Source organism: Oncorhynchus tshawytscha, linkage group LG05 (assembly GCF_018296145.1).
Source record: "Oncorhynchus tshawytscha isolate Ot180627B linkage group LG05, Otsh_v2.0, whole genome shotgun sequence".
NCBI lineage: Eukaryota > Metazoa > Chordata > Actinopteri > Salmoniformes > Salmonidae > Oncorhynchus > Oncorhynchus tshawytscha.
The window spans coordinates 1,531,723-1,603,811 of record NC_056433.1 but is presented as its reverse complement, the minus strand read 5'-3'; the positions used below and the strand labels follow the sequence as shown (position 1 = coordinate 1,603,811).

The following is a 72,089-nucleotide window of genomic DNA, read 5'->3' as shown; positions in this document are numbered from 1 at the left end:
TGTATCCCCTGGGTTAGGGTTAGACATGGCTTTCTATCCCCTGGGTTAGGGTTAGATATGGCTTTGTATTCCCTGGGTTAGGGTTAGACATGGCTTTGTATCCCCTGGTTTAGGGTTAGACATGGCTTTGTATCCCCTGGGTCAGGGTTAGACATGGCTTTGTATCCCCTGGGTTAGGGTTAGACATGGCTCTGTATCACCTGGGTTAGGGTTAGACATGGCTTTGTATCCCCTGGGTTAGGGTTAGATATGGCTTTGTATCCCTTGGGTTAGGGTTAGGGTTAGGGTTAGGGTTAAACATGGCTTTGTATCCCCTGGGTTAGGGTTAGATATGGCTTTGTATCTTCAGGGTTAGGGTTAGATATGGCGTTGTCTCCCCTGGATTAGGGTTAGGGTTAGACATGGCTTTGCATCCCCTGGGTTAGGGTTAGACATGGCTTTGTATCCCCTGGGTCAGGGTTAGACATGGCTTTGTATCCTCAGGGTTAGGGTTAGATATGGCTTTGTATCCCCTGGTTTAGGGTTAGGGTTAGACATGGCTTTGTATCCCCTGGGTTAGGGTTAGACATGGCTTTGTATCCCCTGGGTCAGGGTTAGACATGACTTTGTATCCTAAGGGTTAGGGTTAGATATGGCTTTGTATCCCCTGGTTTAGGGTTAGGGTTAGACATGGCTTTGTATCCCCTGGTTTAGGGTTAAGGTTAGGGTTAGGGTTAGATATTGCTTTGTATCCCCTGGGTTAGGGTTAGATATGGCTTTGTATCCCCTGGGTTTGGGTTAAGGTTAGACATGGCTTTGTATCCCCTGGGTTAGGGTTAGGGTTAGACATGGCTTTGAATCCCCTGGGTTAGGGTTAGACATGGCTTTGTATCCCCTGATTTAGGGTTAAGGTTAGGGTTAGGGTTAGATATGGCTTTGTATTTGGTTTCTGTACAGCACTTTGAGATATCAGCTGATGTACGAAGGGCTATATAAATACATTTGATTTGATTTGATATCCCCTGGGTTAGGGTTAGACATGGATTTGAATCCCCTGGGTTAGGGTTAGATATGGCTTTGTATCCCCTGGGTTAGGGTTAGACATGGCTTTGTATCCCCTGGGTCAGGGTTAGACATGGCTTTGTATCCCCTGGGTTAGGGTTAGATATGCCTTTGTATCCCCTGGGTTAGGGTTAGGGTTAGACATGGCTTTGTATCCCCTAGGTCAGGGTTAGACATGGCTTTGTATCACCTGGGTTAGGGTTAGACATGGCTTTGTATCCCCTGGGTTAGGGTTAGACATGGCTTTGTATCCCCTGGGTTAGAGTTAGACATGGCTTTGTATCCCCTGGGTTAGGGTTAGATGTGGCTTTGTATCCCCTGGGTTACGGTTAGATATGGCTTTGTATCCCCTGGGTTATGGTTAGACATGGCTTTGTATCCCCTGGGTTATGGTTAGACATGACTTTGTATCCCCTGGGTTACGGTTAGATATGGCTTTGTATCCCCTGGGTTAGGGTTAGACATGGCTTTGTATCCCCTGGGTTATGGTTAGACATGGCTTTGTATCCTCTGGGTTAGGGTTAGACATGGCTTTGTATCCCCTGGGTTAGGGTTAGATATGGCTTTGTATCCCCTGGGCCAGGGTTAGACATGGCTTTGTATACCCTGGGTTAGGGTTAGATATGGCTTTGTATCACCTGGGTTAGGGTTAGGGTTAGAAATGGCTTTGTATCCCCTAGGTCAGGGTTAGATATGGCTTTATACCACCTGGGTTAGGGTTAGGGTTAGACATGGCTTTATACCACCTGGGTTAGGGTTAGATATGGCTTTGTATACCCTGGGTTAGGGTTAGACGTGGCTTTGTATCCCCTGGGTTAGGGTTAGATATGGCTTTGTATCCTCAGTGTTAGGGTTAGACATGGCTTTGTATCCCCTGGGTTAGGGTTAGATATGGCGTAGTATCCCCTGGGTTAGGGTTAGACATGGCTTTGTATCCCCTGGGTTAGGGTTAGACATGGCTTTGCATCCCCTGGGTTAGGGTTAGACATGGCTTTGTATCCTCAGGGTTAGGGTTAGATATGGCTTTGTATCCCTGGTTTAGGGTTAGGGTTAGGGTTAGACATGGCTTTGTATCCCCTGGGTTAGGGTTAGACATGGCTTTGTATCCCCTGGGTCAGGGTTAGACATGGCTTTGTATCCTCAGGGTTAGGGTTAGATATGGCTTTGTATCCCCTGGTTTAGGGTTAGGGTTAGGGTTAGACATGGCTTTGTATCCCCTGGTTTAGGGTTAGGGTTAGATATGGCTTTGTATCCCCTGGGTTAGGGTTAGATATGGCTTTGTATCCCCTGGGTTAAGGTTAGACATGGCTTTGTATCCCCTGGGTTAGGGTTAGACATGGCTTTGAATCCCCTGGGTTAGGGTTAGGCATGGCTTTGTATCCCCTGATTTAGGGTTAAGGTTAGGGTTAGGGTTAGATATGGCTTTGTATTTGGTTTCTGTACAGCACTTTGAGACATCAGCTGATGTACGAAGGGCTATATAAATACATTTGATTTGATTTGATATCCCCTGGGTTAATGTTAGACATGGCTTTGAATCCCCTGGGTTAGGGTTAGACATGGCTTTGTATTCCCTGGGTTAGGGTTAGATATGGCTGTGTATCCCCTGGGTTAGGGTTAGACATGGCTTTGTATCCCCTGGGTTAGGGTTAGACATGGCTTTGTATCCCCTGGGTCAGGGTTAGACATGGCTTTGTATCCCCTAGGTTAGGGTTAGATATGCCTTTGTATCCCCTGGGTTAGGGTTAGACATGGCTTTGTATCCCCTAGGTCAGGGTTAGACATGGCTTTGTATCACCTGGGTTAGGGTTAGACATGGCTTTGTATCCCCTGGGTTAAGGTTAGACATGGCGTTGTATCCCCTGGGTTGGAGTTAGACATGGCTTTGTATCCCCTGGGTTAGGGTTAGATATGGCTTTGTATCCCCTGGGTTACGGTTAGATATGGCTTTGTATCCGCTGGGTTATGGTTAGACATGGCTTTGTATCCCCTGGGTTATGGTTAGACATGACTTTGTATCCCCTGGGTTACGGTTAGATATGGCTTTGTATCCCCTGGGTTAGGGTTAGACATGGCTTTGTATCCCCTGGTTTAGGGTTAGGGTCAGGGTTAGACATGGCTTTGTATCCTCTGGGTTAGGGTTAGACATGGCTTTGTATCCCCTGGGTTAGGGTTAGATATGGCTTTGTATCCCCTGGGTCAGGGTTAGACATGGCTTTGTATACCCTGGGTTAGGGTTAGATATGGCTTTGTATCCCCTGGGTTAGGGTTAGAAATGGCTTTGTATCCCCTAGGTCAGGGTTAGACATGGCTTTATATCACCTGGGTTAGGGTTAGACATGGCTTTGTATCCCCTGGGTTAGGGTTAGACATGGCTTTGTATCCCCTGGGTTAGGGTTAGATATGGCTTTGTATCCCCTGGGTCAGGGTTAGACATGGCTTTGTATCCCTGGGTTAGGGTTAGACATAGCTTTGTATCCCTGGTTTAGGGTTAGACATGGCTTTCTATCCCCTGGGTTAGGGTTAGACATGGCTTTGTATCCCCTGGGTTAGGGTTAGATATGGCTTTGTAACCCCTGGGTTAGGGTTAGATATGGCTTTGTATCCCCTGGGTTAGGGTTAGGGTTAGACATGGCTTTGTAACCCCTGGGTTAGGGTTAGACATGGCTTTGTATCCCCTGGGTTAGGGTTAGATATGGCTTTGTATCCCCTGGGTCAGGGTTAGACATGGCTTTGTATCCCTGGGTTAGGGTTAGACATAGCTTTGTATCCCCTGGGTTATGGTTAGACACGGCTTTCTATCCCCTGGGTTAGGGTTAGACATGGCTTTGTATCCCCTGGGTTAGGGTTAGACATGGCTTTGTATCCCTGGGTTAGGGTTAGACATGGCTTTGTATCCCCTGGGTTAGGGTTAGATATGGCTTTGTAACCCCTGGGTTAGGGTTAGATATGGCTTTGTATCCCCTGGGTTAGGGTTAGGGTTAGACATGGCTTTGTAACCCCTGGGTTAGGGTTAGACATTGCTTTGTATCCCCTGGGTTAGGGTTAGACATGGCTTTGTATCCTCTGGGTTAGGGTTAGATATTGCTTTGTATCACCTGGGTTAGGGATAGGCTTTGTAACCCCTGAATGCTGGTGTGTGGTTTAAGGTGAGTGTCAGGGCTGGTAAAAACAAAACAACTACCATTTCACCTGTCTTCTCCAAATTGTCCAGTAGATGGAGACAGAGGCTTCTACATAGCCTTTCTCTCGTGCTTTTCATTCAGTCCTGTGGGATCAATTGGACAAATCTACAAAAACAAAATCGGTTCCTCCCATACTGGAGCCTCACATACTGGAACCTCCCATACTGGAACCTCCCATACTGGAGCCTCCCATACTGGAGCCACCCATACTGGAACCTCCCATACTGGAGCCTCCCATACTGGAACCTCCCATACTGGAGCCTCCCATACTGGAGCCCCTGAACCTGACAGTTTATTAATATATTTTTCTTGTCTAAAATGTGATCCACTTCGCACTGGTTTATCCTTATATCCAGAGTGTACCAGCATATCTATCAAATGTTTGTTTCGCCGATATGCTGAAATTACTCAGAATTGTTGGAAAATTTCCTCATCCTCCTTTGTCTGCAGGAAATTATCCTTCACTAGTTAAACTTCAGACTTCATACTAGTATGTGGTGACAAAAGGGAATAACACTGACATTACTGGTCACTCATATATTTATTTTATTTATTTTTATTTCACCTTTATTTAACCAGGTAGGCTAGTTGAGAACATGTTCTCATTTACAACTGAGACCTGGCCAAGATAAAGCAAAGCAGTGTGACACAGACAACAACACAGAGTTACACATGGAATAAACAAGTGTACAGTCAATAACACAATAGAAAATAAGAAGGTCTATATACAGTGTGTGCAAATGGCGTAAGGAGGTAAGGCAATAAATAGGCCATAGTAGCGAAGTAATTACAATTTATCAGATTAACACTGGAGTGACAGATGAGCAGATGATGATGTGCAAGTATAAATACTGGTGTGCAAAGGAGCAGAAAAGTACATTTAAAAAAACTATATTGGAGTGAGGCAGGTAGATTGGATGGGCTATTTACAGATGGGCTATGTACAGCTGCAGCGATTGGTTAGCTGCTCAGATAGTTGATGTTTAAAGTTAGTGAGGGAAATATAAGTCTCCAACTTCAGCGATTTTTGCAATTCGTTCCAGTCATTGGCAGCAGAGAACTGGAAGGAAAGGCGGCCAAATTGGGTTTGGGGATGACCAGTGAGATATACCTGCTGGAGAGCGTGCTACGGGTGGGTGTTGTTATCGTGACAAGTGAGCTGAGATAAGGTGGAGCTTTACGTGGCAAAAACTTACAGATGACCTGGAGCCACTGGGTCTGGCGATGAATATGGAGCGAGGGCCAGCCGACAAGAGCATACAGGTCGCAATGGTGGGTAGTACATGGTGCGTTGGTGACAAAACGGATGGCACTGTGATAGACTGCAGCCAGTTTGCTGAGTAGAGTGTTGGAGGCTATTTTGTAAATAACATCGCAGAAGTCAAGAATCGGTAGGATAGTCAGTTTTATGAGGGTATGTTTGGCGGCGTGAGTGAAGGAGGCTTTGTTGCGAAATAGGAAGCCAATTCTATATTTAATTTAGGATTGGAGATGAGCCTGGAAAGAGAGTTTACAGTCTAACCAGACACCTAGGTATTTGTAGTTGTCCACATATTCTAAGTCAGAACCGTCCACAGTAGTGATGCATGTCGGGCGGGCGTGTGCGGACAGTGAACGGTTGAAGAGCATGCATTTACTTTTGCTAGCGTGTAAGAGCAGTTGGAGGCCACGGAAGGAGAGTTGTATGGCATTGAAGCTCATTTTGAGGTTTGGTAACACAGTGTCCAAAGAAGGGCCAGATGTATACAGAATGGTGTCGTCTGCGTAGAGGTGGATCAGGGAATCACCCGCAGCAAGAGCGACATCGTTTATATATACAGAGGAAAGAGTCGGCCCGAGAATTTAAGCCTGTGGTACCCCCATAGAGACTGTCAGAGGTCCGGACAACAGGCCCTCCGATTGGAGAATCTGAGAATCTGTGATGCTGAGACTAAGTGGTGCTGAGACCAGGTGATGCTGAGACCAGGTGGTGCTGAGACCAGGTGGTGCTGAGACTAAGTGGTGCTGAGACCAAGTGGTGCTGAGACTAAGTGGTGCTGAGACCAGGTGATGCTGAGACCAGGTGGTGCTGAGACCAGGTGGTGCTGAGACTAAGTGGTGCTGAGACCAGGTGATGCTGAGACCAGGTGGTGCTGAGACCAGGTGGTGCAGTGTAAGGAAAGTAGCTATTGGCTGTCCTAAAAGTTGCTAGAAGTCGCTAAATGACATCATCACCTAATTTGCATAATTTGCCAAGTGAATGTAATTGTGATTGACCCTGTAGGAGAGAGGAATAACGTCGAGGGAGAGACAAAAAGTGAGTCGATTCTTGTTTTTTTTAAATGTCACAATTCCAACCCTCCTCCTTTATCCAGGCTTGGGACCGGCAAAAGTCACCCAAAAGAGACACTCTGGCTGAGTTACTTAGTTTTTTATTTTAGTTTTTAGTTTTTTAGTTTAGTTTTCTTAATTTGGTTTGTTTTTTAACCTTATGGTCCACTTTGAAGCCTACAACAAGTCACAGTGAAACAAAAAAAAACATTTTTAACATTAACATTAACATTTAATATTAACATTTAACATTAACAATAACATTAACAATAACATAAACATTAACATTTAACATTAACATAAACATTAACATTTAGCATTAACATTTAACATGTAACATGTAACATTTAACATTAACAATAACAATAACATTAACATTAACATTAACATTAACAATCTAAATGGTCCAAAAAGAGACAATAGAAAAAACTGTCAATGGCAAAGTGAGAAAATGATGGTAACTAGTCTGGCCCTAATTCAGGTTAATTGTTTTGTATTTCCCAGACCCCCCTCCAAACACACACAGGCTGTGCTGGCTCATAGAAAGAGTGGGTCATCGTCATTTTGGTCAAGGCTCTCTATGGCAGGTTCAGCAACTGAGGGAGCTGACTTAAATGAGTAAGCAGCTGATGTGCCAAAAAGCTGCTAAACATTATCAGGCAGCTGGTGCTCATAGCAAGTCTCACCAGACCGCTTCAGTCCATATCGAATGTACAGGATGGAGTTAAGGGTCTGTCTGCAAGGACATCCCATTTCTAAGTTTGCTTTTTACCACACTTTTTACCACACTCATCTGGCTGAATACTCTCTCGACTTCAGCATTTGAGTGTGGCAAGGACAACACAGACACAGTGGCAATGGCAAGTTCTTGAAATGGGTTGATATCAGCAGCATCCCTGAACTTCCAAATCTCACTCCAGAAGCCCATTGTGTTTTTTGTCTCATTCCATTTACTAAGTTGGATGGCACACCATTGCTGGACAATCTTGTCTATCTCTGCAAGGGAGGAGCTATTTTTTCTATTTCTCCAGGGCTCTTATTGTGCTTTAGAGTTTCCTCCATATTGAAAACTGATATGTACTGCAATGCTCCGATGTTGTCCAGCAGTCTGACCCTCAACTCCTTAGTGAGGGAGATGGTGAAGGCTACACACCGCTTTCTGACATTGTTTTCATCCTCAGGCGCAAGGTGGAGCTCAGCTGCCTTTGACTCAAAGGTAACCAAGGTACGGTTTGGGACTGATGTATCCATCTATTGGCCCTTTCTTTGAGTACATCAACATTTTCCAGTGGATCCAGCACCCTGCTGCTCACAGACTTGATCAGGCTAACCAAGCTGTCAAGTAGCTTAAGAGGATCTACTTGCTCTCCCTCAAAAGCCTTGATGGCCAACTGTACCTCACCCAGCACTACTGTACCTCATCCAGCACTACTGTACCTCACCCAGCACTGCTGTACCTCACCCAGCACTACTGTACCTCACCCAGCACCTCACTGTACCTCACCCAGCACACTCACCCAGCACTGTCACCCAGCACTCATCACCCAGCACTCACCCAGCACTGTACCTCATCCAGCACTCACCTCCCAGCACTACTGTACCTCACCCAGCACTACTGTACCTCACCCAGCACTACTGTACCTCACCCAGCACTGCTGTACCTCACCCAGCACTGCTGTCACCCAGCACCTCTCCCAGCACTACTGTACTCTCCAGCACTACTGTACCTCCAGCACTACTGTACCTCACCCAGCACTACTGTACCTCACCCAGCACTACTGTACCTCACCCAGCACTGACTTCAAAAGAGTCAGATACAATATGTTTTGAGGATCACTGTACATGGAGTATAAAACCTCAGCCAGTGCAGTGTTCACTGGACTTGGTGACTGCGAAATGCAGCCTCCTCCCACTGGTCCAGAATGCGTGAAACCACAGGTTCAATGGAGAGCCAACGTGTGGCACACACCTTGGTTATCTGTAAAGGTTTCTCCCCACAGTTGATGGTCTCATATATGGCATTGTAGGCTTCCCTGCACTTTGGAGACATTGAAAACCAGTTATAAGTCTCTCATACCAAGTACTCCACACTACGGGGGATGGTGTCATTGGAGGCCTGACTTACAGCAAGCTGCAGAGAGTGGCACACAGCGAATAAGAACCAGATATTTGAGGCCATACTCCTCCTTCGGTTGCTTCTCCAATGTGATCACATGCCAGCATGGAACAGTGTTCAGCTAATGCCATGGTGGCCTCAGCCTTTTTTTGCAGAGTCAATTTAAAAAAAAAACATAAATGGCAGCTTGTTTTGGGTGGAACTGTTATAAGGCTTTTGGAAAGTTCAAAAGAACACGAGAACATGAGTTGTCATGTTTTTTTATATATCACTAAGTTTAGCGTAGAAATCTGCCTTACAATACAGGCAGTATGCCCGTGTATCATCTCCAATAAACGACTTCAACCAGCCTTTGAATTCAGGGTTTGATTCCCACTCCTTTCTGTATTTTTGAGTGTACAGTTTAGACTGACACATGATGAGCTAGCCAGCTAGATGTTTAGCTTATGTCACAGAGAGGCACACACACAGTGAACAAGGTGAGTAAGTGACTAAGGCTGTGTGAGTCAAATGCAGTGATTTATTTTTGTGCAGTGATTTATTTTAGACAAAGAACATTTTACATTTACATCCCGCCCTGAATGTAAGCCAGGGCGGGATCAGCCAGCGGCGACTTCCTGCATGCGAGATTCATTTGCAGTCTGGACGAGGAGGGGTGAACATCTCCTGCTCTGACTGCAGCTGGGAGAGACTGCTGCGTGAGGACTGGGCCGCCTGTGAGTGCTCGTTGAGAAGAGTAAGAACAACACATGCTTTCACGTCAAAGTCGTCAATAACACCAGAAAAAGTCGCTAGATTTGTTGCCAGTCGATTTTTTGAAAATGTGTCGCTAGAGGGGTCTGAATACTCGACTAAATATAAGTCGCTAAGTTGGCAACACTGGCTGAGACTGAGGAGATGCCATTATTTTATATTGGGAAGAGGTGTGGTCTAATAGGTGTCAAGGATTCCTATTGGTTCATGACGCATGCATGCACTGTGCATGTGAGGGGTATGGTCGATTCGTCCAATCAGATTGCAGCATTCATAGTGGTAGTTTGGGATGTCAATGTCATCCGGAGATTAGGTGATTTGGGGGATCCTGGGGTCTTTTAGGATGGAGAGCCTGTTCCATTGATTACAATGGTAAAGGCCTGTAACGTTTGTTCAAAATGGGGAAATGCATTGGAGCGGATGTCTTTACCTTTTGGGATGCTGTTTCCCTTGTGGGTTGGTGATCGGTCCAGGAGGTGTTGAAGGCAAGAGTCCCAGTCCTTAGGGTTACAGGAAGCCCTTAGTGGGGTTCCTGGGAGGTGGAGAAAATTCTCACCATGTCCTCTAAGATGGTAGTCTTGACCTCTGGTATGCCATTGACCTGTGTGTTAGTGTTGGGGAGCGGTGTGCTCGTAGTTGGTTCTCCTTGCTCCAGTGAAGTGTTTAAGCTGTTCCCCGGTTTCATGGGTGTTGGTTGCAGAGGTCGATAATGGTAGGGTTTTAACTAGCCCATCGGGCCAATTTTGTGAATTGTTTTATGGTCTCACTGCGTCTCCTAAATTGGGTGCCTTGACCACCGTATTCCTATTGACTAACAAATTCTAATCAATAATGAGGAGAGACAATGTCAATCACCAATCAGGATATTACTTCATTCATAACTTATTAATTATAATAACAAGATAAGAGCCATTTGCAGACACCAGAGGCAGATGGTTGAGCTCCGATATTTATTAGACCAAAAGGCAGGTCGGGTACAAGTGAGAGTTCATAAACCAGGTCAAACAGTACCAGGGGACAGGCAGGCTCGAGGTCAGAACTGTCACGAGTCCGACCGAGGGTGGTTTCCCTTCCCGGGCGGGTGGCGCTCGGCGGGGTCATATATATATATATATATATATATATATATATATATATATATATATATATATATATATATATATATATATATGTATTCATACACATAGCTCATATATTATACAGCGCCAAACTAAACCGCCTGACTCAAGTCATCTTACGTACCCCTGCTAAAACAGGAACCAGCTCACACACCCAGCAATAAAACTACCCCCCTAAAACTACCCCCCTCAGGCTTATGATGGAGCGGCGGCGGGTTGCCAGGGGTTTCTGCTTCAGCTGGAGCTATACCTGGCCACCGTCAGACCCACTCCCTCAGGAGCAGAGAGGGTGAGTGTCCTCATCTCCTGCCTCACGGGTCGTGCTCTGGAGTGGGCGAACGCAGTCTGGAATGGCCCAGACTCAGCGCGGGAGCACTACCCAGAGTTTTCCCGCCGCTTCCGTGCCGTGTTTGATCACCATCTAGATGGCCGAGCGGTGGGAGAACGAATATTTCATCTCAGGCAGGAGAGGAGGAGCGCCCAGGATTACGCGCTGGAGTTCCGGACCTTGGCAGCAGGATCTGGGTGGAACGACAGGGCCCTTATGGACCACTACAGGTGTAGTCTCCGAGAGGACGTCCGTCGGGAGTTAGCGTGTCGGGACACCGCTCTGTCACTGGATCAGCTGATTGACATGTCCATTCGACTGGACAATCTGCTGGCTGCCCGCGGGCGTTCAGAGAGGGTCCTGTGTGTTCCACCACCCAGCCCCTCCGCTCCCATTCCGATGGAGTTGGGAGGGGCTGCGCCGAGGGGTATCGGAGGAGGAGGCCTTCCCTGCACCAACTGTGGTCGGAGAGGACACACGTCTGATCGGTGCTGGGGGGGGTCCGTCTGGGAGTAGAGATGGCAGGCGGAACGCTTCTCGGTCACCCCAGGTAAGTCAGCATCAAACCCACCCAGAACCCCCTGTTGGCCACATGTTTGTCTTAACCTTTTTTCTTCACTTTTTTCCCTCTTCCCAGCATAGGGCGCTAGTCGATTCAGGCGCAGCTGGGAACTTTATGGATCGCAGACTCGCCCTTAAGTTAGGGGTTCCGCTGGTGCCGATAGATTCTCCTTTCCCCGTGCACTCCCTAGATAGCCGGCCATTAGGGTCAGGGATGGTCAGGGAGACCATGGTCCCACTGGACATGGTGACGTAGGGGAATCATAGGGAGCGTATCAGTTTTTTTATTATTTATTCGCCTGCGGCTCCAGTGGTGCTGGGGACTCCCTGGCTGGCCCGGCACAATCCTAAAATTTCGTGGAGACAGGGGGTTCTCCAGGGGTGGTCAGAGGAGTGTTCTGGAAGGTGTTTGGGAGTTTCCATCGGTGCCACATCGGTTTGAGAGTCCAGACCAGGGTTCCACGGTGTGCATTCCCCCCGAGTATGCCGATTTGGCAATCGCTTTCAGTAAAGTGAAAGCGACTAAATTACCACCTTATCGACCGGGAAGCAATTGTACGATAGATCTCCAGGTAGACGCTGCGCTTCCCAAGAGTCACGTGTACCCGCTGTCCCAGGAGGAGACTTTGGCAATGGAGACATATGTCACGGAGTCGCTGGGACAGGGGTACATTCGGCCCTCCATTTCACCCGTCTCCTCGAGTTTCTTTTTTGTGAGGAAAAAGGAGGGAGGTTTGCATCCGTGTATTGATTATAGAGGTCTAAACGCCATCACAGTGGGGTATAGTTACCCTCTACCTCTCATCGCTACGGCGGTGGAATCATTCCACGGAGCGCAGTTCTTCACAAAACTGGATCTCAGGAGCGCATATAGTCTGGTGCGTATTCGGAAGGGAGACGAGTGGAAAACCGCATTTAGTACCACATCAGGCCACTATGAGTACCTCGTCATGCCGTATGGGTTAAAGAATGCTCCAGCCGTTTTTCAATCCTTTGTAGACGAGATTCTCAGGGACCTGTGCGGGCAGGGAGTGGTTGTTTATATCGATGACATTCTGATCTACTCGGCCACTCACACCGCGCATGTGTCTCTGGTGCGCAAGGTGCTTGGTAGACTGCTGGAGCATGACCTATACGTCAAGGCTGAGAAATGCGTGTTCTCTAAACGAGCCGTCTCTTTTCTGGGATATCGCATTTCCACCTCGGGGGTAGTGATGGAGGGCGACCGCATTAGGGCCGTGCGTAATTGGCCGACTCCGACCACGGTAAAGGAGGTGCAGCGGTTTTTGGGTTTTGCCAACTACTACCGGAGGTTTATCCGGGGTTTTGGCCAGATAGCGGCTCCCATTACCTCACTGCTGAAGGGGGCCCGGTGCGGTTGCAGTGGTCAGCAGAGGCGGACGGAGCATTCAACAAGTTGAAGGCGCTGTTCACTGATGCGCCCGTGTTGGCGCATCCGGACCCCTCTCTAGCATTCATAGTGGAGGTGGATGCGTCCGAGGCTGGGGTGGGTGCCGTGCTATCACAGCGCTCGGGTACGCCACCAAAACTCCGCCCCTGCGCTTTCTTCTCAAGGAAGCTCAGCCCAGCGGAGCGTAACTATGATGTGGAGGACCGGGAGTTGCTAGCGGTGGTTAGAGCTCTGAAGGTGTGGAGACACTGGCTTGAGGGGGCTAAGCACCCCTTTCTCATCTGGACCGACCACCAGAACCTGGAGTATATTTGGGCAGCTAGGAGACTTAACCCACGTCAGGCAAGGTGGGCCATATTCTTCACCCGGTTCCGGTTTACTTTGTCTTATAGACCGGGCTCCCAGAACGTAAAGGCTGACACACTGTCCCGCCTTTACGACACAGAGGATGGGTCCACCGAACCTACTCCCATCCTTCCCGCCTCAAAGCTGGTAGCACCAGTGGTATGGGAGGTGGACTCGGACATCGAGCGGGCGGGCGTTACGGGCTGAACCCGCGCCTCTTCAGTGTCCAGCGGGGCGAAGGTACGTGCCGCTTGGTGTTCGGGACAAACTGATTTGGTGGGCTCACGTCCTACCCTCCTCGGGTCACCCTGGGGTGACGAGGACAGTGGGGAGCCTTCAGGGGAGGTATTGGTGGCCTACTTTGGCTACGGACGTTAAGGGTTATGTCTCCTCCTGTTCAGTGTGCGCTCAGAGTAAGGCTCCTAGGCACCTTCCTAGAGGGAAGTTACAACGCCTCCCCGTTCCACAGCGGCCATGGTCACATCTGTCCATAGATTTCCTGACCGATCTTCGGCCGTCTCAGGGGAACACCACGGTTCTAGTGATTGTGGATCGGTTCTCTAAGTCCTGCCGTCTCCTCCCGTTGCCCGGTATCCCTACACCCCTACAGACTACGGAGGCGTTATTCACCCATGTCTTTCGGCACTACGGGGTGCCGGAGGACATCGTTTCTGATCGGGGCCCCCAATTCACGTCTCGGGTATGGAGGGCGTTCATGGAACGCTTGGGGGTCTCTGTCAGCCTGACCTCCGGTTATCACCCCGAGAGTAATGGGCAGGTGGAGAGAGTGAACCAGGAGGTGGGTAGGTTTCTGCGGTCGTATTGCCAGGATCGGCCAGGGGAGTGGGCATGATACATTCCCTGGGCTGAAATGGCTCAGAACTCACTGCGCCACTCCTCTACTAACGTGTCCCCTTTTCAGTGTGTGTTTGGGTACCAGCCGGTCCTTGCACCATGGCATCCGAGCCAGACCGAGGCTCCTGCGGTGGAGGAATGGGTACAGCGCTCCAAGGAGACCTGGAGGGCCGTCCAGGAATCTCTACAACAAGCGAGAGGACGGCAGAAGAGGAGTGCTGACCGCCACTGCAGTGAGGCCCCCGTGTTTGTACCGGGGGACAGGATCTGGCTCTCGACCCGAAACCTACCTCTCCGCTTGCCCTGCCGGAAGCTGGGTCTGCAGTGTGTAGGGCCCTTTAAAGTCCTGAGGAGAATAAACGAGGTGTGTTATCGATTACAACCCCCTTCCTATTATTGTATTAACCCCTCGTTTCATGTGTCTCTCCTCAGGTCGGTTGGTAGCTGGTCCCCTGCAGGACAGTGAGGTGCCGGAGGTCCCTCCCCCTCTGGACATCGAGGGGTCCACGGCGTATACGATCCGGGCCATTCTGGACTCAAGACGCCGGGTGAGGGGCCTGCAGTACCTCGTGGACTGGGAGGGGTACGGCCCGGAGGAGAGGTGCTGGGTACCGGTGGGGGACATCTTGGATCCATCCATGTTGAGGGATTTCCCTGCACCTCGTCCTCCGGGGCGACCTCGAGGCCGGTGTCGGCGCGCTGCGGGAGCCGCGCGTCAGGGGGGGGTACTGTCACGAGTCCGACCGAGGGTGGTTTCCCTTCCCAGGCGGGTGGCGCTCGGCGGTCGTCGTCACCGGCCTATTAGCTGCCACTGATTGTCTTTCCTCCCCCTCCTTGTATGTTTATTGGTAGCACCTGTTTATGTATGATTAGTTTGTCTTTATTAGACAGCCGGCCCGCCTGGTTGTTGTGCGGGATTATTTCAGTGTAACCTTCGGCTCTGTTGTAGAGGTACGTGTTAGTGCCTGGTCGTGATTTTTCCGTTGTACATTTTCATTCCCTGTGTTTGGGGCCATTACTATTGTGAGCACCCTGTGGTGCGTTGGTGCTATTAAAGACGCACAGCATTTCACTCTCTGTCTCCTGCGTTTGACTCCACACCCACGACACCCGGAGCATTACAAGAACAGGCAGAGTAGTTAGGCAGGTGGATTCGGTCTTAGGACAGGCAAGGGTCAAAACCAGGAGGGCAAAAACAGAGACTGGGAAAAAAGGAGCTAGGAGAAACGTTGGTTGACTTGGCAAGACCAGATGAACTGGCACAGAGAGACAGGAAATACATGGATAAATACACCGGGGACTAATGGGGAAAACAAGAGGAACTGGCACAGAGAGACAGGAAACACAGGGATAAATACACTGGGGACTAATGGGGAAAACAAGAGGAACTGGCACAGAGAGACAGGAAACACATGGATAAATACACCGGGGACTAATGAGGAAAACAAGATGAACTGGCACAGAGAGACAGGAAACAGGGATAAATACACCGGGGACTAATGGGGAAAACAAGACGAACTGGCACAGAGAGACAGGAAATACATGGATAAATACACCGGGGACTAATGGGGAAAACAAGAGGAACTGGCACAGAGAGACAGGAAACACAGGGATAAATACACCGGGGACTAATGGGGAAAACAAGACGAATTGGCACAGAAAGACTGGAAACACAGGGATAAATACACCGGGGACTAATGGGGAAAAACAAGACGAACTGTCACAGAGAGACAGGAAACAGGGATAAATACACCGGGGACTAATGGGGAAAAACAAGACGAACTGGCACAGAAAGACTGGAAACACAAGGATAAATACACCGGGGACTAATGGGGAAAAACAAGACCAACTGGCACAGAAAGACTGGAAACACAGGGATAAATATACCGGGGACTAATGGGGAAAACAAGACGAACTGGCACAGAGAGACTGGAAACACAGGGATAAATATACCGGGGACTAATGGGGAAAACAAGACGAACTGGCACAGAGAGACAGGAAACAGGGATAAATACACCGGGGACTAATGGGGAAAAACAAGACAAACTGGCACAGAAAGACTGGAAACACAGGGATAAATACACCGGGGAGTAATAGGGAAAACAAGAGGAACTGGCACAGAGAGACTGGAAACACAGGGATAAATATACCGGGGAATAATGGGGAAAACAAGACGAACTGGCACAGAGAGACTGGAAACACAGGGATAAATACACCGGGGACTAATGGGGAAAAACAAGACGAACTGGCACAGAGAGACAGGAAACAGGGATAAATACACCGGGGACTAATGGGGAAAAACAAGACAAACTGGCACAGAAAGACTGGAAACACAGGGATAAATACACCGGGGAGTAATAGTGAAAACAAGAGGAACTGGCACAGAGAGACTGGAAACACAGGGATAAATATACCGGGGACTAATGGGGAAAACAAGACGAACTGGCACAGAGAGACTGGAGACACCTGGAGGGGGGTGGAGACAATCACCAAGACAGGTGAAACAGATCAGGGCGTGACACCTGGAGGGGGGTGGAGACAATCACCAAGACAGGTGAAACAGATCAGGGCGTGACACCTGGAGGGGGGTGGAGACAATCACCAAGACAGGTGAAACAGATCAGGGCGTGACACCTGGAGGGGGTGGAGTCAATCACCAAGACAGGTGAAACAGATCAGGGCGTGACACCTGGAGAGGGGTGGAGACAATCACCAAGACAGGTGAAACAGATCAGGGCGTGACACCTGGAGGGGGGTGGAGACAATCACCAAGACAGGTGAAACAGATCAGGGCGTGACATTAATAAGGCAACCGGTGAGGCTGGCTGAGCAGCTCTGACAAAGAAAGAATACAAATATATTTTATAGCAAAGATACACCCTCTTAGTCCACGTGACGAACAGCAGATGTGTGAAATGGGTCACAAGGTGAGAATTGAAATATGCGAAAGGAGTATCCCCCAGCTAGATGTAAAGACTGTTCTTATTGTACAGAAACCAGACTTTGGCCCCTAAGACAAGGTTCCCCTCATCATTATCTATACCCTAAAGCAACCCCTCATCATTATCCATTCCCTAAAACAACCCCTCATCATTATCCATACACTAAGACAAGGTTCCCTTCACCATTATCCATACGCTAAGACAAGGTTCCCCTCATCATTATCCATACCCTAAGACAACCCCTCATCATTATCCATACCCTATGACAACCCCTCATCATTTTCCATACCCTAAGACAACCCCTCATCATTATCCAAACCCTAAGACAACCCCTCAACATTATCCATACCCTAAGACAACCCCTCATCATTATCCATACCCTAAGACAAGGTTCACCTCATCATTATCCATACCCTAAGACAAGGTTCACCTCATCATTATCCATACCCTAAGACAAGGTTCCTCTCATCATTATCCATACCCTAAGACAAGGTTCCTCTCATCATTATCCATACCCTAAAACAACCCCATCATTATCCATACCCTAAGACAGCCCCTCATCATTATCCATACCCTAAGACAACCCCTCATCATTATCCATACCCTAAGACAAGGTTCCTCTCATCATTATCCATACCCTAAGACAACCCCCCATCATTATCCATACCCTAAGACAACCCCTCATCATTATCCATACCCTAAGACAACCCCTCATCATTATCCATACCCTAAGACAAACCCTCATCATTTTCCATACCCTAAGACAACCCCTCATCATTATCCATACCCTAAGACAAGGTTCCCCTCATCCTTATCCATACCCTAAGACAACCCCTCATCATTATCCATACCCTAAGACAACCCCTCATCATTATCCATACCTAAGACAAGGTTCCCTCATCATTATCCATACCCTAAGACAACCCCCCATCATTATCCATACCCTAAGACAACCCCTCATCATTATCCATACCCTACGACAACCCCTCATCATTATCCATACCCTAAGACAAGGTTCCCCTCATCATTATCCATACCCTAAGACAACCCCTCATCATTATCCATACCCTAAGACAAGGTTCCCCTCATCATTATCCATACCCTAAGACCAGGTTCCTCTCATCATTAAGACAAGGTGCTCATTGTGGAAGTGGGCTGCTCATTGGAAGGCTACACAGAGCAGGCCTTTCCAGACAAGCTGTACCAGCCCCTCAGGCAGGCTTGGACAGCCTCGGGTAGTGGTTGGCCTGACTAGGGCAAAGCAATTGGCTAGGTACTGCTCTGTTTCAGATATCGTGGGCAGCCTAGCTGCTTGGAGAAGCAGGTGCTTTCTGTACCCTTGAGTGCCTTGCAGACAGGAACCTTTTATAGCACATTTGATTGGTGGATTCAGATCAAGTGTGTGTGTGTGTGTGTGTGTGTGTGTGTGTGTGTGTGTGTGTGTGTGTGTGTGTGTGTGTGTGTGTGTGTGTGTGTGTGTGTGTGTGTGTGTGTGTGTGTGTGTGTGTGTGTGTGTGGTTAATGCCAGTGTATTGTCGTGGCGGAGCTGAGTTCAATGGTCCCGGTGGTAACACCATACACTGCTGATGATAATAGCCAAAAACATCTAGAACACTGGGGACAATAGAAGTCACAAGCCACAGTGGCACAGGGACAGTAGCAGGGAACAGAGGCAGAGGACTGATTTACTAGACTGACTTGTACTGTACTATGCAAACACTAGTGTATTTTCCCAATAGTATGTCCTTTCTCCTGACGTGTGCAGTTCATGGATTTGAAATTTGAAAGGAAATGACTGGTATGTGGAAACACCCTCTATCCCATTTCTACACCAATCCAATGCTTTTACATTTATGGGGAGTAATAAACAAGTACACACGGAGGAAGGAGAGATTATTGGGACGCAGCCTAGGGTTAAACTTTACTGGGCTGAAAACAAGCAGACTTGATGGACTGAACTGCACCAGGCAAGCAGACATTAGGGTACAGTAGTGCTGAGTGATTAGTGCTTTTTGAAGTCTGTTCGCTTTTCGGTTAGATTATTCCCATTGAATGCTGTAACACAGAATAATTAACTTCTCTGGGAGAGGGTCTAGTTTCCTGAATTCCCGCCTGACTGACGTGCCCAAAGTAAACTGCCTGTTACTCAGGTTCCAGAAGCCAGGATATGCATATAATTGGTAGATTTGGATAGGAAACACTTTCATGTTTCTAAAACTGTTAAAATAATGTCTGAGAATATAACAGAATTGTGGCAAAAATCTGAAGAAAATACAACCGGAAATGTGTTTGTTTTTTTAGCTCCCAGGCTCTTATATTAGAACCTATTGTTTCTATGTAAATCTGTCTCCCAAAGTGCAATTCCTATGGCTTCCACTAGATGTCAACAGTCTTTAATCAAGGTTTCAGGCTTGTTTTTTGAAGTATTTGGAGTTTTGGTGAGAAGAGCACTATCAGTCTTTCGGCGTGCGCTTACTAATTTTCCTTTTCTATTGAACATTCCACAGTCGTTATGAAATATTATAGTTTATTTACATTTTAGAGTACCTTCCACAGTCGTCACTGTTCTTGTATCATGTTGGTGTGCTGTTTGTGTTTCTTGGTTTGTTCATTTATTTATTGATTAAATGTATTCACTCTCTGAACCCGACTCTCAGCGTACATCGTTGCAGTCTATATATTATATATTATAGTCAGTTCAGCCTGGTTCTGATTTATCTCTAGAGAAACTGTGCAATGTTCGCATTGAGCTCACAAAAAAATTGTCGGAAATTTACATACACATAGGTTGGAGTCATTAAAACCTCCACACATTTCTTGTTAACAAACTATAGTTTTTGCAAGTAGTTTAGGACATCTATTTTGTACATAACACAATAATTTTTCCAACCGTTGTACAGATAATAATTATTATAATAATAATAATAATTGTTTACAGACAGATTATTTAACTTTTAGTTCACGGTATCACAATTCCAGTGGGTGAGAAGTTTACATACACTAAGTTGACTGTGCCTTTAAACAGCTTGGAAAATTCCAGAAAATTATGTAATGGCTTTTGAAGCTTCTGATAGGCTAATTGACATCATTTTAGTCAATTGGAGGTGTACCTGTGGATGTATTTCAAGGCCTACCTTCAAACTCAGTGCTTCTTTGCTTGACATCATGGGAAAATCAAAATAAATCACTCAATACCTCAGAAAAAAATGGTAGACTTCCACAAGTCTGGTTCATCATTGAGAGCAATTTCCAAACGCCTGAAGGTACCACGTGCATCTGTACAAACAATAGTACGCAAGTATAAACACCATGAGACCACGCAGCCGTCATACCGCTCAGGAAGGAGACGCGTTCTGTCTCCTAAAGATGAATGTACATTGGTGCGAAAAGTGCAAATCAATCCCAGAACAACAACAAAGGACCTTGTGAAGATACTGGAGCAAACCACCACAAAAGTATTTATATCCACAGTAAAACGAGTCCAATATCGACATAACCTGAAAAGCCGCTCAGCAAGGAAAAAGCCACTGCTACAAAACAGCCATAAAAAAGCCAGACTACGGTTTGCAACTGCACATGGGGACAAAGATCGTACTTTTTGGAGAATGTCCTCTGTTCTGATGAAACAAAAATAGAGCTGTTTGGCCATAATGACCATCGTTATGTTTGGAGGGAAAAGGGGGAGGCTTGCAAGCTGAAGAACACCATCCCAACCGTGAAGCACGGGGGTGGCAGCATCATGTTGTGGGGGTGCTTTGCTGCAGGAGGGACTGGTGCTAAGACTTGAGACTTAATTGTGACTTGTAAAACAATGGCTTGGTCCCACCTCTGCTATATAATATACAGTATATTAAGGCCTAACTTTACACTCTATAATATACAGTATATTAAGGCCTAACTTTACACTATATAATATATAGTATATCAAGGCCTAACTTTACACTATATAATATATAGTATATCAAGGCCTAACTGTACACTATATAATATATAGTATATCAAGGCCTAACTTTACACTATATAATATATAGTATATCAAGGCCTAACTTTACACTATATAATATACAGTATGTCAAGGCCTAAACCTTTAAGTCTTTACTGAAGACTCATCTCTTCAGTGGGTCATATGATTGAGTGTAGTCTGGCCCAGGAGTGTGAAGGTGAACGGAAAGGCACTGGGGCAATGAACCGCCCTTGCTATCTCTGCCTGGCCGGTTCCCCTCTTTCCACTGGGATTCTCTGCCTCTAACGCTATTACAGGGGCTGAGTCACTGGCTTACTGGTGCTCTTCCATGCCGTCCCTAGGAGGAATGCGTCACTTGAGTGGGTTGAGTCACTGATGTGATCATCCTGTCTGGGTTGGCACCCCCCCTTGGGTTGTGGCGTGGCGGAGATCTTTGTGGGCTATACTCGGCCTTGTCTCAGGATGGTAAGTTGGTGGTTGAAGATATCCCTCTAGTGGTGTGGGGTCTGTGCTTTGGTTAAGTGGGTGGTGTTATGTCCTGCCTGTTTGGCCCTGTCCGGGGGTATCATCGGATGGGGCCACAGTGTCTCCTGACCCCTCCTGTCTCAGCCTCCTAGCCCCCCAGTCGGGTCAGTCGGTTATATCTGGAGTATTTATCCTGTCTTATCCTGTGTCCTGTGTGAATTTAAGTATGCTCTCTCTAATTCTCTCTTTCTCTCTTTCTTTCTTTCTCTCTCTCGGAGGACCTGAGCCCTAGGACCATGCCTCAGGACTACCTGGCATGATGACTCCTTGTCCACCTGGCCGTGCTGCTGCTCCAGTTTCAACTGTTCTTCCCTCGGGTATGGAACCCTGACCTGTTCACTGGACGTGCTACCTGTCCCAGACCTGCTATTTTTAACTCTCTAGAGACAGCAGGAGCGGTAGAGATACTCTCCATGATTGACTATGAAAAGCCAACTGACATTTACTCCTAGGTGCTGACTTGTTGCACCCTCGACAACTACTGTGATTATTATTATTTGACCATGCCGGTCATTTATGAACATTTGAACATCTTGGCCATGTTCTGTTATAATCTCCACCCGGCACAGCCAGAAGAGGACTGGCCACCCCTCATAGGCTGGTTCCTCTCTAGGTTTCTTCCTAGGTTTTGTCCTTTCTATTGAGTTTTTCCTAGCCACTGTGCTTCTACACCTGCATTGTTTGCTGTTTGGGGTTTTACTATTTCACTATTAAGCTACACCTGATGTTTAGGAAGCATTTCACTATCAGTCTACAGTACACCTGTTGTTTAGGAAGCAAACAATCGTTTGGTGTGCTTTCGTCGTAAAGCCTTTTTGAAATCGGACACTGTGGTGGGATGAACAACAAGTTTATCTTTAAAATGGTGTAAAATACTTCTATGTTTGAGGAATTTTAATTATGAGATTTCTGTTGTTTTGAATTTGGCGCCCTGCACTTTCACTGGCTGTTGTCATATCATCCCGTTAGCGGGATCTAAGCCATAAGAAGTTAAAAAATAAGTCAGAAGTATGAAATAATTTGTACAATATCTAAAGTGTGCTGCTGTCACAAGCCACATCAATAAACATTGTCTGATGATTTTGTTTAGTGGATATCAACTAGTCAATGTGTTATTAGGGTTTCCAAGCAAAGCATCTTTTGGGTAAAATGTCAACAGGGACTATATATATATATATATATATTTTCAAAGCCTTTTGCATGTAATTCAGCTCGTGTCATGCTAATTTAAAATTTTGTCACCCACAGAAACAACTTTGAAATTGATGACCACAAAATGTAAAATCATCAAAAGCTTTTCTGAGAAACCTGCATCGCTATGTCAACATAGCTCAATGTTTATTATTGGATGTAACGAAATCAACAGAGCTCAATGCTTATTATAGGATGTATTAGGTTACGAAATCTAACTTTTTGATATGATCTTAATGATATGTTAGAGAAACATTTAAAATAACATAATCATATTTGTCTTGTTAAAATGTATTTTAAAATACAATGAAGTGAAATTTCATCATCAAAGTGCGTCCTCTCTGGGCAGAGACACACTATATAAGTAATTTGTTCAGTTTTTTGGTTGGTTCAAGAAATAGGATTTTTGTATTATTATTTTTTTGGTACTTTTACCAAGTGACACCCTTTTCCTCCCCAATGTCGTGATATCCAATTCCCAGTCTTGTCCCATAGCTGCAACTTCTATACGGACTTGGGAGAGGCGAAGGTCGAGAGCCTTGAGTCCTCCGAAACAACGCTGCCAAGCCGCACTGCTTCTTGACACTGCTCACTTAACCTGGAAGCCAGCCGCACCAATGTGTGGAGGAAAAACTGTAAAGCTGCCTACCGAAGTCAGCTTGCAGGCACCCGGCCTGCCACAAGGAGCCGCTAGAGCACGATGGGACAAGGAAATCCTGGCCCCTCAAACCCTCCCTTAACCCGGACAACAATGGGCCAATTGTGTGCTGCCTCACAGTCAAAGCCAGCTGTGACACAGCCTGGGATTGAACCCTGGGCTGTAGTGACACCTCAAGCACTACAATCCAGTGCCTTAGACCGCTGTTCCACTCCGGAGGCCAAGAAATACGAACTTGTCGTGCGAACTAGCTAGCTGGCAATTATGTTGCGCTGCAGCCCTGGTTGTTTACTAGGTAACCTCTTGGTTGCGAATGCGTATAGACAGATGAAAATGTTTTACAGTATGTATGATTTAAAAGGCCTCATATTGAACACATCTGTTGATCTGTGGGTTTGTCTGAGACGATGCCGGATGTTTTTGTTGTGATGGGTCGAGAGGTTGATTATGTTTGCCAAGGATTCTTCCTGTTAAAGAGATATGGGTTTTATTTAGTTCCTGTACCCTAGTGCTGAGCGATTACCCAAAATGTATTTTTTTTCTTTTTTAAAAAAACGAATTCACCAATTATCAGTTCAATTATTTGAATTCCATATATATAGTTGAAGTCAGAAGTTTACATACACCTTAGCCAAATACATTTAACCTCAGTTTCACAATTCCTGAAATTTAATCCTAGTAAAAATTCCCTGTTTTAGGTCAGTTAGGATCACCAATTTATTTTAAGAATGTGAAATGTCAGAATAATAGTAGAGAGAATGATTTATTTCAGCTTTTATTTCTTTCATCACATTCCCAGTGGGTCAGAAGATTACATAAACTCAATTATCATTTGGTAGCATTGCCTTTAAATTGTTTAACTTGGGTCAAACTTTTAGGGTAGCCTTCCACAAGTGTCCCACAATACATTGGTTGAAATTTGGCCCATTCCTCCTGACAGAGCTGGTGTGACTGAGTCAGGTTTGTTGGCCTCCTTTCTCGTACATGCTTTTTCAGTTCTGCCCACAAATTTTCTATAGGATTGAGGTCAGGGCTTTGTGACTCTAATACCTTGACTTTGTTGCCCTTAAGCCATTTTGCCACAACTTTGGAAGTATGCTTAGGGTATTTGTCCATTTGGAAGACCCATTTACGACCAAGCTTTAACTTCCTGACTGATGTCTTGAGATGTTGCTTCAATGTATCCACATAATGTTCCTTCCTCATGCCGCCATCTATTTTGTGAAGAAGTTCCAAGTCAAGTCAGGCAAGTCCGAGTCAAGTCTCAAATCAAGTCTCAAGTCAAGTCTCAAATGAAGTCTCAAGTCAAGTCTCAAATCCTAAACTTTGAGTTGAGTCCTAAACAGGTCATAATGTTCTCTTCACCAAATGTAATAATTGAACATATTTTTAACAAGAGTAATAGTTAGTATATTACATTTATGCAAATCATGAATGCTTTTAAAAATATATATATTTATTACTTTCCAAATAAATTGTATATTTCCATGGAAATACATGGGTAGCCATGAGAAAGACCCCTCCCCCCGCTATGGGGCGCAATCGGGCGATATAGGCTTGTACACAATCGCCCAACCTTAACACACACACACTTCTCTGTATGTGGTTACAGTAGGCTTACATATGGCAATGGTTTTAGGAACAGCAGTAACATCAGGCAGGATTTACACGGAACCCAAACCGGCTGTGCACGTACGCCATCGTGCATACATTTATTTTGTCCCCTACACCAAAAGCGATCACGACACGCAGGTTAAAATATCAAAACAAACTCTGAACCAATTATATTAATTTGGGGACAGGTCGAAAAGCATTTAACATTTGTGGCAATTTAGCTAGTTAGCTTGCTGTTGCTAATTAATTTGTCCTGGGATATAAACATTGGGTTGTTATTTTACCTGAAATGCACAAGGTCCTCTACTCTGACAATTAATCCACAGATAAAACGGTCAACTGTTTAGTTTCTAGTCATCTCTCCTCCTTCCAGGCTTTTTCATCTTTGAACTTATATTGTGATTGGCATCAAAACTGTCATAGTATTACCACGATAACCGGCAACACAGTTCATCTTTCAATCACCCACGTGGGTATAACCAATGAGGAGATGGGTACCTGCTTCTATAAACCAATGAGGAGATGGGAGAGGCAGGACTTGCAGTGTGATCTGCATCAGAAATATGAGTGACTACTATTTTAGCCCTTGGCAACGCAGACGCTCGTTGACGCTCGCGAGCAGTGTGGGTGCAATAATTGAATAACATAGATTCCTAAATTTATTTTGCAATGCTTACGCACGTGACGCGAGCGGTGGGGTCAGGGTATTAGGTTACCAACTGCCTAGCCAGTTGTGGCTCAATCTTGGGTGTTATGATCACGTTCCCGCACTGACTGACTGCGTGGAGGCTCATTGATTTAACATTACGTTAGCCTACATGCTACACTAGTAAAGTTATATATATATAGCTGTCGGCTATATTAGCCACGACTTACCGTTCTTTGTGCAGCTTCAAATGTCGAAGTTGGAAGTTGGTGCGCCTCCGTCTGTCATTTTCTTCCCGCATGTTTTGCAAGTTACAATTCGTTTTCTGTTAGTACAGAGTTGTCTTTTTATCCAAAAATAATAATTTGGGTTATCATCTTTCCACAGGCTCCACCTCTGCTTTTTCTCAGCTGGCACAATTTGATTGGCTTCAAACTGTAAACTGATTCAAACTGTAATCCGTTAAATGAAGAGTTGATGCGCTGCACACTTTGTTCAATAGCATAATTTTTAATATTGGGGCTTGGGGGAGGGTTGGGGAGGGTATCAAGTCAGGTCGAGTCATAAGTCTCAAGTCCAAGTTAAGTCACGAGTCATTGGTGTTAAAGTCAAAGTTGAGTTGCAAGTCATCGTATTTGTGACTCGAGTCTGACTCGAGTCCAAGTCATGTGACTCGAGTCCACACCTCTGTTATATAGCGTAAAGTTAGGCTCTGCTACTGTATAGTTTGTCTTTATGAGGTCTCTGGATCCTCTGCTTCTCATTGGTCACTGTGTCACTTTATTCATAACTATTATGTTACTCTACACACACACACACACACTCACCCACAGACAGACCATCACACTCACACCACAGACAGACCATCACACTCACACCACAGACAGCCCATCACACTCACACCACAGACAGCCCATCACACTCACACCACAGACAGCCCATCACACTCACACCACAGACAGCCCATCACACACAGACACCACAGACAGCCCATCACACTCACACCACAGACAGCCTATCACACTCACACCACAGACAGACCATCACACTCACACCACAGACAGACCATCATACTCACACCACAGACAGCCCATCACACTCACACCACAGACAGCCCATCACACTCACACCACAGACAGACCATCACACTCACACCACAGAAAGCCCATCACACTCACACCACAGACAGCCCATCACACTCACACCACAGACAGCCCATCACACTCACACCACAGACAGCCCATCACACTCACACCACAGACAGACCATCATACTCACACCACAGACAGCCCATCACACTCACACCACAGACAGCCCATCACACGAACAGCTCTGGAAATGCACGTCTATTGTCACAGCAACACAAATGATCCATGCTGTCCCTTTCTTTTTGTCTTGTTGTATTTTCTTTCCATTTAGCTGACTGGGTGATCACTGTGTAGACGGGGGAAGGGGGTGGAGAGTGGGGGGAGTCCATGTTCCCTGGCAGCTCCCTGAGTGTTCTGCATTAGCTTTTGAAACATTACAGTATGGTTCTGGTACATGTGTGTAGCTAGCGTGGATGGATGGGGGATTTTGTTGTGTGTTGTATTGTAGCCTATTGTGAAGCTCTGCCGTGTGGTAAGGCGGGGTTAACCTCATTGTGATGTCACTGTAGAATGTTGAGATGGATGGATGGTGGCCATTGTTGGTGGGAGGTTTCTTTATGTAGAATGTTGAGATGGATGGATGGTGGCCATTGTTGGTGGGAGGTTTCTTGATGTAGAATGTTGAGATGGATGGACGGTGGCCATTGTTGTTGGGCGGTTTCTTGATGTAGAATGTTGTGTGAAGTGAGCTCCATTGTGATGCGTATGTGAAATGTTGTGTGAGATCCGTCCACGATGATGTCATGGTAGAATAGTTGTTTGAGCTGAGTGCTGTGTGTCTCCTCTCATGTCCATCACGTGTCACTGGGCTGGTATCTAGTACTACTGGGCTACAGCGATAGCTGCTCTGGAAATATCATCAGGGATGTGATTTGGGAGTCATTCATTTATTCACTCTAGGTTTTCCAGGGACTTTTGTCCTGTGAATATGTGTTGATGCTGCAATTATGGATTTAATAAATGTATCCATTAAACTATAAAAACACTAATATTCAGTCTTTGCATTGATTGAATATTCTTGTCATACTTGATCTAGTGTGGGAGTATGAACCAGTTGTTAACCTCAGAGTTTCTGAAGCAGAAATATAGAACTATTCTGTATCAACCTAATCAAAGTGTCGCAGGACAATCCAGGTGAATCAGTGAGGAATATAGCTCCTCTATCAATGTGTTTTGTTTTATTGATTGTTCTTGCTTGTTAGTGTGTTTAAACAGCTCTTCCCTTCAGACTGTTTTAGTGTCATAGTTCTGGCTCGTTCCCTTCCAGCCTACACTACCCAGAGACACCTAGAATACGGTCACCTTTCTTCTGGTCTTTCTTCTCTTCTGTTCATTACCATGAAGAAGCTGTGATTTGCTTACCAAGAGCTTGTAGCCAATCAAACGCACCATAGAATCCTATTCTCAACCAATGATTGCTGTTGTAATATTTGCATGCAGGGGGCTCGACCAATCCCGTGGCATATACAGGAGCAACCTTTGCGTGTCTGGCCTATAGGCAGAGATAACGGTCTACATATGATTAGCATGTGGTTATGGAAGGTGTTTCGTATTGATCCAGTATGTGGTGACAGTTCTCAGTTTGTGCCGTGGACCTGCTGGTTGAACTCTTCGATCCTCTGGAGGGAATAATATTTCTGTAGCACAACATGCCTAAAAGGAAGGTGAGTCTGGCTGTTTTTAAACCGATACTACTTGTGAATGTAGTTTATGTTGTATTCGAGAGAGGATATCACTGTGTCGCTGCCTCCCATTGGTTCTATTTAGCGACGCCGAGCCAGTTCAGTTGTGACCGTTTGATCGGGAGGGGAGTCTAGAGGGGATGCGCTGGACATGTCGGCATTCCTCCGTGTTATTCGGTGTGTTTTATGTCTAAGCCCCTGCTCTCCGTGGCCGGTGTGTTGGCCGCTGTCCCCTTTCTGCCTGTCCACCCACACCAGAAAGTCTGTCACCACTCCGTGCACTTCTCGCGCTCCGGAATGTCACCCATCCAGCCGGTAGGGATGAGTGCCACACTGTCGCAGCTTAATTTTAAAGTGACCGCTTTATCCCTTAGTGACTGCGTGTTAGTGTGTCCGTTTCACCGATGGGCTTAATCTGTGTATGAAGGACAGATGTCTGCCTTTACTTATTTTGTAGTATTATAAAACAATTTTACAGCGACACCCTCTTCTTCCTCCCTCTGTCGCCTTTCAGACCCATATATAACCACACTGACAGTCAACCTACAGAGCGAGAGGAGAACAGAGAGAGGAGGGGGAGAGGGATGGGGGCTGGTTATAGACTGTTATAGAGAGCAGCAATAGCCTATCAAAAGCCATTTGTTTGTGGCTGTGGCGCATTGTATTAGGGAACACACAGGGTCGGGGTATTGTTATAGAAGTGGGCTGTTTTACAACCTTTCCCTCTGAGGAAAGAGAGGGTTGGAGGTCATCAATACATCGTTCTGAGGCATTTTCCTGTTTTACTGAGAGGAAGACCATAGATGGGCTGCTGCCTACCTGTCTCCACACCTGCCGAGCTAGCTGCCTACCTACCTGCCGAGCTGCCTACCTACCTGCTGAGCTGTCTACATACTTGTCTTCCTGCCTACACACCAGCCTACACACCTGCCTGCCAAGCTGTCTGTCTACCTACCTACCTGTCAAGCTGTCTACCTGCCTAGCTGCCTACACACCTGCCTAGCTGGCTACACACCTGCCTAGCTGTCTGTCTAGACACCTGCCTAGCTGTCTGCTTAGCTGTCTACCTATCTACCTCAACACCTGCCTACCTGTTTACACACCTGCCTAGCGGTCTACTTGCCTACCTGCCTGCCGAGCTCCCTACCTGCCTGCCGAGCTGCCTACACACCTGCCTAGCTGCCTACACACCTGCCTAGCTGTCTACACACCTGCCTAGCTGTCTACACACCTGCCTAGCTGTTTACCTAACTACCTACCTACCTGTCTAGCTGCCTACACACCTGCCTAGCTGTCTGTCTAGACACATGCCTAGCTGTCTGCCTAGCTGTCTACCTATCTACCTCCACACCTGCCTAGCTGTCTGCCTGCCTACACACCTGCCTAGCTGTCTCCACACCGGACTAGCTGTCTACATAGCTACCTGTCTACACACCCGCCTGCCAAGCTGTCTACACACCAGCCTACCTACCTACACCGCTGTCTACACACCTGCCTGCCAAGCTGTCTAGCTGCCTACACACCTGCCTAGCTGTCTGCCGATCTACCGCCACACCTTCCCGCATAGCTGCTTACACACCTGCCTGCCGAGCTGCCTACCTGCCGAGCTGCCTACCTGCCTACCTGCCTACACACCTGCCTAGCTGGCTACACACCTGCCTACACACCTGCCTAGCTGGCTACACACCCGCCTGCCTACCTGCTTACACACCAGCCTACCTGCTTACACACCAGCCTACCTGCTTACACCGCTGCCTACCCATCTACCTGCCGAGCTGCCTAGCTGTCTGCCTACCCGTCTACCTAGCTGCTTACCTACCTGCCTAGCTGTCTGCCTAGTCGCTTACCTACCTGCCTAGCTGCTTGCCTAGCTGTCTGCCTACCTGCCGAGCCTCCTAGCTGGCTACACACCTGCCTAGCTGTCTTCATGCCTTCCAGCCTACCTGTCTAGCTCTCCACACACTAGCCAACCTGCCTACACACTAGCCTACCTGCCTACACTCTAGCCAACTAGCCTACACACCAGCTTAGCTGTCGGCCTAGCTGGCTATACACCTGCCTAGCTGTCTACTAGAGCTGGGTGGTCTACTGTATTTTAAAATATACCTGTATTCATGCACGGACCAGTTTGGGTTTTTACTTTACCTTCTAAAATGGCATTTCAATGTTTGGTTTGTTAAATGTGATACGGCATGTTTAACTTCCATTTTTATAGTTTACTTTGCGACTTGAGTAATCTCTCTCCATGCTGCTTTCCACACAGATATAGCCCCGCCCCCTGTCACTCAAGAAGCTCATTTGTTGTTCCTCGACCAGGAGACCGCTGTGTTCAGTCTGCATGGTCAATATCGCAACAGTGTTGATGACGGCTGTTTTCACTTTGCGTTCGGAAAGTTTTCAGACTCGTTGACTTTTTCCACATTTTGAATACAGCCTTATTCTAAAATGGATTAAATTGTTTTTTTTTCCACCTCATCAATCTACACACAATACCCCATAATGACAAAACAAAAACAGATTTTTATTTATTAAACATTTTCTCATTTTAAATATATATATATATTTTTTTTTTATATATATATATATATATATATAAAAAAAAAAATAACTCATTTACATAGTGTTCAGACCCTTTAAGTACTTTGAATCAAATGTATTTATATAGCCCTTCGTACATCAGCTGATATCTCAAAGTACTGTACAGAAACCCAGCCTAAAACTCCAAAGAGCAAGCAATGCAGGTGTAGAAGCACTGTGGCTAGGAAAAACTCCCTAGAAAGGCCGAAACCTAGAGGAACCAAGCTATGTGGGGTGGCCAGTCCTCTACTGGCTGTGCCGGGTAGAGATTATAACAGAACATGGCCAAAATGTTCAAAAATGACCAGCATGGAATAATAATAATAGGCAGAACAGTTGAAACTGGAGCAGCAGCACGGCCAGGTGGACTGGGGACAGCAAGGAGTCATGTCAGGTAGTCCTGAGGCAGGGTCCTAGGGCTCAGGTCCTCCGAGAGAGAGAAAGAGAATTAGAGAGGGCATACTTAAATTTACACAGGACACCGGATAGTACAGGAAAAGTACTCCAGATATAACAAACTGACCCTAGCCCCCGACATAAATTACTGCAGCATAAATACTGGAGGTTGAGACAGGAGGGGTCAGGAGACACTGTGGCCTCATCCGAGGACACCCCCTTGAAGCACCTTTGGCAGCGATTACAGCCTTTAGCAGTGAGTCTTCTTGGGTATGATGCTACAAGTTTGGCACACCTGTATTGGGGGAGTTTCTCCCATTCTTCTCTGCAGATCCTCTCATGCTCTGTCAGGTTGGATGGGCAGTGTTGCTGCACAGCTATTTTCAGGTTTCTCCAGAGATGTTTGATCGGGTTCATGTCCAGGCTCTGGCTGGGCCACTCGAGGACATTCAGAAACTTGTCCCGAAGCCACTCCTGCATTGTCTTAGCTGTGTGCTTTGGGTCGTTGTCCTGTATGAAGGTCATCCTTCGCCCCAGTCTGAGGTTTTTATCAAGGATCTCTCTCTGTACTTTGCTCTGTTCATCTTTCCCTTGATCCTGACTAGTCTCCCAGTCCATACCTCTGAAAAACATCCCCACAGCATGATTCTGCCACCACCATGCTTCACCGTAGGGATGGTACCAGGTTTCCTCTAGACGTGACACTTGGCATTCAGGCCAAAGAGTTCAACTTGGTTTCATCAGACCAGAAAGTCTTGTTTCTCATGGTCTGAGAGTGGCTTTGGTGCCTTTTGGTAAACTCCAGGTGGTCTGTCATGTGCCTTTTTACTGAGGAGTGGCCTCCGTCTAGCCTCTCTACCATAAAGGCATGATTGGTGGATTGCTGCAGAGTTGGTTGTCCTTCTGGAACAACTCTTCCATCTCTACTGAGGAACTGTAGAGCTCTGCCAGTGTGACGATCAGGATCTTTGTCACCACCCTGACCAAGGCCCTTCTCCCCCGATTGCTCAGTCTGGCCCTGCGGCCAGCTCTAGGAAGAGTCTTGGTGGTTCCAAACTTCTTCCATTTAAGAATGACTGAGGCCACTGTGTTCTTGTGGACCTTCAATGCTACAGCCATTTTTTTTTTTGATACTCTTTCCCAGATCTGTGCCTCGACACAATCCTGTCTCTGAGCTCTACGGACCTCATGGCTTGGTTTCCAAATTATGTCAAATCAATTGGATTTACCATAGGTGGGCTCCGATCAAGTAGTAAAAACATCTCAAGGATGATCAATGGAGACAGGATGCACCTGAGCTAAATTTAGAGTCATAGCAAAGGGGCTGAATACTTTTTTAAATAAGATATTTCTGTTTTTTTTTATTTGTAATACATTTGCAAAAATTTCTAAACCTGTTTTCACTTTGTCATAATGAAGTATTCTGTAGATTGCTTAGGAAAATGTGTATTTAACCTCTACAGGTGACTGCGGGACGGTTGTGCTAACGTAGCCTAATGTGTTTAGAGGTTGTAAGTAACAAGAAAATTGCCCAGGACATATCTGATATGGACAGAAAGCTTCAATTATTTTTAATCTAACTGCACTGTCCAATTTACAGTGAAATAATACCATCCTGTTGTTTGAGGAGGGTGCACAGTTATGAATCTATTAATAAACCAAATAGGCACATTTGGGAAATCTTGATGCAACATTTTGAACTGAAATACAATGGTTCATTGAATCAGTCTAAAACTTTGCACATACACTGCTGCCATCTAGTGGCCAAAATCTTTAACCTGGAATATTACATTTATTTTTGCATTTCAAAGATGGAACAAAAAAAAAATCATTTTTTTTGTCTTTGTATTATCTTTTACCAGATCTAATGTGTTATGTTCTCCTAAATTAATTTCACATTTCCACAAACTTCAGTGTTTCCTTTCAAATGGTATCCATATCCCTGCTTCAGGTCCTGACTAGTTGGATATGTAATTTTAGGTGAAAATTGAAGAAAAAAAAGATTTCCGATCCTTTATTAATCAATTGTAGAATAAGGTTACGTAACAATGTGGAAGAAGAGAAGGGGTCTGAATACTTTCTGAATGCACTGTGAATCCACTAGCTTTATATAATTACATTATTAATTTGTTTCTTACATCTGCAAAAAGCTAGTTTGTCCTTTTTCTTAGCAAGTTGGGCCTAAATCTTGTTAGCTGCTAATTGCTCATTTCTAATTGCTAATCTCTACCTGGCTAATAAATGCATAGCTAACATAACTAGCTATATACTGGCTGATAATACAAATGATGGTGTAGACCTACATCTGCATGTTTTTTGTGCAACAGTATTTTCCAAATGAAATATGCAAAGCAAGAATGTTAGCTACTTCATGTAGCCAAATATTATAGGGTTTTTAGCTCCTACCCTGTCCCAGTAACTCCTCACTGGCATTTTAATTTATTGCCATGTCAACCTGTATTCAAAGTTCCCACTATTATATTCTAACTATAGAATGAAAATAATTCCAGTAGTTCACCAATTGTTTTGCTCTAAATCACAAGTCAAATCGCAATTGAAACATTTGGTTAAAAATAAGGCCTAGATTATTAAAAAAATTTGCCCATATTGTGCAGTCCTACTTGGCAGTGTGGAAATGATCTCAAATCAGTGCAGGATAAAAATGTATTTTAGGTTGAATTGAACAGTATAAGACAATCAGAATGGAGAAAGACCCATTGACATCACTCAGAATGTATGTGTTGCCACCCTAGGGTCACAACTCATAAAGCACATTTCGGACTTTCATGATTCAAAAACATAAATTGGCATCATTCCGTCCATTTTTAAAAAATTTTTTTTAAAAATACTGTGACATAAGGGTGAAACGGTACATTTATTCATCTTGAACCATTCGGTACAGGGTCCACGGTGCATTTATTCATCTTGAACCGTTCGGTACAGGGTCCACGGTGCATTTATTCATCTTGAACCGTTCGGTACAGGGTCCACGGTGCATTTATTCATCTTGAACCGTTCGGTACAGGGTCCACGGTGCATTTATTCATCTTGAACCGTTCGGTACAGGGTCCACGGTGCATTTATTCATATTGAACCGTGCGGTACAGGGTCCACGGTGCATTTATTCATATTGAACCGTGCGGTACAGGGTCCACGGTGCATTTATTCATATTGAACCGTGCGGTACAGGGTCCACGGTGCATTTATTCATATTGAACCGTTCGGTACAGGGTCCACGGTGCATTTATTCATATTGAACCGTGCGGTACAGGGTCCACGGTGCATTTATTCATATTGAACCGTGCGGTACAGGGTCCACGGTGCATTTATTCATATTGAACCGTGCGGTACAGGGTCCACGGTGCATTTATTCATATTGAACCGTTCGGTACAGGGTCCACGGTGCATTTATTCATATTGAACCGTGCGGTACAGGGTCCACGGTGCATTTATTCATATTGAACCGTTCGGTACAGGGTCCACGGTGCATTTATTCATATTGAACTGTTCGGTACAGGGTCCACGGTGCATTTATTCATATTGAACCCACAGGGCATTTATTCATATTGAACCGTGCGGTACAGGGTCCACGGTGCATTTATTCATATTGAACCGTGCGGTACAGGGTCCACGGTGCATTTATTCATATTGAACCGTGCGGTACAGGGTCCACGGTGAACTGCGAACTGAACAATACATTTTTTTTTAAATAAAAAATATATATTTTTATCTTTATTTTACTAGGCAAGTCAGTTAAGAACAAATTCTTATTTTCAATGACTGCCTAGGAACAGTGGGTTAACTGCCTGTTCAGGGGCAGAACGACAGATTTTGTACCTTGTCAGCTCGGGGGTTTGAACTTGCAACCTTCCAGGCCAGGGCGTGACAAAGGCACTGCTGTTTTTTAGTTGTCCCTTTTGTTTTCGTATGCTCCAGGGAATTCAAGCTACGCATGCTTACTATTATAATACATGGAACATCTAAATACAAATTACATATTTCTCAGGCATTTATTTTGTTGATGTATTGAAACCGAACTGTGTTTTGTGAACCATTTCACCACTACTGTGATGATATTTTGGCCATATCGCCCAGCCCGTGTGTGTGTCAGGTTCTAAATTCCTCCTTATCAATGACAGACCATAGTAAACACAATTCCTCTCATTTATACAATACTGGCATGACCTATGATGTCCAGGGTCACTGTATGACCTCATTTATGTAACTACTATGTTATTGTAAGGTACTCATCTCCACTGCCCCTGAGGCTGAGAGATAGTATCTGCTGGGAGTCATGATCTCTAGTTCTATGCCCTCTCTTCACTCCCTCTCCTCTTCAGTAATAATCTAACACGGAACCCAAACCAGCTGCGAGCGTGCGCCATCATGCATACATTTATTTTGTCCCCCATACCAAACGCGATCGCAACATGCAGGTTAAAATCAAAACAAACTCTGAACCAATTACATTAATTTGGGGACAGGTCGAAAAGCATGAAACATTTGTCTATTTAGCTAACTTGCACTTGCTAGCTAATTTGTCCTATTTAGCTAGCTTGCTGTTGCTAGCTAATTTGTCCTGGGATATAAACATTGAGTTATCTTACCTGAAATGCACAAGGTCCTCCACTCTGACAATTAATCCATACATAAAACAGTCAACCGAATTGTTTCTAGTCATCTCTCTTCTATTGACTTTATATTGTGATTGACAACTTTCATAAATTAGGTGCATTACCGCCACTAACCTCATTCGTCTTTCAGTCACCCACATGGGTATAACCAATGAGGTACCTGCTTCTATAAACCAATGAGGAGATGGGAGTGGCAGGACCTGCAACGCGATCTGCGTCACAAATAGAACTGACTTCTATTTTAGCCCTTCGCAACACAGATGCTCGTTAGCTTGCGCGAGCTGTGTGGGTGCAATAATTGAATAATATAGATTTCTAAATTTATTTTTGCAATGCTCGCACACGCGGCGTGAGCGGTGTAGTCAGCCTGTTAGCTTGTTGACTATCTGCTCCAGTCTAGAGGCAGGTTTCCCAGACAGGTTCATCCTTGAGAGACTTGGTACAGGTGGCTTCCAGCTGTGAAACCGGTGTGTGTTCCTGGATGTCGAATGTACCTGCTGACATATCTGTGATTGACCTGGAGCCTCACCTGTTATACAGTACACTGGCTATACAGATAAGGGAAGTCAGGAAAGGCTTTTTCAAACAGAAATTTGCTTCCTTGTAGCACTAATTCCAAAACGTTCTGGGACACTAAAGTCCATGGAGAACAAGAGCACCTCCTCCCAGCTGCCCACTGCACTGAGGACAGGAACCACTGTCACCACCGATGAATCTACGATAATCGAGAATTTCAATAAGCATGAAATTCTTCACGACTGGCCATGCTTTCCATCTGGCTACCCCTACCCCGGCCAAGACCTCAGCACCCCCGAAGCAACTTGCCCAAGCCCCCACCCCCCCCCATTTCTCCTTCACCCAAATCTAAACAGCGATGTTCGGAAAGAGCTGCCCCCTACATATCAGCTGGGCTAGACTATCTGGACCCTATATCTAAAAGTATCTGGCGAGATTGTTGCAACCCCTATTACTAGCCTATTCAACCTCTCTTTCGTATCATCTGAGATCCCAGAAGATTGGAAAGCTGCCGCGGTCATCCCCCTCTTTAAAGGGGGAGACCCCTTAGAACCAAACAATTCTAGACCTATATCCATCCTGCCCTGCCTTTCTAAAAGTCTTCAAAAGCCAAGTTAATGAACAGATCACCGTACCTTCTCCACTATGCAATCTGGTTTCGAAGCTGGTCACGGGTGCACCTCAGCCACACTCAAGGTCCTAAACGATATCATAACCACCATCGATAAAAGACAGTACTATGCATCCGTCTTCATCGACCTGGCCAAGGCTTTCAACTCTGCCAATCACCGTATTCTTATTGGCAGACTCAATAGCCTTTACTTCTCAAATGACTGCCTCGCCTGGTTCACCAACTACTTCTCAGACAGAGTTCAGTGTGTCAAATCGGAGGGCCTGCTGTCCGGACCTCTTGCAGTCTCTATGGGGGCGCCACAGGGTTCAATTCTCGGGCAGACTCTTTTTTTTTTTTTTTTTCTGTACTTATCAATGATGTCGCTCTTGCTGCTGGTGATTCTCTGATCCATCTCTATGCAGACACTATTCTTTATACTTCTGGCCCTTCTTTGTACACTGTGTTAACTAACCTCCAGATGAGCTTCAATGCCATACAACACTACTTCCGTGGCCTCCAACTGCTTTTAAATGCTAGTAAAACTAAGTGCATGCTATTCAACCGATCGCTGCCTGCACCTGCCTGCCCGTCCAGCATCACTACTCTGGATGGTTTCGACTTACAATATGTGGACAACTACAAATACCTTGGTGTCTGGTTAGACTGTAAACTCTCCTTCCAGACTCACATTAAACATCTCCAATCCAAAATGAAATCTAGAATCGACTTCCTATTTCGCAACAAAGCCTCCTTTGCTCATGCTGCTAAACATACCCTCGTCAAACTGACTATTCTGCCGATCCTTGACATCGGCGATGTCATTTCCAAAATAGCCCCCCAACACTACTCAGCAAACTGGATGTAGTCTATCACAGTGCCATCTGTTTTGTCACTAAAGCCCCATATACTACCCACCGCTGCGACCTGTATGCTCTCGTTGGCTGTCCCTCACTATATATCCGTCGCCAAACCCACTGGCTCCAGGTCATCTATAAGGTAAAGCCCCGCCTTATCTCAGCTCACTGGTCACCATAGCAACACCCACCCGTAGCACGTGCTCCAGCAGGTACATTGCACTGGTCATCCCCAAAGCCAACACTTACTTTGGCCACATTTCCTTCCAGTTCTCTGCTGCCAATAACTGGAAGGAATTACAAAAATCGCTGGAGTCTTATAGCTCCCTCACTAGCTTTTAACATCAGCTGTCAGAACAGCTTGCCGATCCTTGTACCTTTTACACAGCCAATCTGTAAATAGCACATCCAACTACCTCATCCCCATATTATTACTTACCCTCTTGCTCTTTTTCACCCCAGTATCTCTACTTGCACCTCATCTGCACATCTATCACTCCAGTGGTAATGTTAAATTGTAATTTTTTCACCTCTATGGCCTTTTTATTGTCTTACCTCCCTACTCTTCTACATTTGCACACACTGTACATGGATCTATTTTTATTTTCTATTGTGTTATTGACTGTACGTTTGTTTGCTTTTATCTTGGTCACAGTTGTAAATGAGAACTGGTCTACCTGGTTAGACTCAAAAGAAAATCAATTCCATGTCACTCTTTAGTTAGCTGTTACGCGGTGTGGATGAAGTGTGTTGAAATCTAACTCTCCTGTCGGCGTTTCTTTTAGTCTCCTGAAGGGGCCCATGCCAAGGATGCCTCCAAGGTCACCAAGCAGAAGGTCACCAAGCAGGAGGTAGGAGCTCCGTGTCGTGTTTGTGTGTTTTTAAACAACAGCAAATGCACTTCTAATGGACCACAGTCACCACACATAGTCCATTCAGCAAACACTCCCTGATACATGAAGAGGTATCTTTATACATACACACTCTATCCGATCCCACACACGACCAGCCCCTCAACACATAACTGATATGTCCCCTTTCCCCCTCTCGTTCCCTGTGTGTGTCTGTCTCTCTCTCTGTGTCTCTGTAGCCCACCAGGCGGTCAGAGAGGTTGTCATCGGTAAGTTGAATAATTCCCTCTTCCTCCATCCCTCTCTCATTCTTCCTACCTCTCCTCTCTGTCTCTCAGGTTGTTGCTCAACTCTAGGGCCAGGCGTAATCTGTGGGGTCACATTTTCTCACAGCCACCAGGAGTGATGTTAGGAGCTCAACAATATTAACAATCTGTTGGATTCATTTTGATCTAACCTTTTTATTTATATATATATATATATATATACACACACCAGAACTAGCTAGTGTTTTTTTTGTTGATCCCTGCCTACAGACAGAAACTAAAACAAGAAGCTCCCACGCTGAGGTCTGTCCAACGCTGGTCTGACCAAGCTGACTCCACACTCCAAGACTGCTTCCATCACGTGGACTGGGAGATGTTTCGTATTGCGTCAGACAACAACATTGACGAATACGCTGATACGGTGTGCGAGTTCATTAGAACGTGCGTTGAAGATGTCGTTCCCATAGCAACGATTAAAACATTCCCTAACCAGAAACCGTGGATTGATGGCAGCATTCGTGTGAAACTGAAAGCGCGAACCACTGCTTTTAATCAGGGCAAGGTGTCTGGTAACATGACTGAATACAAACAGTGCAGCTATTCCCTCCGCAAGGCTATCAAACAAGCTAAGCGCCAGTACAGAGACAAAGTAGAATCTCAATTCAACGGCTCAGACACAAGAGGTATGTGGCAGGATCTACAGTCAATCACGGACTACAGGAAGAAACCCAGCCCAGTCACGGACCAGGATGTCTTGCTCCCAGGCAGACTAAATAACTTTTTGCCCGCTTTGAGGACAATACAGTGCCACTGACACGGCCTGCAACGGAAACATGCGGTCTCTCCTTCACTGCAGCCGAAGTGAGTAAGACATTTAAACGTGTTAACCCTCGCAAGGCTGCAGGCCCAGATGGCATCCCCAGCCGCGCCCTCAGAGCATGCGCAGACCAGCTGGCCGGTGTGTTTACGGACATATTCAATCAATCCCTATACCAGTCTGCTGTTCCCACATGCTTCAAGAGGGCCGCCATTGTTCCTGTTCCCAAGAAAGCTAAGGTAACTGAGCTAAACGACTACCGCCCGTAGCACTCACATCCGTCATCATGAAGTGCTTTGAGAGACTAGTCAAGGACCATATCACCTCCACCCTACCTGACACCCTTGACCCACTCCAATTTGCTTACCGCCCAAATAGGTCCACAGACGATGCAATCTCAACCACACTGCACACTGCCCTAACCCATCTGGACAAGAGGAATACCTATGTGAGAATGCTGTTCATCGACTACAGCTCGGCATTCAACACCATAGTACCCTCCAAGCTCGTCATCAAGCTCGAGACCCTGGGTCTCGACCCCGCCCTGTGCAACTGGGTACTGGACTTCCTGACGGGCCGCCCCCAGGTGGTGAGGGTAGGCAACAACATCTCCTCCCCGCTGATCCTCAACACTGGGGCCCCACAAGGGTGCGTTCTGAGCCCTCTCCTGTACTCCCTGTTCACCCACGGCTGCGTGGCCACGCACGCCTCCAACTCAATCATCAAGTTTGCGGACGACACAACAGTGGTAGGCTTGATTACCAACAACGACGAGACGGCCTACAGGGAGGAGGTGAGGGCCCTCGGAGTGTGGTGTCAGGAAAATAACCTCACACTCAACGTCAACAAAACTAAGGAGATGATTGTGGACTTCAGGAAACAGCAGAGGGAACACCCCCCATCCACATCGATGGAACAGTAGTGGAGAGGGTAGCAAGTTTTAAGTTCCTCGGCATACACATCACAGACAAACTGAATTGGTCCACTCACACAGACAGCATCGTGAGGAAGGCGCAGCAGCGTCTCTTCAACCTCAGGAGGCTGAAGAAATTCGGCTTGTCACCAAAAGCACTCACAAACTTCTACAGATGCACAATCGAGAGCATCCTGGCGGGCTGTATCACTGCCTGGTATGGCAACTGCACCGCCCTCAACCGTAAGGCTCTCCAGAGGGTAGTGAGGTCTGCACAACGCATCACCGGGGCAAACTACCTGCCCTCCAGGACACCTACACCACCCGATGCTACAGGAAGGCCATAAAGATCATCAAGGACATCAACCACCCGAGCCACTGCCTGTTCACCCCGCTGTCATCCAGAAGGCGAGGTCAGTACAGGTGCATCAAAGCTGGGACCGAGAGACTGAAAAACAGCTTCTATCTCAAGGCCATCAGACTGTTAAACAGCCACCACTAACATTGAGTGGCTACTGCCAACACACTGTCAATGACACTGACTCTACTCCAGCCACTTTAATCATGGGAATTGATGGGAAATGATGTAAATATATCACTAGCCACTTTAAACAATGCTACCTTATATAATGTTACTTACCCTACATTGTTCATCTCATATGCATACGTTGATACTGTACTCTATATCATCGACTGCATCCTTATGTAATACATGTATCACTAGCCACTTTAACTATGCCACTTTGTTTACATACTTATCTCATATGTATATACTGTACTCGATATCATCTACTGTATCTTGCCTATGCTGCTCTGTACCATCACTCATTCATATATCCTTATGTACATATTCTTTATCCCCTTACACTGTGTATAAGACAATAGTTTTTTTGGAATTGTTAGTTAGATCACTTGTTCGTTATTACTGCATTGTCGGAACTAGAAGCACAAGCATTTCGCTACACTCGCATTAACATCTGCTAACCATGTGTATGTGACAAATAAAATTTGATTTGATTTTGTTTTATTCAGTCAATGTTCCATTCAGACAGCAGCGTTCTATTGGAGCCTTGGAAAGGAGCGTTCTATTGGAGCGTTGGAAAGCAGCGTTCCATTGGAGCCTTGGAAAGGAGCGTTCCATTGGAGCCTTGGAAAGGAGTCTATTGGAGCCTTGGAAAGGAGCCATTGGAGCCTTGGAAAGGAGCGGTCTATTGGAGCCTTGGAAAGGAGCGGTCCATTGGAGCCTTGGAAAGGAGCGGTCCATTGGAGCCTTGGAAAGGAGCGGTCCATTGGAGCGTTGGAAAGGAGCGGTCCATTGGAGCCTTGGAAAGGAGCGGTCCATTGGAGAGAAAGGAGCGGTCCATTGGAGCCTTGGAAAGGAGCGGTCCATTGGAGCCTTGGAAAGGAGCGGTCCATTGGAGCCTTGGAAAGGAGCGGTCCATTGGAGCCTTGGAAAGGAGCGGTCCATTGGAGCCTTGGAAAGGAGCGGTCCATTGGAGCCTTGGAAAGGAGTTCCATTGGAGCGTTGGAAAGGAGCGTTCCATTGGAGCCTTGGAAAGGAGCGGTCCATTGGAGCGTTGGAAAGGAGCGGTCTATTGGAGCGTTGGAAAGGAGCGGTCTATTGGAGCGTTGGAAAGGAGCGGTCTATTGGAGCGTTGGAAAGGAGCGGTCTAATTTAGCAGTTTATTGGAGCGTTCTATTGGAGCGTTGGAAAGGAGCGGTCTATTGGAGCGTTCCATTGGAGCCTTGGAAAGGAGCGGTCCATTGGAGCGTTGGAAAGGAGCGGTCTAATTTAGCGTTCTAATGGAGCGTTCTAATTTAGCGGTCTATTGGAGCGTTCTATTGGAGCGTTGGAAAGGAGCGGTCTATTGGAGCGTTGGAAAGGAGCGGTCTATTGGAGCGTTGGAAAGGAGCGGTCTAATTTAGCAGTCTATTGGAGCGTTCTATTGGAGCGTTGGAAAGGAGCGGTCTAATTTAGCAGTCTATTGGAGCGTTCTATTGGAGCGTTGGAAAGGAGCGGTCTAATTTAGCAGTCTATTGGAGCGTTCTATTGGAGCGTTGGAAAGGAGCGGTCTATTGGAGCGTTGGAAAGGAGCGGTCTATTGGAGCGTCTATTGGAAAGGAGCGGTCTATTGGAGCGTTGGAAAGGAGCGTCTATTGGAGCGTTGGAAAGGAGCGTCTATTGGAGCCTTGGAAAGGAGCGGTCTATTGGAGCGTTGGAAAGGAGCGGTCTATTGGAGCGTTGGAAAGGAGCGGTCTATTGGAGCGTTGGAAAGGAGCGGTCTATTGGAGCGTTGGAAAGGAGTGTTGGAAAGGAGGGTTGGAATGGAGCTTTCGAATGGAGCGTTGGAATGGAGCGTTCTAATGGAGTGTTCTAAATTACTATTTCATTCAGACCGTGAATGTTCTGAACAGTGTTCTAAAGGTGGTGGTGGGAAAACATCCCTGTAGGTTCCGTCTGATCCTGCGCTTGTTTTTGTTCCTTTGCTCTCGTTTGCCAGACCTTCTCTGTCTGTCATGTGATCTCACTGTCAAATATTATTCCGTGGATAATATAGTGATAATGTTATTACTGTACCTTAGCACTGATTATGTTATAGTTAATTAACCAACATGTTCTTGTTGCTCATATACACCTCAGCTTCATAAACAGGCTATATGATAGCCTGCCCTCTTTACTGATATTAAATCAACTGTTTAGTAAGTACTGATTTTAAGTTGTACATGGCGCTTTATCTAAGGTGTTGCCCTCTACTGGTGGGTATTGTATGGCCTCCCCTATAGCCTACTATACACTTACTGTTCAGGTTTACATATATTTCAATGATAAGATATTTCAATTGTATTTTCCCATTCAATTTGCTAAGCTAATTCTATAGAAATGCCCCATTCTCTAAACTAAGCTAATTATATGGTGTTTCCCAACTCTATGCTAGAATAAGCTAAGCTAATTACATGGCGTTTCCCAACTCTATGCTAGAATAAGCTAAGCTAATTACATGGCGTTTCCCAACTCTATGCTAGAATAAGCTAAGCTAATTACATGGCGTTTCCCAACTCTATGCTAGAATAAGCTAAGCTAATTACATGGCGTTTCCCAACTCTATGCTAGAATAAGCTAAGCTAATTACATGGTGTTTCCCAACTCTATGCTAGAATAAGCTAAGCTAATTACATGGCGTTTCCCAACTCTATGCTAGAATAAGCTAAGCTAATTACATGGCGTTTCCCAACTCTATGCTAGAATAAGCTAAGCTAATTACATGGCGTTTCCCAACTCTATGCTAGAATAAGCTAAGCTAATTACATGGCGCTTCCCCAATCTTTGAGTGCTAAAGCTAACGTGTGTGTCTCTCTCTGACCTACAGAAACCAGCTCCTCCCAAACCTGTTGAGGTCAAGCCTAAGAAGGCTATATCCAAGGTAAAGCCATCGACCCCCCCACACACACACACACACACACACACACTCTGCAATGGAGCGTATATCCACAAATGCATGATGTTTGTTTTAAAGTCTCATGTACCTTTAGTCCATTTGAATGTTCTCAAATGTACTCTCAGTCCTGTGTTTTTATTGGTCGTCTTTGTCCTCTGTTGGGATTAGTCGACTCTGTTTCTGTGTTCTGATTGGCTGGCTGTGTTCTGATTGGCTTTCTCTGCCCAAAGGACATGAAGGAAAAGAAAGGTGGCGCTAAGGTGAAGGAGGATGGCCCCTCCCATAACGGACAGGCTATGACTGAGGAGGTACGCTAGGCCACACCAGAGGAGAGGAGGGGGGCTGGTGGTGGGATTATAATAATCTAACATGTAGAAGGAGAGGAGGAGGAGGAGGAGGGGGGCTGGTGGTGGGATTATAATCATCTAACATGTAGAAGGAGAGGGGGGCTGGTGGTGGGATTATAATAATCTAACATGTAGAAGGAGAGGAGGAGGAGGAGGGGGGCTGGTGGTGGGATTATAATCATCTAACATGTAGAAGGAGAGGAGGGGTTTGGTGGTGGGATTATAATCATCTAACATGTAGAAGGAGAGGAGGGGGTTTGGTGGTGGGATTATAATCTAACATGTAGAAGAGAGGGGGCTGGTGGTGGGGAGAAGGAGAGGGGGTTTGGTGGTGGGATTATAATCATCTAACATGTAGAAGGAGAGGAGGGGGTTTGGTGGTGGGATTATAATCTAACATGTAGAAGGAGAGGGGGCTGGTGGTGGGATTATAATCATCTAACACGTAGAAGGAGAGGGGCTGGTGGTGGGATTATAATCATCTAACACGTAGAAGGAGAGGGGGTTTGGTGGTGGGATTATAATCATCTAACATGTAGAAGGAGAGGAGGGGGTTTGGTGGTGGGATTATAATCTAACATGTAGAAGGAGAGGGGGCTGGTGGTGGGATTATAATCATCTAACACGTAGAAGGAGAGGGGTTTGGTGGTGGGATTATAATCTAACATGTAGAAGGAGAGGAAGGGGTTTGGTGGTGGGATTATAATCATCTAACATGTAGAAGGAGAGGGGGCTGGTGGTGGGATTATAATCATCTAACACGTAGAAGGAGAGGAGGAGGAGGGCTGGTGGTGGGATTATAATCATCTAACAGGGGGCTGGTGGTGGGATTATAATCATCTAACATGTAGAGGAGAGGAGGGGGCTGGTGGTGGGATTATAATCATCTAACATGTAGAAGGAGAGGAGGAGGAGGGCTGGTGGTGGGATTATAATCATCTAACATGTAGAAGGAGAGGAGGAGGAGGAGGGGGCTGGTGGTGGGATTATAATCATCTAACATGTAGAAGGAGAGGAGGAGGGGGCTGGTGGTGGGATTATAATAATCTAACATGTAGAAGGAGAGGAGGAGGAGGGCTGGTGGTGGGATTATAATCATCTAACATGTAGAAGGAGAGGAGGAGTAGGGGGGCTGGTAGTGGGATTATAATCATCTAACATGTATTCCTTTGATGTTCTCCCTGTCTGAATATGTCTCACACACACACACAGATCTGTGTGTCTCGCTCCAGTGTCAGTGTGACCTACTACAGAAGTCTTGCTCCCTACTCCATGTCTGTCAGAGGCCAGAGTGAGACAGTCAGAGTCAACGGTATGACAGACATATGGTGTGCTGTGGGATCCTGACAGAGTGTGATTTAAACAGAGCGGTTGTCTCCAAATGGAACCCTATTCCCTCAGACAATCTCCACTTCAAAAAAAAATCCCAAATAACACAAGCCCGCTTAACCCAGAAGACAGCTGCACTAATGTGTCGGAGGACACAACATTCAACTGACGACCTCAGTCAGCCTGCAGGCACCCGGTCCACCACAAGGAGTTGCTAGAGCACTGCCACGTAGAGTAGGCCAGAAGGCTATACTGGAAAACCTGACCTCTATCAAAATAAAAAGATGGCGGAGCTGCAAAAGGGTGTTTATTTACATAGTGATTCCAGAACAAAAACAGTACTGCCATCTAACATACACCTTATGGGACAGCTAAACACAATGCTGCCCCATCCATGAACTGAAAGAGGCTCCTTTTTGTAGGGCTAGCCCCTCCCCTCAGAACGAGAGAGAGAGAGATAATCCACAACATAGATAAGTGTGAACTAAGACAGAAGTTAACTTGTGTGCGTGCTTTAAAGTACCAAATACTGCCAGTGACAAGTATGTATGATGAGCCAAGTAAAGGCCCCCCCTTAACCCGGACGACGCTGGGCCGATTGTGCGCCGCCCAATGGGACTCCCGGTCACGACCGGTTGTGACACAGCCTGGGATTGAATCTGGGTCTGTAGTCCAACACCATGATGCCGTGCCACCTGGGAGGCCCTGATTTGTTTAGTTCTGACATTAGATTATTCAATATAATACAAATCTCCAAACTTATTTTATAGCGCTATGTAATACCCTGGCGGTTAATTTCATTAGCAGTTTGTTTTTCTAGGTTCAGAACACAACATGTATAAAGCTAACATAAACCGCTCAGCAAATACTTCAATAGTTTAAGCATGTGTTGCAGAACAGTGATTAAAATAGGTTTTTTTCTGTCAATGTTATTTTTAAAAACTACCTTGACAGCGTTAGTCATCAGTGACTGAGTTGACAAGCCACTGACGACGTTAACAACAGGTACTTAAAACAGACATATTTTTCCTTCTAAAAAATAAAAGTTTAAATATAAACATACAAAATATAAATATTTTGTAAAATATTGAATATTGTTTATTTGCAAATCCCCAATAAAAACGTAACCGCTTTCAGACCTTTCAGAACTCTGACGAAGTTGACGTTAGACATAAACCTGACTAGGTTGACGGTAGACATAAACCTGACTAGGTTGACGGTAGACATAAACCTGACTAGGTTGACGGTAGACATAAACCTGACTAGGTTGACGGTAGACATAAACCTGACTAGGTTGACGGTAGACATAAACCTGACTAGGTTGACGGTAGACATAAACCTGACTAGGTTGACGGTAGACATAAACCTGACTAGGTTGACGGTAGACATAAACCTGACTAGGTTGACGGTAGACATAAACCTGACTAGGTTGACGGTAGACATAAACCTGACTAGGTTGACGGTAGACATAAACCTGACTAGGTTGACGGTAGACATAAACCTGACTAGGTTGACGGTAGACATAAACCTGACTAGGTTGACGGTAGACATAAACCTGACTAGGTTGACGGTAGACATAAACCTGACTAGGTTGACGGTAGACATAAACCTGACTAGGTTGACGGTAGACATAAACCTGACTAGGTTGACGGTAGACATAAACCTGACTAGGTTGACGGTAGACATAAACCTGACTAGGTTGACGGTAGACATAAACCTGACTAGGTTGACGGTAGACATAAACCTGACTAGGTTGACGGTAGACATAAACCTGACTAGGTTGACGGTAGACAAATCTGACTTTTTTTCTCCTTTTTTTTTACAGAGTTGACATTCCATATTTTTCTACTTTATTCAATAGGTATACTTAGTAGCAATTTAGTTTTTTCTCAGTTGCATATGACTCAAAAAAACTAATTTTAAAATGAACATATTTGAACCATAGAATATGAGTTATCTTAATCTTTAAGGGAAATTGAATTGACAGGTTCTGGTTGTATATGGTTTAAATCTATGAAAGTAGAGGACTTTCAGGACCATGTGTTGCCTTGTTGCACGATATGTTGACCAATCACAGTTTAGAGAGAAATATTATTTAAATTGAAATGTGGCAATAAACTACATGAGACACTTTTTAGAATTTGGAACACATTTGGGGAGAGTTTGAAAGTGTGATTCTTTGCTCTGGACAAGGACATTTCCTGGCACAGAGCTGACATGAATTAATAATATTGAAAATATTTCTTGAAAAATGCCTAATTAAATTAAAATGTTTATTTTTTTATTGACCCTTTTTATGTTATCGGGGAGTCCTACTGAGACCAAGGTCTCTTACAGAGGAGCCCTGAAGTACATAAATGACAGAAAATACATCAAAATATAAATACAAGCAGAAAGAAAGAAACACACTGTCATAAAGAATGCATTACGCAATACTTATTTTCCACCATAATTTGCAAATAAATTCATTCAAAATCCTACAATGTGATTTTCTGGATTTTTTTTCTCATTTTGTCTGTCATAGTTGAAGTGTACCTATGATGAAAATTACAGGCCTCATCTTTTTAAGCGGGAGAACTTGCACAATTGGTGGCTGACTAAATACTTTTTTGCCCCACTGTATAACCTATCGGGCGGCAGGTAGCCTAGCAGTTAAGAGCGTTGAGCCAGTAACTGAAAGGTCATTAGTTTGAATCCACGAGCTGATTATCTGAAAAATATGTTAATGTGCCCTTGAACAAGGGAAAGTGTCTGCTGAATCAGGGGTTCCCAAGCTTCCACTTGGGGCCCCCCTTCCAAATCAAATCAAATCAAATCAATTTTATTTATATAGCCCTTCGTACATCAGCTGATATCTCAAAGTGCTGTACAGAAACCCAGCCTAAAACCCCAAACAGCAAGCAATGCAGGTGTAGAAGCACGGTGGCTAGGAAAAACTCCCTAGAAAGGCCAAAACCTAGGAAGAAACCTAGAGAGGAACCAGGCTATGTGGGGTGGCCAGTCCTCTTCTGGCTGTGCCGGGTGGAGATTATAACAGAACATGGCCAAGATGTTCAAATGTTCATAAATGACCAGCATAATAATATAATAATATAATAATAATATAGTATAATAATAAGGCAGAACAGTTGAAACTGGAGCAGCAGCACGGTCAGATGGACTGGGGACAGCAAGGAGTCATCATGTCAGGTAGTCCTGGGGCATGGCCCTAGGGCTCAGGTCCTCCGAGAGAGAAAAAAAGAGAGAATTAGAGAGAGCATATGTGGGGTGGCCAGTCCTCTTCTGGCTGTGCCGGGTGGAGATTATAACAGAACATGGCCAAGATGTTCAAATGATCAGCATGTTCGAATAATAAGAAGGCAGAACAGTTGAAACTGGAGCAGCAGCACGGCCAGGTGGACTGGGGACAGCAAGGAGTCATCATGTCAGGTAATCCTGGGGCATGGTCCTAGGGCTCAGGTCCTCCGAGAGAGAGAAGGAGAGAATTAGAGAACGCACACTTAGATTCACACAGGACACCGAATAGGACAGGAGAAGTACTCCAGATATAACAAACTGACCCTAGCCCCCCGACACAAACTACTGCAGCATAAATACTGGCGGCTGAGACTTCCAGCATTGGGGAACATCCCGTGACCCCCTGCAAGCGTGCCACGTTTATTTCTGTAGGCACAAGCATTATTCATGACACAAACTGTTCACACCTCTCTTGTTGGTGGAGCTAAAGAAGAACAATCCTGCAGTTCTATACGTTTTGTCATGAGGTGCAAAGAACATGTTGCAGTTTTAAAGCTAATCTTCTTGCAGTTCTATATGTTTTGTCATGAGGTGCAAAGAACATGTTGCAGTTTTAAAGCTAATCTTCTTGCAGTTCTATACGTTTTGCCATGTCTGTGTGTTCATGTGAAAATGACTATCTACGGGCTAAAAAAAACAAATAAAAAAACATTAGCTGATATGTGAGTTGATCTGGACATTTCAAGTTCTAATTATATCTCTCTAAGATCTGTAATGACTGACAAGAGGAACTGATGATGCACTAACCGATTTAGAAATGGTACCTTGTGCATTCTACTATTACATCGTTCAAGAGTACGTTTAAAGCCGGACTGAGTTCCTTCAAAAATAAAACATCTATAAAAAAAATTATATATAACTATTTTCTACATTGTATAATAATAGTGAAGACATCACAACTATGAAATAACACATATGGAATCATGTAGAAACCAAAAAAAGTGTTAAAGAAATCTAAATGTATTTTATATTTGTTCTCAACTAGCCTACCTGTTTAAATAAAGGGTTAGGGTTATATATATACATACCTGGTTAAATAAAGGGTTAGGGTTATATATATACATACCTGGTTAAATAAAGGGTTAGGGTTATATATATACATACCTGGTTAAATAAAGGGTTAGGGTTATATATATACATACCTGGTTAAATAAAGGGTTAGGGTTATATATATACATACCTGGTTAAATAAAGGTGAAATATAAAAAATAAAAACAATTCAAATAGCCCTTTGCCTTGATGCTTTAAACACTATTGGCATTCTCTCAACCAGCTTCACGTGGAAGGGTTTTCCAACAGGAGTTCCCACATGCTGAGCACTTGTTGGCTGCTTTTCCTTTACTCTGCGGTCCACCTCAACCCTAACTATCTCAATTGGGTTGAGGTCGGGTGATTGTGGACGTCAGGTCATCTGATGCGGCACTCCAACACTCTCCTTCTTGATCAAATATCCCTTACAACGCCTCGAGGTGTGGGTCATTGTCCTGTTGAAAAACAAATGATAGTCCCACTAAGCGCAAACCAGATGGGATGGCGTATTGCTGTAGTAGCCATGCTGGTTAAGTGTGCCTTGAATTCTAAATAAATCACAGTGTCCCCAGCAAAGCACCCCCACACCATTACACCACCTCCTCCATGCTTCACTGTGGGAACCACACATGCAGAGATCATCCGTTCACATACTCTGCATCTCACAAAATCACAACGGTTGGAACAAGTCTCACATTTGGACTCATCAGAGCAAAGGACAGATTTCCACCAGTCTAATGTACATTGCTTGTGTTTCTAGGCCCAAGCAAGTCTCTTCTTATTATTGGTGTCCTTTAGTAGTGGTTTCTTTGCAGCAATTCAACCATGAAGGCCTGATTCACACAATCTCCTCTGAACAGTTGATGTTGAGATGTGTCTGTTACTTGAACTCTGTGAAGCATTTATTTGGGATGAAATTTCTAAGGCTGGTAACTCTAATGTACTTATCCTCTGCAGCAGAGGTAACTCTGGGTCTTCCTTTCCTGTGGAGGTCCTCATGAGAGTCAGTTTCATCATAGTGCTTGATGGTTTTTGCGACTGCACTTGAAGAAACTTTAAAAGTTCTTAATGTTCCTGATTGACTGACCTTCATGTCTTAAAGTAAAGATGGACTGTTGTTTCTCTTTGCTTATTTGAGCTGTTCTTGGCGTAATATGGACTTGGGCTTTTACCAAATAGGGATATCTTCTGCATACTACCTCTATCTTTTCACAACACAACTGATTGGCTCAAATGCATTAAGAAAGAAAGAAATTCCACAAATTAACTTTTTTTACAAGGCACACCTGTTAATTGAAATGCATTCCAGGTGACTACCTCATGAAGCTGGTTGAGAGAACGCCAAGAGTGTGCAAAGCTATCAAGGCAAAGGGTGGCTACGTTGAAGAATCTTAAATATAAAATACATTTTGATTTATTAACTTTTTTGGTTACTACATGATTCCATATGTGTTATTTCATAGTTTTGATGTCTTCACTAGTGTTCTACAATGTAGAAAATATTAAAACTAAAGAAAAACCTTTGAGTAGGTGTGTCCAAACTTTTGACTGGTGCTGTGTGTGTGTGTGATATCTATCAATAATTGTGGGGGGATTTCACCTCTGTGGGTGACTTTAACCAGTGTGTGTGCTATAAACTAAGTGTTGGAGCTCTTTAAACCTTAGCTTAAACCTTGATGTGGTTGTGTACACTAACATTGTGTGGTTGTGACTGCAGTATGAAATGTGTGTGTTTCCCCCATCAGTATGTACAGAACAGGAGGCTGGTGCCACCATAATTGGGGAGGACGGGCTCGTGGTAATGCCTGGAGCGGAATTAGTGGAACGGTATCATTCATAATTGCATTCCATTTACTCCATTCCTGCAATTATTATGAGCTGTCTTCCCCTCGGTAGCCTCTAACACGTCACTGTGTGTCTGTCTGTTTGGAGAACAGTGGTGTGGACTGCTGGTGATACTACTAACTAGTCATCTTCTCCTTGACCATGGAACCATGGATGGAAACATCGTACCTCCCACGGGTACTTCCTGGTCCCTTTATGACATCACGTATGACATCGTGGTATATTTGTTTCTGTCTGCAGGAGACTGAGGCTGTGGAGGCGGAGTCGGTCAAGGAGAAGGAATGAGGAAGTGGGGGGGTCTTTCTCTGACTCCTCCCAAACCAGTACCATGGAAACGGAGGATTATTTTTTTTTCCAGGATTTTGTAAAATGCTGATTTTTTTGTTTGTCCTGTGATACTAGCAAAGATAACCAGCAGCAACCCACTTCCACACTCCTTACAGTTGTCTCTCCCTCTCCTCTCCTTTTCTTTCCTTTCCTTCCTGGAAGACAGAATGAAGTGACATGTTTTTATAAAATGGTGATGCCTCTCAGTTCCTCTCTAAACAATGTCATGTCCTCTTGACCGTGATGGCTCTTTTGTGATGACATCGCTGTAAATTAAGTGGACCTTCCACCTCTGACATCAGAGACCCAAGGGTCAGACTAGGCTCCTATGATATAACAAGTGACCTTTGACCCTGACCTGAGGTGTTGCCATGGTGAATATTTGCAGCTTTTTAAACAGATTTAGAAGTGTTCAGAATCGCCAGCCATTCCTGTGTTGTAATTTGTGAGTCTGTGGTTGTCTGTCAGAGTAGACTGTTCTAGAACTCTGGCTTCCAGAACCTCTGGGTTCCACCCTGGTTGTCTGTCAGAGCAGACTGTTCTAGAACTCTGGCTTCCAGAACCTCTGGGTTCCACCCTGGTTGTCTGTCAGAGCAGACTGTTCTAGAACTCTGGCTTCCAGAACCTCTGGGTTCCACCCTGGTTGTCTGTCAGAGCAGACTGTTCTAGAACTCTGGCTTCCAGAACCTCTGGGTTCCACCCTGGTTGTCTGTCAGAGCAGACTGTTCTAGAACTCTGGCTTCCAGAACCTCTGGGTTCCACCCTGGTTGTCTGTCAGAGCAGACTGTTCTAGAACTCTGGCTTCCAGAACCTCTGGGTTCCACCCTGGTTGTCTGTCAGAGCAGACTGTTCTAGAACTCTGGCTTCCAGAACCTCTGGGTTCCACCCTGGTTGTCTGTCAGAGCAGCATAGCAATAACAAGTGGCGCTTCTGTTCTAGAACTCTGAGGCTTCTAGAACCTCTCTGGGTTCCACCCTGCCTGTGGGAAAACAACATTATTTTGAAATAAAAACAGAGTTGACATTTTGTGAGTACTGTGTGTTTTACTTCCTAGTATATCTAGTCACTATCTGTACCCATACAATACCCACTTCACCTGTATTTATGCTGTGGAAAGCTCAGGTGTGTGTGTGTGTGTGTGTGTGAGTGAGAGAGAGGTCAAGGGGGGGTAAGTGGCCATGTTCAATACAACTGCTGTGTCAGGAAATGAAAGATCAGCATTTCACAGAGAGGCGGGGCAGCCGAGTCTAGAGAGGCTCCCTCATTGGCCAGCCCAGGTGTCACTCAGAGCCTTGGGCCCATGATAGGCTGTGGATGTGGAAATATTTCCCCATAGAAGCAGCTCTAGAGCACTGAGAAAAGGTTCAGAACTCTGATATAACTGTGTATAACCTTGTCATAACATTCTACAGTTATTATTAAGGATATTACAGTTATACACAGTTATACCAGTTATTATTAGTTATAACAGTTATTATTACAGTTATACCAGTTATTATTAGTTATAACAGTTATTATTACGTCTATACACAGTTATACCAGTTATTATTAGTTATAACAGTTATTATTACAGTTACACCAGTTATTAGTTATAACAGTTATTATTACGCCTATTCACAGTTATACCAGTTATTATTAAATATAACAGGTATTATTACGGTTATACACAGTTATACCAGTTATTATTAGTTATACCAGTTATTATTATGGTTATGCACAGTTATAACAGTTATTAAGGTTATTCACAGTTCTAGCCTGTTGTAAGAACAATACGGAACCAATAAACTCTATAATATGTGCCTTCCTTCAATGTGATACACCTGTCTCAGTTAAAGTGACCATCACTAACCCATTAGAGTCTAAACCGGGGGGAGGTGGGGTTCTACTGAACTAAAAGGTCATACCAAGGATCATTAAGCTATTTGATTTAGAATTTGAAGACCCCTTAAAGTATCCCAAAAATATGTCTAGAAAATATTTGATGGAAAAACAAATGTTCTGACAAAACGCCGCTCTGTCACTTTTCACCAGAGTGCGACATCAATGGATGGAGACGCCTCCAACAGACATCTCCACTCACGGATTTCTATGAGGATTAATTTATTATGCTAATTTGATTTCCATGGGGGCTTGGACATCGACTCTCTGGGTTTTATACAGAATAAACCAATGATTTATTTAAGTTTTTTAAATATATTATTTTTCCTTTATTTTACCAGGCAAGTCAGTTAAGAACAAATTCTGATTTTCAATGGTGGCCTAGGAACAGTGGGTTAACTGCCTGTTCAGGGGCAGAACGACAGATTTGAACCTTGTCAGCTCAGGGGTTTGATCTTGCAACCTTCCGGTTACTAGTCCAACACTCTAACCACTAGGCTACCCTGCCACCCCAATGACTACCGCCCTGTCAAATCAAATCAAATTCTATTTGTCACATACACATGGTTAGCAGATGTTAATGCGAGTGTAGCAGCAAAATGCTTGTGCTTCTAGTTCCGACAATGCAGTAATAACCAACGAGTAATCTAACCTAACAATTCCACAACAGCTACCTTATACACACAAGTGTAATGGGATAAAGAATATGTACATAAAGATATATGAGTGAAGTGATGGTACAGAACGCTACAGGCAATATGCAGTAGATGGTATAGAGTGCAGTATATACATATGAGATGAATAATGTAGGGTATGTAAACATTATATTAAGTGTCATTGTTTAAAGTGGCTAGTGATACATTTATAACATAAAGATGCAGTAGATGGTATAGAGTACAGTATATACATATACATATGAGATGAGTAATGTAGGGTATGTAAACATTATATTAAGTGTCATTGTTTAAAGTGGCTAGTGATACATTTATAACATAAAGATGCAGTAGATGGTATAGAGTACAGTATATACATATACATATGAGATGAGTAATGTAGGGTATGTAAACATTATATTAAGTGTCATTGTTTAAAGTGGCTAGTGATACATTTATAACATAAAGATGCAGTAGATGGTATAGAGTACAGTATATACATATGAGATGAGTAATGTAGGGTATGTAAACATTATATTAAGTAGCATTGTTTAAAGTGGCTAGTGATACATTTATAACATAAAGATGCAGTAGATGATATAGAGTACAGTATATACATATACATATGAGATGAGTAATGTAGGGTATGTAAACATTATATTAAGTGTCATTGTTTAAAGTGGCTAGTGATACATTTTTGACATGTATGGCAGCAGCCACAATGTTAGTGGTGGCTGTTTAAAGATGCAGATAGAAGTTTAACATGATATAGAAGCTGTTTAACAGTCTATGGCCTTGAGATACATTTAACAGTCTATGAGATAGAAGCTGTTTAAATCTGATGGTGAGATAGAAGCTGTTTAACAGTCTATATGAGATAAGCTGTTTAACAGTCTGATGGCCTTGAGATAGAAGCTGTTTAACAGTCTGTGGCCTTGAGATAGAAGCTGTTTAACAGTCTGATGGCCTTGAGATAGAAGCTGTTTAACAGTCTGAGCCTTGAGATAGAAGCTGTTTAACAGTCTGATGGCCTTGAGATAGAAGTTGTTTAACAGTCTGTCTGATGGCAGTCTGATGGCCTTGAGATAGAAGCTGTTTAACAGTCTGATGGCCTTGAGATAGAAGCTGTTTAACAGTCTGATGGCCTTGAGATAGAAGCTGTTTAACAGTCTGATGGTCTTGAGATAGAAGCTGTTTAACAGTCTGATGGCCTTGAGATAGAAGCTGTTTAACAGTCTGATGGCCTTGAGATAGAAGCTGTTTAACAGTCTGATGGCCTTGAGATAGAAGCTGTTTAACAGTCTGATGGCCTTGAGATAGAAGCTGTTTTTCAGTCTCTCTGTGTTAGTGGTGGTTGTTTAACAGTCTGATGGCCTTGAGATAGAAGCTGTTTTTCAGTCTCTCGGTCCCAGCTTTGATGCACCTGTACTGACCTCGCCTTCTGGATGATAGCGGGGTGAACAGGTAGTGGCTTGGGTGGTTGTTGTCCTTGATGATCTTTATGGCCTTCCTGTGACATCGGGTGCTGTAGGTGTCCTGGAGGGCAGGTAGTTTGCCTCTGGTGATGCGTTGTGCAGACCTCACTACCCTCTGGAGAGCCTTACGGTTGTGGGCGGAGCAGTTGCCGTACCAGGCGGTGATACATCCCGACAGGATGCTCTCGATTGTGCATCTGCAGAAGTTTGTGAGTGCTTTTGGTGACAAGCCAATTTCTTCAGCCTCCTGAGGTTGAAGAGGCGCTGCTGCGCCTTCTTCACCACGCTGTCTGTGTCAGTGGACCAATTCAGTTTGTCCGTGATGTGTACGCCGAGGAACTTAAAGCTTACTACCCTCTCCATTACTGTCCCGTCGATGTGGATAGGGGGGTGCTCCCTCTGCTGTTTCCTGAAGTCCACAATCATCTCCGTTGTTTTGTGAAGTTGAGTGTGAGGTTATTTTCCTGACACCACACTCCGAGGGACCTCACTTCCTCCCTGTAGGCCGTCTCGTCATTGTTGGTAATCAAGCCTACCACTGTAGTGTCGTCTGCAAACTTGATGATTGAGTTGGAGGCGTGCATGGCCACACAGTCGTGGGTGAACAGGGAGTACAGGAGAGGGCTCAGAACGCACCCTTGTGGGGCCCCAGTGTTGAGGATCAGCAGAGTGGAGATGTTGTTCTACACTCACCACGTGGGGGCGGCCCTTCAGGAAGTCCAGTACCCAGTTGCACAGGGCGGGGTTGAGACCCAGGGTCTCGAGCTTGATGACGAGTTTGGAGGGTACTATGGTGTTGAATGCTGAGCTGTAGTTGATGAACAGCATTCTCACATAGGTCTTCCTCTTGTCCAGATGGGTTAGGGCAGTGTGGTTGCAATTGCGTCGTCTGTGGACCTATGGAGGCGGTAAGCAAATTGGAGTGGGTCTAGGGTGTCAGGTAGGGTGGAGGTGATATGGTCCTTGACTAGTCTCTCAAAGCACTTCATGATGACGGAAGTGAGTGCTACGGGGCAGTAGTCGTTTATCTCAGTTACCTTAGCTTTCTTGGGAACAGGGACAATGGTGGCCCTCTTGAAGCATGTGGGGACAGCAGACTGGGATAAGGATTGATTGAATATGTCCAGCCAGCTGGTCTGCGCATGCTCTGAGGACGCGGCTGGGGATGCCGTCTGGGCCTACAGCCTTGCGAGGGATAACACGTTTAAATAACACGTTGGCTGCAGTGAAGGAGAGGCCACAGGTTTTGGTAGAGGGGCAGTGTCAGTGGCACTGTATTGTCCTCAAAGAGAGTAAAGAAGTTATTTAGTCTGTCTGGGAGCAAGACATCCTGGTCGGCGACGGGGCTGTTTTTCTTTTTGTAATCCGTGATTGACTGTAGACCCTGCCACCAGTGTCTAGTGATGACATCATTACCAGTGTCTAGTGATGACATCATTACCCGTATCTAGTGATGACTTCATTGGTGACATCATTACCAGTATCTAGTGATGACTTAATTGGTGACATCATTCAAATCAAATCTGATTTGAGCAGAATACAACCTTACTGTGAAATGTTTACTTACAAGCCCTTAACCAACAATGCAGTTCAAGATAAAGAGTTAAGAAAATATTTACTAAATAAACTAAAGTAAAAAATGTAATAAAAAGTTACACAATAAAATAACAATTACGAGGCTATATTCTGAGGGTACTGGTACAGAGTCCATGTGGAGGCTATATACTGAGGGTACCGGTACAGAGTCAATGTGGAGGCTATATACTGAGGGTACCGGTACAGAGTCAATGTGGAGGCTATATACTGAGGGTACCGGTACAGAGTCAATGTGGGGGGGTACAGGTTAGTCGAGGTAATTTGTACATGTAGGTAGGGGTGAAGTGACTGCATAGATAATAAAAAGCGAATAGCAGCACTGTGTGTATGTGTGTGGTTGGGGGGGGGGTTCAATGTAAGTAGTCTGGGTGGCCATTTGATTAATTGTTCAGCAGTCTTATGGCTTGGGGGTAGAATCTGTTATGGAGCCTTTTTGACCTAGACTTGGCGCTCCAGGTACCGCTTGCCGTGCGGTGGCAGAGAACAGTCTATGACTAGGGAGGCTGGAGTCTTTGACAACTTTTTGGGCTTTCCTCTGACACCGCCTAGTATATAAGTCCTAGATGTCAGGAAGCTTGGCAATACCAGGCGGTGATGCAACCGGACAGGATGCTCTCGATGGTGCAGCTGGAGAACATTTTGAAAATCTGGGGCCCCATGCCAAGTCTTTCTAGTCTCCTGAGGGAGAAATTACTAGTATCTAGTGATGACTTCACTGGTGATGTTATTACCAGAATCTAGTGATGACATCATTACCATTATCTAGTGATGACATCATTACCAGTATCTAGTGATGACTTCACTGGTGATGTTATTACCAGAATCTAGTGATGACATCATTACCATTATCTAGTGATGACATCATTACCAGTATCTAGTGATGACATCATTACCAGTATCTAGTGATGACTTCAGTGGTGATGTTATTACCAGAATCTAGTGATGACATCATTACCAGTATCTAGTGATGACTTCAGTGGTGATGTTATTACCAGAATCTAGTGATGACATCATTACCAGTATCTAGTGATGACTTCACTGGTGATGTTATTACCAGAATCTAGTGATGACATCATTACCAGTATCTAGTGATGACTTCACTGGTGATGTTATTACCAGAATCTAGTGATGACATCATTACCAGTATCTAGTGATGACTTCACTGGTGATGTTATTACCAGAATCTAGTGATGACATCATTACCAGTATCTAGTGATGACTTCACAGGTGACATCATTACCTTTATCTAGTGATGACTTCACAGGTGACATCATTACCCGTATCTAGTGATGACTTCACAGGTGACATCATTACCTTTATCTCGTGATGACTTCACAGGTGACATCATTACCCGTATCTAGTGATGACTTCACTGGTGATGTTATTACCAGAATCTAGTGATGACTTCACTGGTGGTGTTATTACCAGAATCTAGTGATGACATCATTACCAGTATCTAGTGATGACTTCACAGGTGACATCATTACCCGTATCTAGTGATGACTTCACAGGTGACATCATTACCAGTATCTAGTGATGACATCATTACCAGTATCTAGTGATGACTTCATGGGTGACATCATTTCCAGTATCTAGTGTTGACTTTAGCGGTGACATAATTACCAGTATCTAGTGATGACATCATTACCATTATCTAGTGATGACATCATTACCAGTATCTAGTAATGACATCATGACCAGTATCTAGTGATGACTTCACTGGTGACATCATTTCCAGTATCTAGTGTTGACTTTAGCGGTGACATAATTACCAGTATCTAGTGATGACATCATTACCATTATCTAGTGATGACATCATTACCAGTATCTAGTAATGACATCATGACCAGTATCTAGTGATGACTTCACTGGTGACATCATTACTAGTATCTAGTGATGACTTCACAGGTGACATCATTACCAGTATCTAGTGATGACTTCCCTTCTGACATCATTACCATTATCTAGTGATGACATCATTACCAATATCTAGTGATGACTTCACTAGTGACATCATTACCAGTATCTAGTGATGACTTTACAGGTGACATCATTGCCAGTATCTAGAGATGATGTCACATGTGACATCATTACCATTATCTAGTGATGACATCATTACCAGTATCTAGTGATGACTTCACTGATGACATCACCAGTGGTAGATCTATCAGCAGAGAAAATGTCAGTGTTCGAGAGCATCAAAACCGTGATGCATCGTGGGTAAATTGTGACTGACTGATCTACAAATAATATTGAGTAGCGATTTCTGATGCAAGGTGATCTGTAAGTCAGTCAGTCTCCACTCGCCTTTAAAGGATTCTACCACCATATATTGGGTGCAGGACTGAAGAATCAACACACACTTCCATCTTGTTGTTGAGCAAGAGGTGAATACTAGAGAGCAGAGATTTGGTGTTGGTGAATTATCTGTAAAAGTACTATTCAACTCTCCCACAGGCTTGGCCCAGTCCCAAAGCCCAGAGATCTGCCCCTGGTGTCTGATTGGTTGATCTGTAACCATTGTGAAGTCTGATGCTGAGAGGTCAGGAGGACAGAATGAGGCTGCCACCAGGTGGTCGAGACACGTTAACACAGCTCCTGGCAGAGGTTAGAGGTCAGGGTGACGGGTCGAACTGGATGAACCCCAATGAAACACACAGATCTAACTAACTGCATGTTATAGTTAGTGACTTCATGTCAATATGATGGTTGTGAAGTTAACTAACTTGGTAGGTGAGCATCAATTCCTCTCACCAATTCTCTCCCTATTTATCCCTCCCTATACACTCTATCCATCCCTCTACTCTCTTACCCCCTCCATCCCTCTTACCCCCTCCATCCTTCTGTCCTCTTACCTCCTCCATCCTTCTGTTCTCTTACCCCCTCCACCCCTCTTACCCCCTTTGTCCTCCATCCCTCTATCCCCTAACCCTCTCCATCCCTCTGTCCTCTCACCCCCTCCATCCCTCTGTCCTCTTACCCCCTCCATCCCTCTGTCCTCTTACCCCCTCCATCCCTCTGTCCTCTTACCCCCTCCATCCCTCTGTCCTCTTACCCTCTCTATCCCTCTATCCTCTTACCCCCTCCATCCCTCTGTCCTCTTACACCCTCATACCTCCATCCTCTTACCCCTCCATCCCTCTGTCCTCTTACCCCCTTCATCCCTCTGTCCTCTTACCCTCTCCATCCCTCTGTCCTCTTACCCTCTCCATCCTTCTATCCTTTAACCCCCTCCATCCTCTTAAAAAAGATCCTCTTACCCTGTCTATCCCCTTACCCCCCCATCCCTCTATCATCTTACCCCCTCCATCCCTCTATCCCCTTACGCCCCATCCCTCTATCCTATTATTGGAGAATTACACAACAACCATTTAAAAATAGATTATTTATAATCAATCATTCTACTATACTATATAACTACTCCTGTAGTCTATAATTATTAGAATGTCTCTCTAAAGACTCAATGATCTGGGTCAGAGAGTGAAAGCCAGCATCAAGCCCTTGTGGTCCTGGAACAGGTATGTGCCCTGTTCAGGTTTTTCTGCGAGAGTTGCACCTACAGGCTAATGTACTGGGGAACACATTCCAACGCTTTGTTTCAGGTTGTTTATGTGAAATGTAAATACATGTCAGGCTGATTAGCCAATTACGGACCTGTGGTTTTCTCAGAAAAAAAAAATGTCATGTATAGCTTTGTGGAGTTTCAGATAGCTTGATAGCTTAATTATGTAGCTTGTGTACATCTAGGAGAAGTGGAAAGGCCACCCGTGATGTCGCCAATGACGCAAGCCTGGTTTCTTATTGCACACTGGGGAAAAAATTAATCTGTACGAACTGAAAAAGTTGAATGTCAGATAAACTTGGAATTGTAAAGCACAGTACTTGTTGTTTTAGTTGACTGAATAGGTTTCTGTTTCAGGTCTGTCTAAACGCAACCATGCAATGACACCAACCGCTGCGTTACTAACATGGCTGCTGCTTTGAGTCTGAATAATGTCACTACAAGAGCGTCACACAACACTAGTTGGGTCAGTTCGGGAATGATAAGAACCCAATAAAACACCCAGTGAGATACAGGCTGTTACTCCACCTCATTTTATTCCCATCTAAGGGTCTATTTTTTAGACATCTATTTCCTGTGTTTGAGGGGTGCAAAATCCTCGTCACTCAGCTCTCGTTGGATTGATTTCCTTCATCTCAGTCCTGAGACTCTTTCATACCCCCCGCCCCCACCACAGGTTATACTGCTATTGACACACTTGTTCAATTATGCAACCGAATGTGACAACAGTAATTAATGAGGAAGTCTAGACAGTGCAGGTGAGTGCAGGTAGGCCAAGACAGAGACATTTTCTGGATGGTTGTAGGTCGATTCCACTCTCTATGTTAATGTATTCATATATGCAAATACAGCCATAGCGTTTATGCAAATGAGGCACATATCATTTTATTTGAATACTATAAAAAAATGACCTGATACCACTAGAAAATGTATGTATATATATATATATATATATATAAGTGAATTCGAATAGAAAAGGTGACATTTGACAATAAATTCAATACCTGCATTCCCACACAAATCCCTGAACTCATTCAGTATTTGTCCATGCCAGTAAATGGTTTATGCGCAATTATTCAGTAAAAATCTGATGGATTTTAAAAATTCAAAAAGTTTGGAGTATCTTCATGGTGCATTTATTTTAATTGTTTTTAAAACTATTTAGCAATTTTGACGAACCTCACTACTTTTAAATCGGGCTTAAAGACAACCTAACCTATAGAACAACAAAATATTTAAAGCATCGGGCGTAAAGACAACCTAACCTATAGAACAACAACTCATTTAAACCGTGTGTTTCTATACATGTATGTGTTGATGATCGACGTGGATTGTTGTAACTCACGAGGTTTTGGTTTCATTCATTAGTGTACATCCCCCTCCTCAACCCCTTCCCCCATTTTAGTGCTGGGAGCGGGGCTGAGTCGACTCATGCAGCGGTGACAAATGGAGGAGAAACCCAACGGCTCCGGGAGTGGGTGTGTTGTTTCAGACACGTTGTTAGTTACACAATAACGACACCACCAATAACCCACAGCTCTGACGACCAAATAACAAACAAAAACGACGTGGAAAATGTTACAGCAGCACCATAAACACAATCATAGTCCCCCCAAATGCAGTTTGTAAGAAACGTCTCGCTAACTTGATCTGACGACAGTTTATACGATCATAATCTTCATAAACAGCTGCGCGTAACGGTTACTTTGTAAAGCAAAAACACCGTAAATGAACAGTGTGAAATAATATCAGTGTATCGAATCAGTGGTCATGTCGTTACAATGTAACAACCATTTTCTGTGCTTCGCTCGTCTCCTGCTACAATGTTTCTGCTGCCTCCCTTCCACGTCCCGTGTCTACAGCAGCCCGCACTACTTGGTATTCCTGCGCAGAGGGCTTGCGCTATTACAGGGAGGAGGGGTGGCGGAGGCACGCCACTATTACAACCACTTTAACGGTGTTTTTATCCCCCCCCATGTCTTATACAAACCTTCGAGTGACTCTCACAACAGTTATTGAGGTATTATCGATGCGATGTGTTGTGGAGGGTTGAGCCCCGTCGGAGGGCCTATTTGACGGAAGCGCGGAGGGGTTTGTATGGTGGCCGGGCCTGGCTGTTTAGCGGTGGTACGGTCCTGAATGGAGGAAGTGTTTTCCTGCGGGGTAAACAGTGACAGCTATAGGGCAGACTCCCTCAGCCCCCTAAAAACAAATCGAAAATGGATTCAGACAGTAAACTGGTCGCCCAGCTGAATTCTGGTGAGTAGAGCGAGCTGAATATGTGACATTTAGATGTTATAATTCTCTCCAGTCGCTCCGGCGCCCTCCTCTGTAGCTAACCCGCTCCGTCCTCTCTCTCGCCCCTACAGAACTCTACTTCCTAATCGCCCGCTTTCTACAGTCTGGACCGTGCCAGAACGCAGCAGAGGTGGGTCCGATGGTATTTTAGGATTATTTATTATATTCACAGGTTTGTCTCGGTGTGTGATTTTGAGTTTTTAATCTATTTCCAGACGTTGATCCGGGAGGTGGAGGAGAAGGAGGTGAGTCGTGTATCTATGCTCGCCTCGCATCAAGCTGCTCTCTCTGCACTTTCTCATGTTGATTTTAAGCAGATTTCTCATTTAATGTTTAAAAACACAAATAGACGAGTTGATAGTGTTTGTGATCGGAACTGAACTGTGCATTTCCTGCAGCTACTGCCCACACGACGGGACTGGACGGGGAAGGAGCACCCAGGGAGATACGAAGATTTGGTAAGGCTCCTCTATAACTGAGAAAAAGTTTTTTAGAGAGAGCAAAATAAAAATTGAATTTCCCGCAATTTTTAAATCAGGAAAAAAAAAGTCAAAAGGATTGTACCGAGAAAAACTGAACCTAACCCGGCCCAGAGGAGGCAATGAGTCTTGTCCTGGTCCATCGGGGACCCTGGGTTGAGAGTTTGGTGACAGGCATGTCCAAAACATTTAAATAGTAGTGAAAATGTGTGTGAAATGTTGGTACGTCATGAGTGTTGTGGCGTTGGATCGCGCGGGGGAGGGACTCCTGCGCCACAGCTTGCACGAGATGAAGGCGCCCAGCTCCTGCTGTAGAGAGAGAGCCTTGGTGTGTGTGTGTGTGTGTGTGTGTGTGTGTGTGGCTAAAACACACAAGCAGCGGGACGAGGTAAAACACTGCTTTTAGGAGAATATAAACAGTCATATCAGAAAGCACTGGGAAATAAAAATGTCCTTTTAAAGAGAGTTTTGTCAGAAGGAGAGTGGGAGGATGGGGACAGAGAGGAGTGTGTGTTATCGCAGGACTGAAGGAGAGGGGGAGAGAGGGGTGACATGGGGTAATATTGAGCTTAAATCTAATTATTATGGCTTTATTAATTAATCGACTAATTAGGTCAATTACATGGTGATTTTACATAATGCTATTGCAGCACATGAATAACACCATGCAATGTCAATATAATACATATTTTAGTGTTTTGAGATCAAGTGTTTAGATATTTTAAAACTTTTATATTTCTGGCAAATTATCATCACCTTAATCTTTTTTAAAACCATTTTTCCATGACATGGTTATTTTTATTTTTTATTTTTTACATCATCAGTAGCCTACAGTAGCCTCATGATCTTTTGCAGACTCGACTAAAACTAAATCTATACATTTATAGAACAACAATATTGACAGTGTGTCTGTCTACTCCCCCCCTCCTCCTCTCCTCTCCTTGCTCTGCCATTTCTCCCTCCGCCAGTGAGCGGGGGTTGTGATGCGGCTGGCCGGGCCTACTGTCTCAGTCCTTCACTGCTTCATCTTAAGATGCGACATGTTCTTAAAGGTGAACTATGCAGAAATCGCTCCGCCATTTCCTGGTTGCTAAAATTCTAATAGTTTGCCTAATTTCAGTTTATGTGACAAAACAAGCAAGTGTAGTGTAGAGAATCACTGTACCATCTAAACCTCTGTGAAATATATTTTACAGAACCAAAAATATTGTATTTTCAGCTGTTTGAAGCTGGTGTACAATACCTAAAATAATAGATAAAACATTTAACTTAATAACAGGAACCATAGAAATAGAGCACATAGAACAGATCAACCTCTTCATAGACTGTCTTTTAATGAGAATGACAGATCTATAACACATAGAACAGATAATATATTTATAATAATAACAATTATTTATATATTAATAAAGACAATTATGGTAATTATTATGGTGATATTATTATGATGGTCAGTGTTTTCTCCCTCTAATAGATGTCTTTTGGTGATATTAGTGATGATGATAGTGATATTAGTGATGATGATGATGATAGTGATATTAGTGATGATGATGATAGTGATATTATTGATACTGATGATAGTGATATTAGTGATACTGATGATAGTGGTATTAGTGATACTGATGATAGTGGTGTTTGTGATAATAATAATGATTATGCTTATATTAGTGATGATGTTAGTGATAATAGTGATATATAAGTGATAATAACAATAATGATGGTATTAGTGATAATGATAATGATAAAGATAGTGATATTAGTGATAATGATGATGATAGTGACGTAAGTGATAATGATGATGATGATGATGACAGTGATATTAGTGATAATGATGATGATAGTGATATTTGTGATACTGATGATGAGTGCTATTTGTGATAATGATGATGGAGTGATATTAGTGATAATGATGATGATAGTGATATTAGTGATAATGATGATGATATTGATATTAGTAATTATGGTTATATTAGTGATGATGGTAGTGATGTTAGTGATAATGATGTTGATAGTGATATAAGTGATAATAACAATAATAATGACGATAGTGATGTTAGTGATAATAATGATGGTAGCGCTATTAGTGATGATGATGTTTGTGGTAATAATGGTGATATTAGTGATAATGATGCTGATAGTAATAATAATGATGATGATAGTGATAATAGTGATAATGATGATGTTAGTGATGATACTGATATTAGTGATACTGATGATGGTAGTGATATTAGTGATAATGATGATGATAGTGATGTTAGTGATAATATGATGTTAGTGATAATGATGATGATAGTGATGTTAGTGATAATGATTATGATAGTGATGTTAGTGATACTGATGATGATAGTGATATTAGTGATAATAATGATGATTGTGATATTAGTGATAATGATGATGTTAGTGATAATGCTGATGATAGTGATATTAGTGATCATATTAATGATGATAGTGCTATTACTGATGTTTGTGATATTAGTGACAATAATGATGTTAGTAATAATGATGTCATAGTGATAATAGTAATGATGATAGTGAGATTAGTGATAATGATGATGTCAATGATGATGTTAGCGATAGTGATAACAATGACGTTGGCGATAATGATAATGACGATGTTAATGATAATGATGAATATATCGATATGAGTGATAATGATGTCGTTAGCGATAATGCTGATGTTAGCGATAATGATGAGGATAGTGATGTTAGTGATAATGACGATGATAGTGATGTTAGTGATAATGACGATGATAGTGATATTAGCGATATTGATGATGTTCGTGATAATGATGATGATAGTGTTATTCATGATAATAGTAATGATGATGTTAGTGATGGTAGTGATAATGATGATGATGTCAGTGATAATAAAGATGATGGTAGCGATAACGATAATGACGATGGTAATGATAATGATGAAAATATTGATATTAGTGATAATGACGGTGTTAGTGATAATGATGATGTTAACGATAATGATGATCTTAGCGATAATGATGATGATAGTGATGTTAGTGATACTAATGATGATAGTGATGCTAGTGATAATGATGATAGTGCGGTTAGTGATAATGACGTTGATAGTGATGTTAGTGATAATGATGATGATAGTGATATTAGTGATACTGATGATGATGATGATGATGATAGTGATATTAGTGATAATAATGAGGATAGTGATATTAGTGATCATATTAATGATAGTGCTATTACTGATGTTAGTGATATTAATGATAATAATGATGTTAGTAATAATGATGGTATAGTGATAATAGTAATGATGATAGTGAGATTAGCGATAATGATAATTTCAGTGATAATGATGATGTTAGCGATAATGATAACAATGATGCTAGCGATAATGTTGATGTTAGCGATAATGATAATGACGATGTTATTGATAATGATGAATATATTGATATTATCGATAATGATGATGCTAGTGATAATGATGATGATAGTGATGTTAGTGATAATGATGATGATATTGCTGTTAGTGATAATGATGATGATGATAGTGATAATGATGATGATGGTAGTGATATTAGTGATAATAATGATGATAGTGATAATGATGATGATAGTGACATTAGTGATCATATTAATGATGATAGTGCTATTACTAATGTTAGTGATATTAGTGAAAATAATGATGTTAGTAATAATGATGATATAGTGATAATAGTAATGATGATAGTGAGATTAGTGATAATGATGATTTTAGTGATAATGATGATATTAGCGATAATGATAACAATGATGCTAGCGATAATGTTGATGTAGGCGATAATGATAATGCCGATGCTATTGATAATGCTGAATATATTGATATTATCGATAATGATGATGCTAGTGATAATGATGATGATAGTGATGTTAGTGATAATGATGATGATATTGCTGTTAGTGATAATGATGATGATGATAGTGATAATGATGATGATGGTAGTGATATTAGTGATAATAATGATGATAGTGATAATGATGATGATAGTGACATTAGTGATCATATTAATGATGATAGTGCTATTACTAATGTTAGTGATATTAGTGAAAATAATGATGTTAGTAATAATGATGATATAGTGATAATAGTAATGATGATAGTGAGATTAGTGATAATGATGATATTAGCGATAATGATAACAATGATGTTAGCGACAATGTTGATGTTATCAATAATGATAATGATGATGTTAATGATAAGGATTAATATATTGATATTAGTGATAATGATGATGTTATCGATAATGATGATGTTAGCGATAATGACGATGATAGTGATGTTAGTGATAATGACGAGGATAGTGATATTAGCGATAGCGATGATGTTAGTGATAATGATGATGATAGTGTAATTAGTGATAATACGAATGATGATGTTAGTGATGTTAGTGATAATGATGATGTTAGTGATAATGATGATAATAATGTAATGCATGATAATAGTAATGATGATGTTAGTGATAATGATGATGATGTTAGTGATAATAATGGTGACGGTAGCGCTAATGATAATGGCAATGTTGATGATGAATATATTGATATTAGTGATAATGATGATGATAATGATAATGATGATGATAGTGACACTAGCGATAATGATGATGTTACTGATAATGATGATGATAATGCAATTCATGATAATAGTAATGATGATGTTAGTGATGTTAGTGATAATGATGATGATGTTAGTGATAATAATGATGATGGTAGTGATAATATTGATTATGTTAGTGATAGTGATGCTGATGGTAGTGATAATAATGATGATGTTAGTGATAATGATGATGATAGTGATGTTAGTGATAATGATGAATGATGATGATGATAGTGATTTTAGTGATAATGATGATGATAGTGATGTTAGTGATAACAATGATGATAATGATGATAGTGCTAACAACGATGATAATGATGTTAGTGATAATGACGATGATAATGATGTTAGTGATAATGATGAGAACGATGTTAGTGATGGTGATGTTAGTGATAATGACGATGATAGTGATGTTAGTGATAATAGGGCTATTAGTGATAATAATTATAATAGTGCTATTAGTGATAATAATAATGGTAGTGATATTAGTGATGATGTTAGTGCTATTAGTGATAATGATGATAGTGATATTAAATCAAATCAAATTTTATTTGTCACATAACATGCTTACTTACATGCTTACTTACAAGCCCTTAACCAACAGTGCAGTTCAAGAAGAGTTAAGAACATATTTACCAAGTAGACTAAAATAAAAAGTAATAATAAAAAGTAACACAACAAGAATAACGAGTCTATATACAGGGGACACAGGTACCGAGTCAGTGTGCAGGGGTACAGGCTAGTTGAGGTAATCTGTACATGTAGGTAGGGGTGAAGTGACTATGCATAGATAATAAACAACAGCGAGTAGCAGCAGTGTACAAAGGGGGGTCAATGTAAATTGTCTGGTGGTGATTTTATGAATTGTTCAGCAGTCTTATGGCTTGGGGGTAGAAGCTGATATTAGTGATCATATTAATGATGATAGTGCTATTACTGATGTTAGTGATAATGAGGAGCCTTTTGGTTCTAGACTTGGCGCTGCAGTACTGCTTGCTGTGCGGTAGCAGAGAAAACAGTCTATATCTTGGGTGACTAGAGTCTCTGACAATTTGATGGGCTTTCCTCTGACACCGCCCATTATATAGGTCCTGGATGGCAGGAAACTTGGTCCCAGTGATGTACTGAGCCTTTCGCAGTTGCCATACCAGGCGGTGATGTAACCGTTGAGGAGGCTCTTGATGGTGCTCCATTACAGCCCTGTCGATGTTAATGGAGGCCTGTTCAGCCCGCCTTTTCCTTTAGTCCACGATCAGCTCCTTAGTCTTGCTCACATTGCGGGACACCACACTGCCAGTTCTCTGACCTCCTCCCTATTGGCCGTCTCATCGTTGTCGGTGATCAGGCCTTCCACTGTTGTGTCTTCAGCAAACTTAGTGATGGTGTTGGAGTCGTGTTTGGCCACGCAGTCGTGGGTGAGCAGGGAATACAGGAGGGGACTAAGTACACACAACTGAGGGGCGCCAGTTTTAAGGATCAGCGTGGCAGAAGTGTTGTTGCCTACTCTTACCACCTGGTGGCGCCCGTCAGGAAGTCCAGGATCCAGTTCCATGGCTACCGACGTGAGTGCCACGGGCGGTAATCATTTAGGCAGGTTACCTTCGCTTTCTTGGGCATAAGGACTATGGTGGTCTGCTTGAAACATGTAGGTATTACAGACTCGGACAGGGAGAGGTTGAAAATATCAGTGAAGACACTTGACAGTTGGTTCGCACATACTTTGAGTACATGTCCTGGTAATCCATCTGGCCCAGCGACTTTGTAAACGTTGACCTGTTTAAAGGTTTTGTTCACATTGGCTACATTGGCTACAGCTGGTGCTCTCATGCATGCTTCAGTCTTGCTTGCCTCGAAGCGAGCATAAATGGCATTTAACTCGTCTGGTAGGCTCGCGTCACTGGGCAGCTCGCGTCTGGGTTTCCCTTTGTAGTCCATAATAGTTTTCAAGCCCTGCCACATCCGACAAGTGTCAGAGCCGGTGTAGTAGGATTCAATCTTTGCTTGTTTGATGGTTTGTCTGAGGGCATAGCAGGATTTCTTATAAGCGTCCGGATTAGTGTCCCGCTCCTTGAAAGCGTCAGCTCTAGCCTTTAGCTCGATGTGGATGTTGCCTGTAATTCATGGCTTCTGGTTGGGATATGTACGTACAGTCACTGTGGGGACGACGTCATTGATGCACCTATTGATGAAGCCAATGACTGAGGTGGTGTATTCCTCAATGCCGTTGGATGAATCCCGGAACATATTCCCATCTGTGCTAGCAAAACAGTCCTGTAGCATAGCATCCGCTCCATCTGACCACTTCCGTATTGAGAGAGTCACTGGTACTTCCTGCTTTAGTTTTTGCTTGTAAGCAGGAATCAGGAGGATATAATTATGGTCAGATTTGCCAAATGGAGAACGGGGGAGAGCTTTGTATGCATCTCTGTATCTGGTGTAGAGGAGGTCTAAGTTTTTTTTCCCCTGGTTGCACATGTGACATGCTGGTAAAACTGATTTAAGTTTTCCCGTATTAAAGTCCAAGGCCACTAGGAGTGCCGCTTCTGGTTGAGCATTTTCTTCTTTGCTTATGGCCTTATAGAGTTGGTTGAGTGCGGTCTTAGTGCCAGCATCGGTCTGTGGTGGTAAATAGACAGCTACGAATAATATAGATGAGATCTCTCTTGGTAGATAGTATGGTCTACAGCTTATCATAAGGTACTCTACCTCAGGTGAGCAATACCTCGAGACTTCTTTAATATTAGACATTGAGCACCAGCTGTTATTGACAAATAGACACACACACCCACCCCTCGTCTTACCAGAGGTAGCGTCTCTGTTCTGCCGATACATGGAAAATCTCGCTATATTATCCGTTTCGTTGTTCAGCCACTTCTCGGTGAAACATAAGATGTTACAGTTTTTAATGTCCTGTTGGTAGGATAATCTTAATTGTAGGTCATCTATTTTATTGTCCAATGATTGCACGTTAGCAAGAAGAATGGAAGGCAATGGGAGTTTACTCGCTCGACTCCGGATTTTCAGAAGGCTGCCTGATCTGCGGCCTCTTTTCCGGCGTCTTTTCTTCGCGCAAAAGGAGTGGATCTGGGCCTGTTCCAGTGAAAGCA

General features: G+C 44.0%; 2 protein-coding genes across 5 annotated transcripts in view; both read left to right on the top strand.

Annotated features, from left to right (window-relative positions):
* The first annotated feature begins 28,234 nt into the window (after positions 1-28,234).
* On the top strand, positions 28,235-53,461 carry hmgn3 (high mobility group nucleosomal binding domain 3). Of its 4 annotated transcripts, XM_042321312.1 has the most exons (7): positions 28,235-28,375; positions 38,769-38,834; positions 39,074-39,103; positions 44,199-44,252; positions 44,498-44,575; positions 45,827-45,926; positions 52,355-53,461. In XM_042321312.1, exons 1-7 carry the CDS (start codon positions 28,361-28,363, stop codon positions 52,360-52,362), a joined length of 351 nt encoding a protein of 116 aa, XP_042177246.1. In that variant the 5' UTR covers positions 28,235-28,360; the 3' UTR covers positions 52,363-53,461. The 4 variants fall into 4 exon arrangements, with proteins under 4 accessions (XP_042177246.1, XP_042177248.1, XP_042177245.1 ...); XM_042321314.1 differs by lacking the exon at positions 45,827-45,926; XM_042321311.1 differs by lacking the exon at positions 52,355-53,461 and having other exon boundaries at positions 45,827-46,194.
* Positions 53,462-63,542: 10,081 nt separating this feature from the next.
* LOC112237152 (pleckstrin homology domain interacting protein) overlaps positions 63,543-72,089 on the top strand; it is a 111,843-nt gene continuing 103,296 nt past the window's right edge. Inside the window, 4 exon segments of the mRNA XM_042321299.1 lie at positions 63,543-63,864; positions 63,975-64,033; positions 64,119-64,148; positions 64,302-64,361. Of these exon segments, the coding sequence (XP_042177233.1) occupies positions 63,825-63,864; positions 63,975-64,033; positions 64,119-64,148; positions 64,302-64,361 (189 nt within the window). The 5' untranslated portion in view covers positions 63,543-63,824.

What these genes read in the sequence shown, in the direction of transcription:
- hmgn3 (XM_042321311.1), top strand. An exon ending in AGAAGGTCACCAAGCAGGAG is followed by an intron (nt 38,835 to 39,073) that starts GTAGGAGCTCCG and finishes GTGTCTCTGTAG; the next exon opens with CCCACCAGGCGGTCAGAGAG. An exon ending in GACAGGCTATGACTGAGGAG is followed by an intron (nt 44,576 to 45,826) that starts GTACGCTAGGCC and finishes ACACACACACAG; the next exon opens with ATCTGTGTGTCTCGCTCCAG.